The 72089-nt window shown below is 30.0% G+C and overlaps 3 protein-coding genes and 2 long non-coding RNA genes across 12 annotated transcripts; 3 read left to right on the plus strand and 2 right to left on the minus strand.

Annotated features, from left to right (window-relative positions):
- The first annotated feature begins 31321 nt into the window (after window positions 1–31321).
- On the plus strand, window positions 31322–34613 carry LOC149986178 (uncharacterized). Of its 2 annotated transcripts, XR_016501208.1 has the most exons (3): window positions 31322–33453; window positions 33821–33940; window positions 34128–34613. It is a non-coding gene; the product is annotated as an uncharacterized LOC149986178 (long non-coding RNA). The 2 variants fall into 2 exon arrangements; XR_016501207.1 differs by having other exon boundaries at window positions 33821–34613.
- Window positions 34614–42815: 8202 nt separating this feature from the next.
- LOC112277636 (phenylalanine ammonia-lyase) lies at window positions 42816–45755 on the plus strand. The gene is made up of 4 exons (XM_024510180.3): window positions 42816–43349; window positions 43444–43670; window positions 43787–44232; window positions 44405–45755. The coding sequence occupies exons 1-4, from the start codon at window positions 42967–42969 to the stop codon at window positions 45458–45460; spliced, it is 2112 nt and encodes a 703-aa protein (XP_024365948.1). The 5' UTR covers window positions 42816–42966; the 3' UTR covers window positions 45461–45755.
- LOC112277637 (uncharacterized) lies at window positions 45662–47789 on the minus strand. 6 transcript variants are annotated; one of them, XR_002968436.3, is made up of 6 exons: window positions 47634–47789; window positions 47023–47265; window positions 46642–46773; window positions 46378–46434; window positions 46080–46179; window positions 45662–45918 (listed from the first exon to the last, which is right to left on the minus strand). XR_002968436.3 is itself a non-coding variant. In XM_024510183.3 (6 exons), exons 2-6 carry the CDS (start codon window positions 47233–47235, stop codon window positions 45914–45916), a joined length of 489 nt encoding a protein of 162 aa, XP_024365951.1. In that variant the 5' UTR covers window positions 47236–47265; window positions 47634–47789; the 3' UTR covers window positions 45662–45913. The 6 variants fall into 6 exon arrangements, 5 of the variants coding, with proteins under 5 accessions (XP_024365951.1, XP_024365949.1, XP_090104168.1 ...); XM_024510183.3 differs by having other exon boundaries at window positions 46080–46161; XM_024510181.3 differs by having other exon boundaries at window positions 46080–46164.
- A 5146-nt stretch (window positions 47790–52935) lies between these two features.
- Window positions 52936–54310, plus strand: LOC112277747 (uncharacterized). The gene is made up of 4 exons (XM_024510436.3): window positions 52936–53165; window positions 53349–53480; window positions 53649–53724; window positions 53909–54310. Exons 1-4 carry the CDS (start codon window positions 53079–53081, stop codon window positions 54040–54042), a joined length of 429 nt encoding a protein of 142 aa, XP_024366204.1. The 5' UTR covers window positions 52936–53078; the 3' UTR covers window positions 54043–54310.
- Window positions 54311–65201: 10891 nt separating this feature from the next.
- LOC112277726 (uncharacterized) lies at window positions 65202–67367 on the minus strand. 2 transcript variants are annotated; one of them, XR_002968484.3, is made up of 5 exons: window positions 67265–67367; window positions 66819–66988; window positions 66417–66599; window positions 65931–66021; window positions 65202–65512 (listed from the first exon to the last, which is right to left on the minus strand). It is a non-coding gene; the product is annotated as an uncharacterized LOC112277726 (long non-coding RNA). The 2 variants fall into 2 exon arrangements; XR_012216870.2 differs by having other exon boundaries at window positions 65202–65526.
- Window positions 67368–72089: the final 4722 nt, after the last annotated feature.

Raw genomic sequence — 72089 nt, forward strand, 5'->3', positions numbered from 1 at the left:
TGAACTTCATGTTTATCATATATTACAAAAACTAAGAGATACAGGACTCTATGCCAAGATAGAAAAGTGTGTATTTTAGACTACTCAAGTTGACTTCTTAGGATATATCATTTCAAATGATGGACTTATGATGGATCCTAAGAAAGTTCAAACTATTATGGATTGGAGGATCTCAAAAACGGTAAGAGATGTCCAATGCTTTTTGAGATTTATCAACTACTATCGGATCTTCATCAAAGACTTCTCTCAAGTTGCAGCTCTACTTACATGTTTGACTTGTAAAGACAATGGAATTAAGAAGCAGAAGTAGCATTTGAAGCTTTGAAGACAACCTTTGTTTCTGTACCAATCTTGTATCGCTTTGATTTTTCTAAACCATTTTTTATGGAAACAAATGCATCAAACTTTTCTTTGAATGTCGTATTATCACAAATGGAAATAGATGATAAACTTCATCCAATAGCTTTTCATTCCAAAAAAATTTTAGCATCGGAGATCAATTACGAGATCCATGACAAAGAACTTCTTGTAATCATGGATTCGTTTCAAGAATGGCGCCATTATCTAGAAGGTGCTTCTAGCTCAGTCACAATTTATATGGATCATAAGAACCTTGAATATTTCATGTCAACACATGTTTTAAATTGACGCCAAGCCCATTGGAGAATATCTTTATCAAGATTCAAATTCAAGACCTCTTATCGATCAGAAAAATAACAAGGTTTGTCAAATGCACTCTCTAGACAATCTTACCTTGCACCAAAGAAAGGAGATGTTGCTTTTGATGAACAATGGATAATTTTCTTGAAGTCAGAGCATCTTCATCTTCGGGCAATGAAATCAATACTAATTATTGATTCAACTTTCATTAAGCAAGTTCTATCAAGTATGTCTTCTAATCCTCTTATTCGTGATATTAAGAAAAATCCTTCAAAGTCTCATGATACTTCCAAGTTTGAATTCAAGAAGAATCTACTATATTTTGAAGGATGTCTATATGTTCTAGAAGGTGAAGCTCGATTATGTGTTCTTCAAGCTCGTCATGACTTTCCAACAGCAAGACATTTTGGATACAATAAAACTTTGGAACTAATATCCAGAGACTTTTGGTAGCCCCAAATGTGGAAAGTAGTTAAAGATTTTGTACAATCTTGTGATGTTTGCTTGAGATCAAAAACTCTTCATCATTGACCTTACAGACTTCTTTAGCCATCACTCATTCCAAAACAACCATGGCCTTCAATTTCTATGGATTTCATTACTGTGTCGAGGTAGAGAGAGTTTTCCTCAAGAAAATGTTAGGCTTCTGGCTATCACTAATTATTCAAGCAAGCTTGAAAATAAGAGAAGCCCTTAGTTTATATATAAATTATCCTCTTTTGAGCAATTACATCAAATACACAAGCCTCAAGTAATCCACAACTTCCAAAATATGATAAAATCTTCTAAAACCTTGTTTATTCTTATGTGGAGATTTTTTCGAATTTCAACACCTCATATCTCTTAATCTGACTGTTTAAAAAAACTCAAATTTTATGTGAAGTACTGATCTATTCTTATTAACTTTTACAACAATTTTCAATGCCAAATTCGTTGCAGATCTTGAGATATCTTAAAAACCCTAATTGTCACTTCAAACCCTTGTCTTTATACAAGTGCATGCAATTTTCTTCATATCTCACAAAATATAAGCTCAAATGCCATGAAATTTATGTGCGTAGCTTTTTAACACAAAATTTTATATTTTCCAAAAAGTTTGAGCCAAAAATTCGTCGAAAAACTCAAGTTATCGCTCCAACCATTACTACAAATAAATCCGTTTACTTACTACTTTTGATTTGGAAGCGCCGCCTTCAACTCCTTAAAACTCCCTTATATGTACTCCAAAAGTAATAAATTTTTTGTGAAAGATGTAGGCCTTGAAATTTCCATTCCAGTCGCAACTTTCGATCTTCAAAAGGTACTGTAAAACTCCTCATACCATCAAAAGAATAACAGTATGTCTTAAATAAATACCTTAACTTCAAACGGCTATAACTTCTTCACCCTAATTCCAAATCCTCTAATTTTTGTACATAAATTGTACCTCAAACTTTGACCTTTATAACCCTAGCTTGTAATCTCCAAATGCCTCTTTGAAGTCGCCGAAACCCTTCTTAAGGTCACGGGCAGCCTCTTCAAAGCCCATTGGACATGGTATTCGATCAATAGGGATGAAGTTCCCCATTCCCTGCCTTCATCCAACCATGCCTTGCTTTCATCCCTCTCAATTAGCCTCTTACTAGTTTAGATTTTCATCCTTAGATTTCTACCTTCTCCAAAGGCTTCATACTAAACATTTAGGTCATATATATATATATATATATATATATATATATATATAAATGTCAAAATCAAAAGAAGTAAAGAAACAAAGTAAAGTTTCTTATACCAACTCTTTTTAATTTAATCTATTAGCTACTCTAACACACATTTAGATTTATCAACAAATAATATATTTTAACTAATTTTTACATACTATAAGCATTTACAGTACGACAACGGATCTTCCAATCTCAGGTTCTTATGACTCTATATTCGTGATAGTAGATCGTTTTACCAAGATGGCACATTTTGTACCATGTACAAAATCTATCATAGGTGAAGAAACAGTTGAGCTATTTCTTGACAATATCTATTGCTATCATGGATTATTCAAGGATATTATATCAGATTGGGAATTTAATTTGTATCAAGATTTTGGTGGACTCTTTTCAAGATTCTAAAAATGGATATAAAACTATCTTTGATATTCCATCCTCAAATTGATGGACAAACAGAGCGTGTTAATCAAGTTTTGGAGCAATATTTAAGATGTACGATTAACTACCAACAAGATGATTGGACAACTCTTTTGTCATTGGCAGAGTTTGCTTACAATAACATGGTACATTCTTCTACAAAATAAACACCTTTCTTTGCCAATTATGGTTATCATCTATGACTTGATACTTTTGACTTTTCAAAAGTTGATAATCCTACTACAAAAGATTTGGCAATTCATTTGTCAAAGCTACATGCAACGATGAAGGCGCAATTAAAAGAAGCTCAAGAACAACAATAGATCAATACAAATGTCTATCGAAAGGAACAATCACCATTCTACATGGGTGATAAGGTATGGTTACTTTATCACAATATCAAGACCACTTGTCCTTGTGACAAATTGGACTATTGAAGGCTTAGACTATTTTCTATTTGTGCATAAATTAATCCAGTTGCATATCGTTTATACCTATCAGAGTCAATAAAAATCTATCCATTATTCCACGTGTCTCTTTTTGAACCATATAAGATAGTGGATATATTAAGAAGAAGACAAGCTCCATCTCCTCTTATAGAAGTGAACAATAATTAAGAGTTTGAAATAGAAGAAGTCCTAGATTCAAGGCGATGCCAAAATAAATTGGAATATCTTGTCCATTGGCGCGGATATGATATTAGTAAATGCATATGGGAGCTAGTAAAGAATCTTGAAAATGCAGCAAAGGTGGTGGAGGCTTTTCATCGATGACATCCATCAAAATCAAGATGAAAACCTTCTTTATAAAAGAAACAAGATCTAAGCAAGCTAACATTCTACTTTCAATCGTTGTTTTTAGCTTCTTTATAGTTGTGATGCTGAGGAGATGGAAAACCAACAACCAATGGATTCGACTCAAGAGCCATCATTTGATGACCTGCCGGACGAGACATTACAATTGTCACAACCTTCAAGATGATACAATCGAGATGAAGATCTTCAAGAATGACATGTTCTTCCTTGAATAGATGGTGAGATACAATGCGTTTGGTATCACGACCTTGGAAGAGACTCCCGATGTTTGATGATTTTACTAGAGGTAGAAAAAATTTCTGATGGTATTCTAAATGTTTTATTCGAAGGAAGTTATAAAGGCCTCAACAACGATTAAATAACGGGTTGGTCTTCCCGCCCTAGTATGGAACACTATCGATGGTTGAGAGGCCCTATCAATCATCTTTGAAGAGAACAAAGATTAGAGTACGTAGCAAATACAATTTGTCATATCATACATTTCTTCAACATATGATGACCACTCCTTGTGTAATTCGTCCCTAGAAAGGGGGATAATGTCACGGACATATGCATGTAAGCTAATAATTATATGTATAAATAGGTAGAAGTAAGTAAAAATAGATAAAAATAAGTTATTTCTATAATTTTTGCTATAGAAGCTTTCTAAAAGCTTTATAGATGCTGCTTTGACTTTATAGGTATCTTTAATTGACTTTTTGGATTAGAAACGTAGTCAATAAGTTGGCCATGTGTCACACATGTTGTTAGCTTGAAAACCAAGCTAATTATGTGGTCCACACATAGAAAAACTTACCTTGTAAGTCAAGGCATGTATTCTACAAAGTCAACATATATTGAAGGTCCTATAGAACATTGCCATGTAGCCTCTAGTTAGATAGTATATATAGAGATAAGAGTGAAGCCTTCTTCACTTTTGTCAACTCCTTTCTTGCTTCTAGTCTAGTTTTAAGGGTCTGTAGTTTTCGTGGCTTTTGGCAATAGCCATTCTAGTTTCTTTCTTAAAATACATATCAAGTTATTTCTATTTTTTCATTTTTCTTTGAAAGAAGTCTTGCTTGTTTATTTATTTTTATCAAATTCTTGTCCTTGATATGTAATTGGATATTGATGGATATTAAGAAAAAATGATGAATGATTGCTACTTGCTTAAATACTATCATTATAAGTAAACTCCAAGAGCATAAAGTATTCATCCCAATCATTATGATAAACCACTACAAATATGCACAACATATCTTCTAAGATCTGATTTGCATGCTCTAATTGTTGATTTGTTTGGAGATAGAAGGCTGTAGACATGGTAAGTGATATACCTAATAGCTTGAACAAGGTTTGTCAAATTTTTTTTATAAATCATGGATCTTGATCTGAAATGATGTCATAAGGTAATCTATAATGACAAAAGATGATATCAATAAAGACTTGTATAAGCATTGGGGCATTAATATCTAAGTGCATGACAATCAAGTGAAGTTGCTTTGAGAGTTGATTTACAAAGATGACAATCGAAGTATGATTATGAGGCATTTGCAGTAAAAATATAATAAGATCTATAGTCACTTGCTCTCAATGTGTCGTAAATAGTGGAATTAGCTACAATAGTACAAAAGGCCTCTACATCGTGTACTTTTTTACATTGACATGACTTATAGGAGCATACAAAGGTTCAAACATTACAATCTAAATTTGCCCAAAATCATGTCCTTGAGATCCATTCTACGGTCTTCTCTTATCCTAGATTTCGAGATATTGGGATGTTGAAATATCATGTCTTTCCTAAAATATGCATATTTAGAGTTTAGTATTATCACATACATAAATTTACTTCCTGAAATAGAATAAATCATGACCAAGAATGTAATCTTAATATTGTATATCATCTATCTTCAGTCAATTGCTAACCATCTTGAAATAAGCATCCCATTATTTATCTTCTTTCTATTATGCTTCTTTACTTAGATTTAAAATCATACTATTAATAGTAGTGACTTCTACCTTATCTTTTGATTTCTCCTTCAAGTTTAATCTTTGTGATAAACTATCTACCATAGTATATTATTACCTTTGCTTGTACTTAAGCTAGATATCAAAAATTACAATTGTTCTTCTCAACAATGATACCACAATTTTGTATTTTCTAGATGCAAATCATGTAGCAAGGGTCAATGGTTAGTCCAAACAACCATTGGCTTTCTCAATAGATAGTGTCACCATACCTTTGTATCATTTATAATTATTAATTGCTCTCAATCATGTATAGAGTAATTGTGTTGTGTCCTTGTGAACTTACGTGATTCATATGCCACAAGTTGAAGGCCTCTACCAAAGTTTTGTTGAAAGACCACTCCAATAGCAAAGTCGAAAGCATCAATTTCAAGCATATAAAAGAGATTAAGATCACGCTATTGCAATATTGGAGGAGTAATAAGTGCCTCCTTCAACTTATTAAAGACATTTTGCTACTCCAGTTTCCATTCAAATGTAGCACCTTTTTTCAATAGATTTGTTAATGAAGCAATAATGTAAACAATTCATCAAATAAAACGGCAATAGTATCCAGTAAGGCCTTAAAACGAGCAAACTTTAAAAACAACTTTGGGGCCTGGCTAATTTTCTACTACTTTCACCTTATCTTATTCCATACATATGCCTTTGAAGGACACCACACGCCCCAAAAAATGTGACTTTTGACTTCCAAAGTTTATATTTTGATTGCTTGTAATAAAAGCAACTTTCTTGCAGTTGATACAATATCTCTCATAGGTGTTGATCATGCTTTTTAAGGATTTTACTATATATGAAATTATCATCAATAAAAAAAATTACATACTTGTCCAAAAGTTCTAAAAATAATTTGTTTATAAGACCTATGAAAGAGGCTGGAGCATTAGTTAGATCCAAGGGTAAAACCAGCCATTCAAAATATCCATAGCATGTAGAAAATGCCATCTTTTCAACATCCTCTCTTGAAATAGGTGTTTGCCAATAGCCGCTCCAAAAATTCAATTTATTAAAGATGGTCACACCTCAAAGTTGGTTAAGAAGATCATCTATGCGTGGAAGTAGATATGCATTCATTAACAATCTGTTTATTGAGACCTTGATAGTCAATGTAAAGGTGAAGTCTACCATCTTTTTTAGGTGCAAAAAGTACAAGTGCTTCCCATGGTGATGTGCTTTCTTGAATGAGATCTTTTTCCTAGAGTTAATCCAATGTCTTTTGTGGCTCTTCAAGTTCTTTTGGTGTTAGATAATAAATTGGTCAACTTGCTAGTTTGGATCTATGTAATAATTCTATTTGAAATGAGGCACATCTATCAAAAGGTACACCACTAGATAGGTTAGTTGGAAAGACCTCTTAATATTCTTGTATGAATTGCTCAGTACGTTTTATTCCTTTGGTTGTCTTTTCTACCATTGATGCGAGATTTGAAACCTTTATATGTACTAATTGCTCATGTTATAATTGCTTCTTCATAAAGGTCGTCTCTATAAATTAGTCTTTGGTTGTAAGTTGTCTTTTCTCTTGACTTGATGTTGAGGTACAAAGAGTTACCTTGCATCTTCTATCTTTAAAAGAAATTAACGTTGCTATCCAATCAACTTTTTTATTTTTCATCTCTAGCCATGGCATACCAAAGATAACATCATACCTTAGCTTTGTCACCTTGAATCTCTTTCTTAAGACGTAGATATTTATCAATCTCAAGGTTTCTTCTTCACTCATTTAACTCAAGACGTTCTCTCAATCATCTATAAGGTACATACTTCTTCTTTTGATTTCCTTAGTTTTAATTCTAAGCCAACCGGTAATTTAAGTTGAGATGCAATTTTTTGTAGAGCCACAATCTATATGTATTTAACATAGTTGTCTTCTTATTAGTCCTATTAGATGCACTAGTCGACTTTTTTTATAATTTTCCAAGACTATGTTATTTGACTTTAACAAACAATAGCTACTTCCAGTACTAGCCCCCGACGCCTTTACTTGGAAGCCTTGTTTTTTTGTTCTGACTCACAATCAGCTTGGTGAGTTTTGAGACTATAAACCTACCTTGTCTTGTTGGTACTTATACTTTAATATTTTGGATAACTTTGGATCTGATGGCGTCGCTCTCGATAATAGAAATACAATCTTTTTTATACCAATATTTGTTGTCTTTGTTGTGTCAGTGATCCTTGTAAGGCACCAATCTCCATTGGTGTTGATTGTTGTGCCATAATATTAAATTAAGACATAGAACTTCATATTATAGGTTGAAATCTATAATTTCTAAAATCTATAGTATCAACCTTTTTTATAATCCAAATCGCTTCTTTGAATGTTTGTGGATTCCTTAGCTCCACCTCTTGCTCGACTCTAAGTTTCAAACCTCGTAGAAATCGATCCATCATCTCTGCCTATAAAATATTGCTAATTTTGAGATATAAAGACTTGAATTGGGAGACATAATCTTACACCGACCTAACTTGTGTAAGATTTGCCAACTGCTTGCATACTATCTTTTTTGCATTGATAGATCAAAATTAATTCTTAAATTTGGTCTCAAATTCCTCTCAGTCACAAAATCCACCTTGAACTCTATAGCTTTAAACTCAATGTGGCGACCAAATGGCTATCGCATCCCTCAAATAACTAGCTACATATATAATTTTTTTAATGATATTTGCGTTGGATAGTTGGAAGTATTGTCGCATATTAAAGAGCCATTGACATACATCTTCTTGTCTTGAAATTCCTGAGTATGTACTACGCTTACTCAATTTTAACCTAGCAGATGTCGACTCTCTTGTCCTTGAGGCTTCTATTTACCCTTATAAAGTAGCTAAGAGGTGTTGTATTTGAGCTTCTATCTAGGATTACTCTGCCATATCTACCATATTATAATTTCTTCGCTGGACTCCACTATTGTAATATCTTTTCACTTTCCAATTGATTTTTTAAAAATAACTTATAGTAGCATCAATACAGTACTCAATGTAACTACAACAACTGACCTTGGACTATATGATGACTATTGACATACTACCAAAAGTAAACAATGTAACAGTCGCTCTGATATTAATGAAACATGACCAAATTATTTCAAAAAAAATCCAAGATTCTTCTAATCCTTAGTAATATAAAATCTCACTATAAAATAGGATAAAAAAACCAAAACAAAATCGAATGGAATTACATAAAATAGGATATGAAAGAACTAAGTAGACAGAAACAAAACAAGACAAAACTAAACAAAAAGATGTAAAATTAAACTTTACTAAGAAAAGATCTAAAGCCATACCTAACCAGATGCTCCAAAAGGCCTTAGTTAGTTCTATTTATATCTTATCCTAGTACCCTAGACTTTTTAGAATATTCCTAAGTAGTAGATCTTATTTAAATAATTACCTTAAATTCTTTTTTTAGAAGATTCTATGATAGGATCCACCTTAATAACTACCTTAAATATTTTTTAGAAGGTTCTATGGTGGATTCCATCTAAATAATCACTTTAAATTCTTCTAGAATATTCCATGGTGGATCCTACATGGTCCATTAACCTTACTCCAATTCTAAAAACTTCTATGATTTTAACTATCTATATAATTATGTTTTCTATACTTTATTATAAGCTCTATGACTACTCAATTTACTTTTAAGAAGGAGTACAACTGCCATTTTGACCAATCTATAATTTATTACAAAATAAGTTGGCTAAACTCAAGAAATATATTAAAGAGAATCTAGCCAAGAACTTCATATGCCATTCCAAATCTCTAGTTGGAGCCCCAATTCTATTTGTGAAGAAAAAAGATGGATTATTGTAGGTGTGTATTGATTATCGATGACTCAATAAGATCACTATCAAGAACAAGTGCCGACTACTTTCAATATCTAGTCTTCTTGTTTAGTTGAATCAAGTAAAGATTTATATAAAAATAGATCTATGAAGAGCATATAATCTAATATTCATTAAAGAAGGAGATGAATGGAAGATTATATTTTGAACTAAGTACAGATATTTTGAATATAATGTCATGTCTTTTGGACTTACAAATCCAAGAGCAGCTTTTCAACATCTTATGAATGATGTTTTTTAAGAGTTTTTAGATGATTTTATTGTCTATTATTTAGACAAGAATTTAATCTATTCTAAGAACATAATAGAATATGAATTTCATGTTCGTCAAATATTACAAAAATTAAGAGATACAAGACTCTATCTCAAGATAAAAAAGTATGTATTCTATATTACTCAAGTTTACTTTTTAGATTATATCATTTCAAATAATAGACTTATAATAGATCCTTAGAAAGTTCAAATTATTATAGATTGAAAGATCTCAAAAATAGTCCAAGATGTCCAATGTTTTTGGAATTTGCCAATTATTATTAGATCTTCATCAAAGACTTTGCTAGAATTACACTTCCATTTACACGTTTGACTTATAAAGTCAAACTTCAATAGAATTAAGAAGTAGAAGCAATATTTGAAGCTTTAAAGATAGCCTTTGTTTTTCTATCAATATTTTATTGTATTGACTTTTTTAAGATATTCTTTAAAGAAATAGACATACCAAACTTTGCTTTGGGTATTGTATTATCACAAATAGGAATAGATAATAAACTTCATTTAATAGCTCTTCATTCTAGGAAATTTTTAGCAGTCGAGATTTACTATGAGATCCATGACAAAGACCTTCTTGCAATTGTAGAGTCTTTTCAAGAATGGCATCATTATCTAGAAGGCAATTTTAGTCCAATCATCATATATACAAATCACAAGTGCCTTGAGTATTTCATGTCAGCTCATATTTTCAATCATCTTCAAGCTTGTTGGAGCATATTTTTGTCAAGATTTGAATTCAATATTACTTATTGGCCAAGAAAAAAATAAGGTTTGTCCAATGCCCTTTCTAAACATTCTTATCTTGCATCTAAAGAAAGAGATGCAGCTTTTGATTAAGAAAGGATAATTTTATTGAAGCCAAAATAATTTCATCTTTGAACAATGAAATCAACATTGATTGTTGATTTAATTTTTTTCAAACAAATTCAATCAAGTATGTCTTTTAATCATCTTGTTTATGATATTAAGAATACTTCTTTTAAGTTTTGTAATATTTCTAAATTTGAGTTCAAAAACAATCTACTTTATTTTAAAAGACACCTATATGTGCCAAAAGGAAAAGCACATTTACGTATTCTTGAAGCACATCATGACTTCCCAATAGTAGGACATTTTGGATACAACAAGACTCTAAAGCTAATATCTAAAGATTTTTGGTGGTTGCAAATGTACAAGGATGTAAAAGACTTTGTTCAATCGTATGACATTTGTTCAAGGTCAAAAACTCCTTACCATTGATTTTATGGACTTCTTCAACCATTACCTATTTCAAAACAACCATGGTCTTCTATTTCTATGGATTTTATTATGGATCTTCTAGTCTCAGGATCATATAATTCTATATTTATAAAAATAGATTATTTTACCAAAATAACATATTTTATACCATACACAAAATTTATTATAGGTGAACTGCCGAGCTTTTCTTTGATAATATCTATCGATATCATAGATTGTCGAAAGATATTATATTGGATATGGAGACTTAATTCATATCAAGATTTTGGAGAACTCTTTTTAAGATTTTAAAGGTAGACATAAAGCTTTTTTTGGCCTTTCATCCTCAAACTGACATCAGACAAAGCACGTAAACCAAGTTTTAGAGCAATACTTAAGGTGTACCATCAATTATCAATAAGACGATTGAAGAGCCTTCTTGCTATTAGCAGAGTGTGCTTATAATAATATGATGCATTTTTCTATGCAAAAAATATCTTTTTTTACTAATTATAGTCATCATCCATGACTTGATACTTTTGACTTTTCAAAAGTTGATAATCCTATGGCAAAAGGTTTGGTGAATTATTTATTAGAGCTACATTCAACAATAAAGGTGTAATTAAAGAAAGGTCAAGAATGACAAAAGATCAACACAGATGTCTATAAAAAGGAATAATTACAATTCAATGTAGTTGATAAAGTATGGTTACTTTGTCGTAATATCAAGACTACTTGTCTTTGTGATAAGTTGGACTACTACAAGCTTAGACCTTTTCCTATTTGTAGACAAATCAATCCATTTGCTTATAGATTATATCTAATAGAGGCAATGAAGATCCATTATGTCTTCTACATGTCTCTTTTTGAATCATAAAAGACTATGAATATACCAAGAAGAAGACAAGCTCCACCTCCTACTATAGAAGTGGACAATAATGAAGAATTTGAAATAGAAGAAGTTCTAGACTGAAGCATTGCTAAAATAATTTGCAATATCTTGTCCATTGGTATAGATATGATATTAGTGAATGCACATGGAAGTTAGTAAACAATCTTATAAATGTAGTAAAGGCAATGGAGGCTTTTCATTGATGACATCCATCAAAACTAAGATGAAGAATAATAAGTCTTTACCATAAAAGAAACAAGGTCCAAAGAAGATTGTATTCTACCTTCTATCTTTCTTTGTAGCTTCTATATATTTGTGATGCTAAAGAGATAGAGAAGCAATAACTAGTAAATTTAACTTTAGAGCTTTCATTTGTAAACTTATTAGATGAGACATTGTGATTGTCATAACCTTCAAGATGACAAAATTGAGATGAAGTTCCTCAAGAATGACATGTCTTTTTTTGAATACATGGCGACATACAGCGTATTTGATATCACAATCTTAGAAAAGATTCCCAATATTTGGTGAGTTTATTAGAGATAGGAACAACTTCTAATGGTATTCCTAATGTTTTATTTGAAGGAAGTTACGAAGGCCTCAACAATGACTAAATAATAAGGAGGTCTTCTTGTCTTGGTATGGAACACTATCGATGGCTGAGAGGACCTATCAACTATCTTTGAAGAGAACAAAGATCAGAATATGTGACAAATATAATTTGCTGCATCTTGGATTTTCTCAACATATGAAGACCACTCTTTGTAGAACTTGTCCGTAGAAGGGAAGATAATGTCATGGATATACACATGTAAACCAATAATTACCTATATGATTATATAAAAATAGATAAAAATAGATTAATTCCATAATATCTTTTATAGTAGCTTCTTAGAAGCTTTATAGATACTACTTTGACTTTATCTATAATTGACTTTTTAGATTAGAAATATGGTCAACAAGTTTGCCATGTGCCACACATGTTGATAGCTTGAAGAATAAGCTAACTATATGGTATACACATAGAAAACTTATCTTGTAAGCTAAGGCATATGTCCTACAAAGTCAACATATATTAGAGGTCCTATAGAATATCACCACATAGCTTCTAATTAAATAGTATATATAGAAGGAAGAGTGAATTCCACTTCACTCTTGTCAATTCATTTCTTATTTTTGGTCTAGATTTAAGAGTTTCTAGTTTCTTTGTCTTTTGGTAATAGCTATTCAAATTTTTTTTTAATATATATAGTGAGTATAATTAAAAGCTCCAATGATTAGTTATAATTTTTTTTGTAATTTTTAACATATTTTTACTAATTTTAATACTAATATAACTAATTAATAGATTCAAATTAGTTTTTTAGTTAATTATGACTTTGATCATATCTTTAGGTTATTAATTAGATGAATACTTCTAATTAGTAGATTGATTGACTATTTTAAAACTCAAAAGAAGAAATAGTAAATTTAGAAGGTCTATGATTTCTTTTTCTTGAATTACTTTAAATCTTTTTTTAGTAATAAAACTATAATTTTAGAAGAATTTCTATTCTAATTCTTAGAAATTATATCTTAAATTAATCTAAAATCTTAATTTTCAATCCAAAAGCTAATTTCTAATTTGACTATGGTTAGAAAGTTCCTTAAACCTAATTGCTCTATCTTCTTAATTAATTTTGAAGATTTTTAAGCTTAAATTTTATTTTATAATTTGATTGGGTTAAAAATATAAAGTCTAATTGTTAAATTAATGATGATCTTAAAAAGATGGAAACAAGCTAAATTTTTGGTAGAGTTTCTTCTCATAGTGATTTTAATCACTACTTGAAGTTGAAAAAAAGAAAAAAATTATAAAAAATCTCAAATTCAAGGCCAATTTATAATTAGGTTTTGGATTTGCTAAGAGCTCATGCTTAAGGGAGTTTAAATTGAAGAAGGGTGATTATGAAGGCTCTGATGGCAAGAACCCTTGCTGATTTCCAAGTAGGCTAATTAGATTTAGAATTATAATTAAAATTTACAACTAAATTAGTAAATTAATTGATTCTTATGATTTAAAACTCAGATTTGGGCTTGTGAGTAGTTGATCCTAGGATAAAAATATGTTTTAGAGATATTGGTGATGTTAATTTCACCAAAAAGGTGTTAGTTTTCGAGTTCTAGCCATTTCCAGCCTTGAAATCGGATTTGGACTGAGAGTTATTGACGACCCTTGATCTTAGTTAGGAATTTTCCGATTTTAATGGTGGAGATGTGTCCACCACTTTTGGGCATCCCCCTACCTGGTTAAGAGGGCTTGGGTGACCGAGCTCCCTGTCTCTCTCCATCTTCTTGTGGCGAAGCCATGGCAAAATGTTCCCCCATCTTGTGAATGCAAATCTTCTTCTTTAAACTTGTATGGCCTCGGTTTAAACTCACTCAATGTATCTCTATTTATTTTCTTAGATTTTACTCACCCTTAGTTTTGCAACAGCATAAGGCTTGCCTGATTTGAAGTTGTGACAAATCTTTGGCAAGTTTTCAAGGTGGCAGGGGTCTACTACCTTGGTAGTGTAGGAGTGTCGGCTTAAGAAATCTATAACTCGGTGACCTCTGACTCAACTTTGATGTGGATTGTTGAAATGAATGCACTCTTAAGCTTAGTTTACTACAAAATTTAAATCACTAATTCTCAATCTATATCAAATTTTTAATGAATTTTTAAATGCGAAGGGATCTGCTGCCTCGGCAGTGTTGAACAACCAGCTTTGAAAAATTATATCTTAATATTTACTTATATTTTTTTTCTGAAATTTGTTGGAAAAGTAACTCTACTAAGTTTGGTTTTAGGAAAAATTATACTTGTCAATTTTAACCTATTAACTGATTTTTGGTGAATTTTTAATTAGAAAGGGGTCTGCTGCCTAGGCAGTTCAAGTCGCCTTACTTTGAAAACACACATCTCGGGTGTCAAACCTCGGATCACCATGAAATTTGGTATATAAGAGCAAATCTAAGTCAAAATCAACCACAAAAAATTTCAAGTACATAGAAGCTGTGTGGAATTGTTAGAAAATTTTTAACGACAAGGGATCTGCTGCCCTCAACTTGACATACTCTAAGTAAGTTTTCCTTCCCTAATCACCCTCTAATCACATCCCTTAGCACCTAAATTGATATATTATCTTTCATTTGTTTTATTATCATTAATTAATATTATTTAATAATTTCAAAGAACTTTTATCTCACTTTGGAAATTAATCTTAAATTCTTATCTTTCCATCCATTCTTATTCTTTAAAGATAAAATAAAATAAAATAAAATAATCTGATCTTTTAATTTTTTCTTGTTTCTTTTAACTTTAACCTTTTAAATTTTACTTTTAACCTTAATATTTTAACTTTTACTTTTAATCTTCAACTTTGAACTTTTACTTTTAATCTTAATCTTTTATTTTTGTTACTTTTAAACTTTCACTTAACTTTTAATTATTAATTCTAACTTTAATTTTAATTTAATTTTTTAATTTTAATTTTTAATTTTTGAAATCTTCCAACTCTCATCTTTTATCTTAAAAATTCTTAATATCATGTTAGTGCTGAAATTAAATATTTAAGTCTGTTTATTACTCAATTTCTAATTCTAGATGAAGTTTTGTCAAAAAAACTTCATTCATAGATAACTTCCTATATAGAACTCTGATTTACATGATTAATACCACCTTGGAAAGCCCTTGACTAGCACTCTAGCATGGTATTCATTGTTTTTATTTTATTTTATTTTAATTCATAATTTTTAGAGTTTAAATTTGATGGAATAAGTCTTGGAAGGCACTTAATTAAATGAACTACAAATGCTAAAAATTAAATCAGAAAAAGGTGCAACTAACTTGTTGTGTTATTGGATTAATCTTGATTATTACATCATTTTGGTTTTCCTATCTTATAGATGATTTGAATCTTCATATTAATTAATATTAGGCTCTAATATAAGTTATGATCTAATTAAATCAAATTTAAGTGGGGAGAAAAATCCACTCACATACATACTACTTTATTATTATTTTGTCTCTTTTCTTTTAATATAATTTTTTCAAGTTTATGCATCTTCTTCTAGTTCATGTCCTTCACATATCATGACCTTGGAAGAGACTCCCAATGTTTGGTGATTTTATAAGAGATAAGAATAATACTTGATGGTTCTCCAAATGTTTTATTTGAAGGAAGTTAGAAAGGCTTCAACTACAATCAAATAACAAGGTGGTCTTTTTGCCTTGGTATGGAATACTATCAATGGTTGAAAGGACCTATCAACCATCTTCAAAGAAAAAAAAGATCAGAGTATATGGCATATACAATTTGCTGCATCTTAGATTTCATCAATACATAATGACCACATCTTCTGGAACTTGTTCCTAGAAGGGGGATAATATCACAAATATACATATGTATTCTAATAAACACCTATATAATTAGGTAGAAGTAGGTAAAAATAAATAAAAGTAGAATGATTTCATAATATCTTCTTGAGAAGCTTCCTAAAAGCTTCATAGATGCTGATTTGACTTTACATTTGTTTGTAGTTGATTAATAGATTAGAAACTTGATCAACAAGTTAACCATGTATTGATAGCTTACAAAATAAGATAACTATGTGGCGCACATATAGAAAACTTACCTTATAAGTTAAGATATATGTCTTGTAAAGTCAATATGTTTTGGAGGTCCTATAGGACATTGCCATGTAGCTCCTAATTAAGAGTATATATGGAGGTAAGAGTGAAGCCTTATTCACTCTTGTCAACACCTTTCTAGTCTTTAGTCTTGTTGCAAGACTTTCTAGTCTTCTTGTTTTTGGCAATAGCCATTCTAGTTCAATATTATATCATCTTTAAGTGACTTTGTAATCTTTTTTAGTGACATAAGAGTGTATTGAAGATTTCTTTCTTTAAGATTTATGTCCTTGATATATAATGCTTTAGATATTGTGAATTACGTTCTACTAGATCAATATATATATTTTTTAAAATTTTATATTTATTTATCTTATTTTATTTTTATGACATGAAATAAAGAGTTTAATAAGTTAGATTCTAAAGAAGGTAAATTAGATATGATTATTAATGTTCTTGAAGCATTTAAAGTAAGGATAGAAATCTTATCTAAGTAAAGTAAAGAATTTTATATATTCATATATAATAGTTATAGTTTTCATCTACTTTAGCCACTACAATAAATTATTTTAAGATTTCTATCATTGAGGTCTATTTTATTAGAAGATATATGTATTGAATATAATAATTCACTTTCAAAAATAAAAGAAGCAAGAATGAGTCTTGCAAAGAAATTTAATGGAACTTGTTTAAAATTTTGTGGCTTCATAAATTAAGTATGACTTATTTCTTTGTTCCATCCTTAACAATATTTCATAAAAGTATTTTGTATTAGTCTAATAAGAACTTTGCTCTTAAATCAAGCTTTATCTTGGTTTGTTCTATTATTTGAAAAGAATTCTCTTATATTACATAACTTTGAAATATTTTTTATAGTGCTTGAGGAAGCATTTAGTGAACATGACAAGATTCATTTTGAAGTAACTTAGATTTGATATCTTCAATAAAAAATACATTTTATATTGATTTATGCTTAATATTTTGATAATTAATATAATATAAATTAAAGAGATGAGGCATTAATAAGCCAATTTTATTAAAAATTATAAAACAATGTGAATGACGTATTATTTTCTATATTTGATTTTCAATTAATGAATAAAGTTAAAAAAAATACAATAGCTAGCTTTTTTAATATTGGCAAGTTAAATTTTTATTATATATGGCACAACTTTATTTAAAATCTTCTAAATTTCATGATTCTAGCAAATATTTTGAAATTGAAGATACACAAATTAATGTGATTTGCTTCAAATTCTTTTCTAAAAAAAAATAAGCATCAAAGAAAACACGTCTTGTCTATATGATATAGAAAACCTAGCTATAAAGTTGTTGGTTGCCACAAAAAAAGCATCAACATACATATTGGATAAAGAATACATTAATATTACCAATTGCACTATAAGAAAAATAAAAAAGAATATTTAACAACAAAAAAAACTATACAATTAGATTCTTTTACTCTACAAATTAATAAATATCATATATTATTATCTAACCATTCTTATTGCTTTATCATATCAATATGTTTAGGTGGTCAAAAATTTAAAATCCTTACTTTAATAAATTCAAGAGACTTTTTTTGCTTTATTGACTTAGAATTTTTAAAATCCATAAAATTATTATACTTAAGAAACCTAAGGTTGTTTATGTAGAGGTCATATTTGGTCGATATTTATTTTGTAGAAATGTATTTATGAAACTAGTCTATTACAAGAAGTATTTATGAAACTAGTCTATTAGAAGATGTATTCATATGATTTTGTTATTAATCTTTAAAATGGCACATAATAATCTTTTGTTCTAATTTATAACTTATTAAAAACCAAGCTTAGAATATTAAAGAAGTATATTCATAAAAATTTAGCAAAGAAACTTATCCAATATTTTAAATTTCTTGTTGGTGCACTTATATTCTTTATAAAGAAAAAAGATGGATCTTTGTAAATAGGTAAAAACTACTATAGTTTCAACAAAGTGACAATAAAAATTATTATGCTTTATTATTGATATTTGAGCTTCTTCACCAATTGACTCAAAATAATAACTATATTAAACTAGATTTTCATAGAACCTATAATCTAATATGCATTAAAGAAGAAAAAAATAAAATATTTATTTCATATTAAAGAATAGATATTTCTAGTATAATATCATATTTTTTGGCCTTACAAATATGTTAGCTATTTTTTAAGCTTTGATAAATAATATATTCTATAAATTGATGGATTAATTTATTATAAGCTATTTAAAAAATAACTTAATTTATTCTTAGAATTAAAAAAGTATAAAGAATATATTCGCTTTATCTTATAAAAGTTACAAGATAGTAGACTATACATCAAATTGGAGAAATGTATATTTTATGAATCTCAAGTAGAATTGTTTTGCTATATTATAGTGAATGAAGGCTTAATAATAGATCTAAAAGAGATTAAAATCTTAAAAATTATAAATCCTGAAATATTTAAATAATATCTAATTTTATTTTAAATTTAAAAACTTCTATAAGATCTTTATCAAAAATTATTTTTAAATAGCTATTCTACTTATATAATTGATATACAAAGAAAAATTCAAATATAAATCAAAAGTTCAAAAACTATTTAAATACTTGTTAACATCATTCACTATAATCTTTTTATTGATTTATCCAAGCTATTTAAAGCTATTTTTTATGAAAAATAATGCTTCAAAATTTGTATTGAAAATATTATTATTATATATTTGAAAAAAAGAAAGAAAATATCTAATTTCATTCTATTTCAAAATATTTTTAATTAAACAAATAAATTACAAGATTTACAATAAAAAAACCTTTTTGCTATTGTGGATTTTTTTAAAGAATAGTGTCATTTTCTTGAAGATACTTTACATTCAATAGCTATGTGTGTAGATCATAAAAACCTTAAATATTTTGTATCAAGTTAGATTTTAAAATTATTGTCAAATTTATTAGAGCATGTTTTTATCTTATTTTGATTTGATTATAATATATCAACTTAAGAAGTAGTAAAGTTTGTAAAATATTTTATTGAAATAATTATATCTTATGCTAAAAGAAAGAGAGGCAATATATAACTAACAATAGACAACACTCTTAAAACCTAAGAAATTTGTGTTTAAGCATCTTTTATATTAATTATGGTGGTTTATTTATTTTTTAGTTAAGTTTGTACAACCTTGACTATAGTTCTTTTTATTTTTTATGTTAAATATTATTTAAGTGAAATCTAAAATTATTCAAATAAATTTAAGTTTAAAAAATTATATTAAAAAAATATTTATATATTTGAAAATAACTATTATGCCTTTGTATTCTATGAATACATCATGACTTTCTAGCTACAAGATATTTTAGATTCAACAAGACATTGGAATTCTTTTCTAGAGACATGATTTTGACTTTTTCAACTTCTATTAAAAAAAGACCATTATTAGTGAAAAAATAGTCAAATTCTTCATTGATAATCTCTATCAATATCATAGATTGTCAAATAATATTATATGAGATTGATGACTACAATTTGTATTAAAGTTGTAGAAGTTACTTTTTTGAAAAATTAAGTAGATATTAAGCCTTTTTTAGTATTTTATCCATAAATTGATGCTCAAATAAAGTAAATTAATCAAATTATAAAATAATATTTAAAATATACTCTCAATTATTAAAAAAAAAATTAGACATCTTATTTTTCTATAGCAAAGTTTGCCTACAACAACATGGTATATGCATCTATTTAACAGACTTTATTTTATTCTAATCATGGTTTCTATTCAATATAAGACATATTTTTTGCTAATAGATTTAAAAATTTGACAAAAAAATGACATTACAAGTTAAACAATTGATATTTAATCTATTTTAAAGCTTCAATTAGAAAAAATTCAAATACTATTACAAACATACATATTTATTCTAGTAATTACCTATATGATTAAGTAGAAGTAGATAAAAATAAATAAAAATAGATTAATTTCATAACAACTTTTAGATAAGCTTCTTAAAAGCTTTATAGAGACAATTTTGAATTTATACATGTTTATAGTTGATTTTTAGGTTAAAAACTTAATCAACAAATTAGCCACATGTCACACATGGGGATAGCTTATAGAACAAGCTAACTATGTACCATACATATAGAAAACTTACTTTGTAAGTTAAGATATGTGGCTTGTAAAGTCAACACATAATATAAGTCCTACAAAATGTTACTACATAGCTCTTAAGTTAATAGTATATATAAAGATAAAAATGAAATCTTCTTTATTCTTATCAATTTATTTCTTATTCTAATCTACATTCAAGAATCTGTAGTTTTTTTGTCTTTTGACAAAGATATTTTAGTTTTTTTTAATATATATGTTTTTTTACTTCTATTTTTTATATTTCTTTGAGAAAAGTCTCACTTAATTATTTGCTTTCATTGAGTTTCTATCCTTAATAGATTGATAAGAATATATTTATAATATCAAAGCTTTGTCTTTTTTTGATTAAGAATGAATTATTATTTTTTCATAATAAGATATAAGTGTATTAAAAATTATAGGTTATTCTCTTCTAAATTAATATTTTCTTTAATATTTTTTTTGTTCTTAAGTCCTCTCTTCTATTTTTCTTGAGTGATATTACACATCTTCCATCTTCTAAGTATTATCATGGTAGAGCTTTTTGAAATAAAGAGTGCAATGGTATAAATTTAAGAACAATTGAGGGAGTTAATGTTTGACATGTATCAACTCAATTTACTACCACAAGGAACAATAAGAATAGAAAGGAGCAAAGATATAGAGATGATTGGAGCTACTTTAATATCTATATCAAATCATGTCCCTTTTCTTATGATAGAATACTCTTTCAATATTAGAAAACCAAGGATTATATTGTTTAAGAAGTTTAATGGCATAAGATCCAAGTTTTGAGGATTTATCAATCAAATACAACTTGTGATTGAACTTCAACTCCAAAAGTATCTAATTCTAACATCACAAGTTAGATTCATTGATATACTTCTTTCAAGTTTACTATTATCATGGTTTTTCATCTTTTCTTAAATGATAAGATCAAATATTAGATAATATAGAGGCTTTTTGGAAAATTTTTGATCCATGTATGGAAAACATAATGCAATTTTGTATTGCAACTAATAAGATCCATATTTTATAATAAAACAATCAATTACTAACATTATATGCTTTATAATTTTGACAACTTGCAACTAGTATTAAGAATGATGATGTTGTATTTATTAGCCAATTTCTCTATAAATTAAAAAATGAGGTAAAAAAATTGATACTCAACTTATTTAATCCTTAAACATTGAGTCAAGAAATTAACTTTACTATGAAGTGTGACAATTGACTTTTTAAATTTTGATCCGAGAATTGCATAAGTGTACTTCAATATTATTGTAATTCAATGACAAAATCAACATCTTTTTAATATATATATTTAAAAATAGAAGATATGCAAATTGATGCAATATATTTTAAATTTCTTTTTAAGCAAAAAAAGACTTATTGTTGTCAGGAAGGATTATACTTATATTGTGGAGAATCTAAACACATTATTCAACATTATTAAAAGAAGCAATTCAACTACAAAATGAAGAGTATGGCTATTAAAGAAGATAGTATATCAAAAGACAAGTTTGTCTAGCTACAATATGAATTATACAGCTGAAACTTTATAACTTTTTATTATACACCTAGTGAAGGTCCTATTCAAAATCATTTTTTTTTTTTATAATAAATATTATTTTAGGACCTATACATTACAAAGCCTCTATTCTATTAGATTCAATAGCCTAAGTATATTTCTTGGATGAAGAATTTGTTAAAAGACATAGCATATCTTTAGTGAAGAAAATCAAACCCATTCTCATAAAAGTCAAAGATGGTCGTCTATTATCTTCAAGAGATGTTACTTATGAAATCCTTCATATAAAAGAAACAACTAATGGTCATAGTAAATTTGTAATATTTAATATCATTAGATCTCCCTCTAATCCAATCATTTTAAATTTATCATAGTTAAAAAAATATATCCTAAAATAGATTGAATTTCTCGTAGTCTTGACTTTTTTGAAAGTACAATTAAGAGAATAATTAATCAAGTAGAAAGTTATAAGTCTAGTACAACTAAACCTATATTTGTAGGTATAAGAGCTTTCTTATATATTGCAAAAGAAGGATTATCTTATGTCATTTATGCCACACATGTTTCTAATAGTGAAAAGACTTCAAATAGCATTCTAAGTCAGTGTTAAGTTTTTTAAGATGTATTTGAAAAGAAGAATGTAAATATTCTTTCAAAAAATTGTTCCCATGATTGCTCAATTGACCTTCAAAAAGGAACTCAACCACCATTTGGATCAATCTATAATTTATCAAAAAATGAGGTAGCTAAATTTTAAAAATATATTAAAGAAAATTTGGCTAAGAACTTCATACATCATTTCAAATCTCCAAAAAAAGCTCCAATTTTATTTATAAAGAAAAAAAATTGATCATTATGGATGTGTATCGATTATCAAGGATTCAACAAAATCACCATCAAGAACAAAGAACCGTTGTGGTAATGTAGTATGACCATATAGTAAAAATATAATCAAAAATAAATTTTTAATTAATATCTAATTATTTTGGTTCAATAATAATTCAAGATATTTAAATATGGCTTTTATAAAAGCCTCTCAATTTATTTTCTTGTCTTAATAGTTAGTAGGTTAAAGGTTGGTTAGTAATTTTACCTTCTAGACTATAGAGAGTCTTTTACTGCCTTAAAAAGACCATAAATTGATAAAATCGGATTAGAAGAGGTAAATAATTAGCATGGTTTATACGAGGATTAAGTTGAGAATAGGATTGGACTAAAAAATCCCTAAGATAGATTAGATTGATACCTGGAAGTTGTCCATTTATGAGATAGGGTCGAAATTAGATCTCTAGCCACAAAAACAGTGACCTAGGGTAAAATAGGATTTTATTTGAAGATCAAAGATTAGAATTGAAGACCTAGCTTGGAACTTGTTCTAAAGACATAAAGCTTATTATTATAGGATTTTTTTATATTTAGTAATTACTATTTAAAGTTAAGATTTGTATTAAAAATTTGAAATTTATGTAATATAATTAGGGCTAGCACTCTCAGCTAGTTTGTAAAATTGGTATCACATCTACAATTCAAAATTTAATAGTGCTTGATCAATTAGATTTATTACCTTTAGATAAAAATTTATAAAAATCTACTAGTGCAGTGTCATGTTGTAACATGATTTTATGGTAAAAGATGATAATATGGATCTTATTATAGAAGAGCCAAGTTAAAAGATAAAATAGAAAAACATGGATAAAAGATAGGAAGGTAATAAAACTTTTAGTAGTAGTACTGCCTTTTCACAAAAGTGACTTTTATTTACTTTATAAGGCCATAAATAAGGCAAAATAAAGTAGATTGAAAAAATAAATAATATAAATATCTTTAGGAAGAAGTTAAGAGTAAATTCTAGCAAAAATTACCTAGAAAAATTAGATATTGATACCCAAGGACGGCCAATTATCAACTTGGGTCGAAATCAGACCTTGAGGCACAAAACTGAGCACCTACAACAACTTGAGGGTTTTTTTTGCAGATTGGAGAGTGGGATTTGATAGCAAACTAGATAAGGTCTCTATGAGCATTAGTTTTGGGTGATTTAAAGTTATTATGACTTTGTAAGAGCTTTACAAAGTCAAGATTATTTTTAGATGACTTGAGTTTTGTGAAATAAAATAGGATTGACGTTTCTAGTGATTTCAATAGTTTTATAACAAATCTACGAGTGAAATTTTGTGGATTAATGGTCATAGTTGTGCTTATATGTGTTGTGAATCTTAGCTCGATCTAATAGTTGAATTGAGGGTTATTGAGGTTTAAGAGGTTCAAGGTCTCAAAAAGTAGAATTTTAGGTCTAGTGAGGATTTTTAAGATTTCTTGTAATCTTCTAGTTGGATTGGAGTGAAATTTATGTGAGAAGATATTAGACTTATTTTTCTATATGTATGAGAATTTTAAGATCAATCGAATGGTTTTTATGAGAGACATTCACTCTAAGAGATTGGTATCAAGGTCAAAAAAGGAGGCTGGCCAATATCCAAGCACTTTTTTGAGGCTATCGTCTATTTGGTAATTCTAATCTTTTTTAAATTTTTTTGTACTTGTTTCATTAAAATTGTTAAAAAGCATGAAAATTTTGAGTTAAGATCAATGGTTCATTCATTAGTAATTGAGATATAAATCTATTGTAGGAATTACTAGGATTTGATTTAAGGTTTAGTATTTGGTTTAGGATTTGGTTAGAGTGTGATTTAAGATTAGGGTTTGGTTTAAGGTTTAGGATTTAGTGAGGGTTTGATTTAGGATTAGGATTTGGTTAGGATTTGGTTTAGGATTTAGGATTTGGTTTAGGATTAGTTAGGATTTGATTTGGGATTTAGGATTTGGTTTAGGATTAGTTAGGATTTGATTTAGGATTTAGGATTTGATTAGGATTTGATTTAGGATTTAGGGCTTGGTTTAGGATTTAAGGTTTGGTTAGGATTTGGTCAAGATTTGATTTAGGATTTAGGATTTTATTTGAGTTTGTTTAGGATTTAAGATTTAGTTAGTTTTTGGCCTAAAGTTTGAATGAAGTCCAATAGAATTTCAACTAGGATTAAATTAAGATTGAATTGAGATGTATTTGAGATATATTTATAATCATCTTAATATTTCATTAAAATTTCTTATTATTTCTTTAGAATTCCTGTGAGGTTTCTCTGAATTTTATTAAAGTTTGTTTAGCATTGTTAGTGTTTTATTAGAATTAGGATTTTGTTATTGTAATTTCTATTCTACCTTCCACAACTAAGTGCCTGGAGCATTCTCAAGCAAGACTTCACATATTACAACAGCAGTTGAAAGATATCTAGGTTTTGGTACAAGAAGGTAGCAAAAGTTAGCACTTTGGGGTTGGATAGGATTTCTATGATATCTAAAGATCTACTAATTGGATCAATATGAAATTTGGTATTACATTAGAAAAATTCAAGACCAAGATATATACCAATTTTGAATTGAAGTTAATAGTTGGAGAAGAAGAAAACATTATTAGAATATTTGCATCAACTTTCAAGTTGGCAGCCAAGTAACATTAGTGTGGTATTTGGGCATTTTTTCACAATTTGTAAGTTGGATTGGAATGAATTCTTTTTGAACATATAAAAGACTTATAGTGGCATTTGTATGCAAAATTTTGCTTCATATGGATAGTTAGATTAGGAGCTACAACTTGCTAAAGCTTATTGATTAGGATTAAGGTTCGCAAAAAAATTTCAAAATTACTTAATTATAAAAGTAATAAGGCAATTGGAATTTATTTATATTTAAAATTACTAAAAAGAGTATTTTTGAATATTTGAAATTACTAAAAAGAGTGTTTTTAAATAATATTTTTATAATATGTTTCACCCTTATAAGAAGAATGCAATTTAAATTTTAAGAATTTTTAAATGATTTTATTGTCTATTACCTAGACAACATCTTAATTTATTTTAAGAATACAAAAGAATATGAATTTTATGTTTGTCATGTATTACAAAAACTAAGAGATGTGGAATTCTATGCCAAGATAGAAAAGTATATATTTTACATTATTCAAGTCGATTTTTTAGGATATGTCATTTTAAATGATGGACTTATGATGGATTCTAAGAAAGTTCAAACTATTATACATTAGAAGATCCAAAAAATAGTAAGAAATATCAAATGTTTTTTAAGATTTATCTCTTACACATTTGACTTATAAAGGCAATCTTTAATGGAATCAAGAAGCAAAAAAAACATTTAAAGCTTTGAAGACAACATTTATTTTTACACCAAACATGTATTAATTGACTATTCTAAGATATTTTTTATAGAAACATATGCTTTAGACTTTATTTTAGTTCTTGTATTATTACAAATAGAAATAGATGATAAATCTCACTTAATAGTTTATTATTTAAAAAAAAATTAGTAACTAAGATCAATTACAAGATTTATGACAAAGAACTTTTTATAATTATGGACTAGTTTCAAGAATGGCACCATCATATAAAAGACGTCTTTAATCTAGTCATTGTTTATATGAACTACAAGAATCTTAAATATTTTATATCAATACTTATTTTGAATCATTACAAAGCTCATTGAAACATATCTTTATCAAGATTTAATTTTAAGATTACTTATCATTCCAAAAAATAATAAGGTTTTTAAGACGCCTTTTTTAGATGTTCTTATTTTGCACCAAAAGAAAGAAAAACATCTTTTAATTAACAAAGAACAATTTTCTTGAAGCTGGAGCATTTTCAACTTTGAGCAATAAAATCAACATTGATTGTTGATTCAAACTTTATCAAACAAATTCAATGAAGTATGTCCTTTGATCTTCTTGTTGATGATATCAAAAATCCTTCTTTTAAGTCTCGCAATACTTTAAAATTCAAGTTCAAAAACAACCTATTCTATTTCAAAGGATGTCTATATATTCCAAAAAAAGAAGCATGTTTATATATTCTTTAAAAATATCATGACTTTTCAATAGTCAGATATTTTAAATACAATAAGACTTTAGAGCTTATATTTAGAGATTTTTAATAGCCACATAGATAAAAGACAATGAAAGACTTTGTCCAATCATGTGACATTTGTTCAAGGTCAAAAATTCCTTGTCATTGATCCTATGGACTTCTCTAACCATTGCCCATACTCAAACAACTATTGTATTCTATTTCTATAGATTTTATCATGGATCTTTTAGTCTTAGGCTTGTATGATTCTATATTTGTAATAGCAGATCATTTTACCAACATGGCATATTTTGTACCATATATAAAATCTATCATAGGTGAAAAAAAAACTAAGATTTTTTTTGAAAATATCTATCACTATCATGGATTATCCAAGGATATTATATCAGATAGGGAGACTCAATTTATATCAAGATTTTAAAGAATTCTTTTTAAGATTTTAAAGGTAGATGTAAAGTTATCTTCGGCCATTTATCTTCAAATTATTAGATAGATAGAGCATGTTAATCAAGTTTTGAAGTAGTATTTGAAGTGTACCATCAATTATCAATAAGAAGATTAGACGACTCTTTTGCTATTCGCAAAATTTACCTATAATAACATGATATATTCTTCTACTTATCAAACATTTTTTTTTGTTAATTATGGTTATCATCCATGACTTGATACTTTTGATTTTTCAAGTGTTAATAATTTTATCGCAAAAGATTTGGCAAAATGTCTCTTTTTGAATCATACAAGACAATAAACATATAAAAAAAAAACATGTGCTACTTCCTACTATAAAAGTGAATAATGAAGAATTTGAGGTAGAAGAAGTCTTAGACTCAAAATGACACAAAAATAGGTTAGAGTATCTTATTTATTGGCATAGATATGATATTAGTGAAAGCACATGGGAGTGACTAAAGAATCTTATAAATGCAGCAAAGAAAGTAGAAACTTTTTATTAATGACATCCATCAAAATCTAGATAAAAAATATTAAATCTTTGCTATAAAAGAAAAAAGATCAAAAAAATATATATTCTAATTTTTATCCTTGTTTATAGCTTTTATATATATTATGGAACTAAAGAAATAAAGAATCAACAACCAATAGATTCAACTCAAGAGCTATCATTTGTTGACTTACCAAAAGAGACATTACAATTGTCTCAACCTTCAAAACAATATAATTAAGATGAAGATCCTCAAGAATGACATATTCTTTCTTAAATAGATAGTGATACAATATGTTTGGTAAAACAACCTTGGAAGGAACTTTTGATGTTTGGTGATTTCATTAGAAATAGGAACAACTTCTCATGGTATTCCAAATATTTTATTTGAAGGAAGTTATCATGGCCTAAATAACAATCAAATAACAAGGTGTTCTTCTTGCTTTGATATGAGATATTATTAATGGATGAAAGGACCTATCAACCAACTTCAAAAAAATAAAGATTAGAATATGTGACAAACATAATTTGTCGCATCTTAGATTTCATCAATATATGATGACCGCATCTTATGGAACTTGTCTCTAAAAAGAGAAATAATATTATGAACATACTATCACAAACATACATATTTATTCTAATAATTACTTATATAATTAGGTAGAAGTAGATAAAAATAAATAAATAAATAAATAATCATAATATCTTCTAAAAAAGCTTTTTAACAGATTTATAGATATGGTTTTGACTTTATTAGTATTTATAGTTGATTTTTACATTAGAAAATTAGTCAACAAATTAGTCATGTATCACACATGTGGATAACTCATGAAACAAATTAACTATGTGGCACACATATAGAAAACTTGCCTTGCAAGTTAAAACATATGGCTTATAAAGTCAATATATGTTGGAGGTCCTATAGAACATTACTACATAGCTTTTAAGTAGATAGTATATATAGAGGCAAGAATGAAGCCTTCTTCACTCTTGTCAACTTCTTTCTTACTTTAGTCTAAATTTAAGAGTCTTTAGTTTTCTTATCTTTTGATAAAAGTCATTCCAATTTTTTATATATATACTTGTTTCCTTACTTCTATTTTGTCATACTCCTTTCAAAAAAGTCTCACTTAGTTATTTGCTTTTATTGGGTTCTTGTGCTTAACAAATACCCTCCAAAGAATCAATTGTTATTTCAGGTTGGCAATAAAGTATGGTTGTTGCAACATAATATAAAAACTACTTGATCATTTAATATATTGGACTTCTAAAGTTTAGGACCATTTCATATTAAAATGACAAATAACTTTATTGCTTATGGATTAGAATTATCATCATCTATAAAGTTATATTTTATATTTTATACCTCTCTTTTAAAACCTTATAAGGAATTAAATATAGAAAGAAGAGTACAAATACCACTACCTTATATTACAATAAATAACCATAAAAAATTTGAAATAGAAGAAATAATTGAATCAAAACTAAGGCCAAAATAATTAAAATATTATATACATTGGCATGGTTACAACAATAGTGAGTGTACATGAGAGCCAAATTTAAATTTAATAAATATACTATAAAAGATATAAATTTTTTATCAACATCTTTTTAGACCTAAATTAGTAATACAATTTAAGTAATATTTCTACCTAATATATCTAAATATATTATATTTTATATTTTATAAAATATTTTTATAAAAAGAAAAGGAGCCATTGCATAAATTTTTAGAAATTCAAACCTCATATTAACTAAAAAATCCAAAATTAGTTCTATTTCATTTTTAAATTATTTTAAATCTTTGATTTAGCTTAGATAATTAAATATAGATAGTTAAGAAGATAATATCATGTTAATTAAGCCATTTCAATTAAGCATTTGATATTATCTACTATAATTATCATTTTACTTATTCTACAAATTTCTTTCAGAATAAACCTATAGATGGGATTCGAACATAGGAAAAGACTAACCACATGAGCTTACACATTAAGGTCACACAATTAACCGTATTCCAAATCACAAAAATATCAAAGAACACTACAATGCCTTCTCCCATTAACAATAGTCTTTCACCAATTGATAACAACAATAATGTGTAATTGTGCACTCTCAAAAGACCATTCAAAACACATAAATTCCATCCAATATTGGAAATAATAGACTTCTATTCCAACCAATTTGGCTTTATACAATTTTTGTAATCACAAACTTCTTCTTTCAAAACATACACAACTCTCAAAAAACAACAATCATAATCTTTCATCCATGAACAATCTTCCACAGAATCTGATAACAAACTTCCAATATCTTCTCATAATAATTCAATCACACAATATTCTAATTACATATTCAATATCTTATAAATCAATCTCTGATTTATTCCACAGATTCACTTTACAATAATCAAAACCTAAAACAACAAAATAAACAAGAAACAAGAGATAGCACCAAGCTTATCCTAGCTCATGACTATCACAGTCTGGCCCCTCCAATATCTTCTTCAATTGCTATATACTTACCTCTAAAATTCTAGATTCTAATTTTCATTCCCTACTTAACCATTTTTCACAACTAATTCAATCATCCGACCTATTGAATTGAGTATCCTAAGAATGATTAATCTACTTTACCAATATCTTACAAAAACGAATTTCTACCCATTCTACATCTACCTAAAGAAGAAGAATCACTTGAATTAAGAAGACATTGAAGAGTACCTATTAGCTACTTTATAGCGATTGTCATCAAAGCAGAAACTATTTGTGAAGGAAATCTTAAAGCAATTTTTGAAAGACATATAAATTTAAGCTTGATCTATATTAGAAGACATTGATTACTATCATTAGTTACAAAGACAAATGAAACTTTTGACTTTAAAAAGATAACTTTAGTATATTTAATAATTTTAGAAGATTCATAGAAGCTTGCTTCACCTCCCAACATCAAAAAAACCTATCAAGGAGCTTTCTTGCACCTAAAATATATAAGAATTGAGGTTGAAGAGATCCTTAGTTTTAATAATGTAATCTTTGTGGTTCAACTTAAGCCTCATAGTCTTGTTCTTGTGTTCATGTTTGTAATATAAAGAGAATATCTTTTGTTTCATTTCCTTCAACTCTAAAAGTCTTATCATGTTTGAGTGGTGTGTCCAAAACACCACCAACTTTGTGGTTCTTTCACATATTACATATATATATATAAATTGAAATCTTACCTTTATTTTTAGCAAAATTATTTTATTATTTTCATGACTGAAATATATTTTGATATTTTTCTATTTTGGACTTTAAAAACCACCACATAGTTATATATATTTTTAAAAAATCAGCTAGTGATACCAACATTATCCAGAAAACTCAAATTTTTATGTAAAATAGTAAAAATAATCATAAGTGCCAAAGAAATAATATTAAGACACCAAGTATTGTGTGATTCAATTGCAAATGGTTGACTATGAAATAATTTCATTTTTTCATAACATTATTTTGACTATGTTGTTAAAAACATTAAAAATTCACCCTGCATCATGCTCAATGTTGATAGATCTACTCACCTATGTCCAAATCATTATTTTGGATGCTTTTGCATTTGTACTGAATAGAGGTCCTTTCAACAGGCTATTCAGAATTTTCAAGTAACATATTTTTTTATTATTTGACTTTGAGCATTAATAACTTGAACTTTATTTTATGAAGACATCATATTATTACATTGATCTTTCTAATAAATCATTGTTTTTTCATTAATTTCAAATTTTCATGTTAAAAGAACATAAATCTTCCATAATATGATGAAGATGTAATTCCTTAATTGCACATATATGTGTACACCAGTTTTTTTTTCACTTCCTATTATATATTTTTAACAATTTTATTTTAGTGAATAAAATATTTTTTTAAGTAATTGCATAATTTACATCTGAAAAATAAAAGCATCAATATAATTATTATTATTCCTTTGTTAAAAAAATTAACAAATGTATAAAATTTAAAAAGTTGTGTTACTATGGGAAATAATACACATCTCTTATACAGTTCCTGACCCGTCTTCCTTAAATAAATATTAAGTGAGCATTCAAAATCTATAGATTCTTTGCATGCCATTTGCAAACCATATATTTTTCAACCTATCTTAATTTTGTAATAGATGGGCATAAATCTTCAAAAATCCATTACTTTTTATTTCATCAATATCTCATTTTAAGTTGTATTTAATATTTTGTGCAATAATATTGCCTACATCAGAGTATACACAATTTTCCAGTGTTAATTGAACATTAACTAATAATTTGATAGTTTTTATATGTTTTATGCAGCTATTTACAAGTCATATGTTATTCTCTAAAATTAAAAATTCGAAGTTGGGTTTAATAAAAAATTTTCCACACCTCCTACAGTATGTCTTTTTATTCTAAATAAAATCAAATATAACATCAAATGTATCATCAGAATCTCATTTTTAATTCCAAAATTATTTTGAAATAATCACATTAATATCTGCTGCTCAATAAACAATTAAGTTTCATAATGCATTGTATGATTTTAAATTATATATTTCAGTCCTATTTTATCTTCAAAGTACATAGTGAATCCTTCATTGCCTTGTTATATTTGGGAACAGCTTGTTGTTATTTCTATGATTTCATTTATTCTTACAACATACCATTTTTGTTTTTGTTTTGTTTTGTTTTTTTTTTGTTTTTTTGTTTTTTTTTTTTTTCCTACTAGTAATTTTTTTCTACTAATAATTTTTTTCCGCATGTTATGCATTTGTAACATGTCGATGTTTTCATGAATTTTCAATTAGATTACTTCAATTTATAGTTTTAAAAATTGAGGTTTCATGGAGGCCATCTCGGTGATGGAGAAGATTGCTCCACCTCTCCCAACGCCTCTACGTTCCGCTAAAATTAGGTCGGCCCAAACCTGCAGATAACTTCGCGGCGAATTTAGTAAGCATTTGTTAATCCAATGCGACGCGCCTCGTTTCCTGTCTCCGAAGTGATGCCACACTCCGACGCTAACTCATGCGATGGAGCTCGAAGCTTCCAGCCTTGCATTGTGTCCATGGTCAATTCGAACACGCAGCTGCAGCTGCCCCGGAGCGATGCAAGGTCCTGGAATAGTTGCGATTGTGCAGGAGTAGTCTGGGCAGTGTCCGCGTCGTCGCGGGTCAATCAGCAGCGATAAAAATAAATAACATAACATAACATAACATAACAAAATGGGGTGTTCGTGGTTAATGCTGGTGAGAACAAGGCTTTTCAGGGAGATGGGTCGCAAGCAACGAAGATACACCTAAATTTTGTAAATTACCCAATTCTAGTTTTCGAGGTGTCTCTGAATTAGGTGTAGAATTGGCGGGTTTTAGGGTTTAAGAGTTCTGCACATGAAGCTTTACATGCAGGGAATTAACCACTTCGACGCTCGCAAGCCCTTGGTAATCTTTCCACATTCTTAAATTTCTCAGTTGACTCGGTTTTAATGAGGCAGTGAGATTGAGACAGTGACGATGTTGAAGAAGAGGAGCTGCAAAATGAGCAATGTATGTGATAAGCTAGGACAAGTTTTTTCCACGGAGCGAGTGAGGCCTGATTAGTGGTGGATTCTCATTCCTAATCTGGAGTGGAATAAAACAAGGCCGTAGTTCATTAGTTTTTCTTCAGGTTCTGTGTTTGCTACTCTAAATTGGCTGGTAATTGTGATAGGAATCCGCCCTTTCTCAAACTTGTGATGGATATGTGATGGTTCTGTTTGAGTCTGAGTTATGCTAGCGGCTGATGTTTCAGTCGGACAAAGTTATGCAGAATCATAAAACAGCTCTTCTCAAGAGCTGGGTGCTATTGCAACACGCCAGGAAGAGGAGTTCACTGGACATTTTTCCAACACTTTCATGCACAATCACTGATGCTAACCAAAAATATGAGGTAGAAGATAACGTGCGAGCACATGTAGCTTCTATTGTTTTCCTTCTCGTGTTTCTGAATCATTTCTGGGTCATATTTTCTTTGAGTCGTGATTAGTGCTCTACTGTGAGTAACTATATTGAGATGCTTCATCTGCATGGCTAAATGTTTTAGTACTGAGAACTCGCAACCAAACGCTTTGACACAGAACTCGCACCAACAGCATCAAGGATTCTCTCATATCTGTCGAAGCACAAGACCGCATTTGAAGAGTGTTAATCCATAGAAGAAGCTAGAATGAAATGTGACGATACCTTATACGCCTATTCTTCAGAAGAAGAAGAAACAGCGTTAGTTAATGTTAAACTTGGGAAGAACAAGCAGTTCAATTCTACCATTCTGCCTTCACTGACGAAGGTTTGAGCTGTTGAAACCGTATATTAAACTTAAGACATATTAATTTGTGAATAAGTTAAAACCGTATATTAAACTTATTCACAAATTATTACACATTGAGTCCTATTTAGTCTACATATTGAGATGTTATTTTAAGTGCAATAACTAAACGGCACTCATACTAGTGTTATCTGGAGTGAGGTGGCATGCTGACGTACTTGTTCATGCTGATGTCATTAGTCATGAGCACATCATTACCGTGCATTATTTCCAACACTTCTTCTCACATTATATTCAATAAAATAGTACCCACAAGTAACTATGTCAAAGTGTAGGTTGCTACCAACTAAATTATCACTCAAACTAAAGTCCCAAACGTAACACTTGAATGGGGTAGGATTTCAATTGCTCTATCACTTTTGTAGTTAAGTTTAAGTAATTTTTAGCTATAATGATTCCTTTTCTAATTCATATATAATAGAAGATTCTTTTATTGGAGATTTGGTTCTTTGCTTCATTGCTCCGTTGTTTCTATGATTGGATTTTGTGCAACTCTAAGAAGTGGCTTGTTGAATCATTGAATCAATTCCATTCTTATGATGACATAGATGATGATGATGTATTTGGTGAAGACGCTCAAAGGTTAGGATTTATTGTTTTTGACTTAGGATTATCAGAGTCTAAGTCACATGTATTATGAAATGCATAAGTTCAAGTGTTTTCAATTTATGTCAAGCTTGTTCTTTCTCATACTATATTACTAGTGGGTCGTCAAAAGAAAAAAACTAATAGGACCAAGTTTGCTTGATTTGTTTGAATATTCAATTAATTTTTGAGCTAAGAAGTACTATGATGTTTGAAAGGGCTTATTGCCTAGATTATATACGACTTGAGATAAATGTGAGCATTATGTAAAAGATTATAGTGGAGTTTTTTTTGGAAGCTTCAAAACCTAAGAAGAATTGATCAATTTTTTTGGAATTTAGTTTGCAATAAGAATATGCGTGTTAGATTGTAGCAACAAATTCTAAATCTTATTAGGGTAGTTTTATGTTATAGGTAGTTATAAAGGTTTGATGCCTATAGTTTCTTTTATATATGCATAAAGGAATGCATCAAGAGATTTTCTTAGAGTATTAACTTTGTTTTGTAGTATAGATATGTAGTCAACAATAAAGTCATTATTTTGGCTTTGCTCTCTAATAAAATGATATTGGATTCCTATATATTTTTTTAAGTATGAAAAGTCAGGTTATTTACAAACTTGATATAACTTTGATTGTCATTGAAAATGTAAGTTAGTTTCATATCATTGATGTGAAATTTGTGCAATACTTGCTAAAGGTGGATGACATCTTTTGCTACCTTAGTAAGCACTGAATACTCAGCTTTAGTAGTAGAGAGAGCTACTTTAGATTGACATTTTTTTGACCAATCAATAGATGAATATCCAACTTTCTGTAGTATTTATGATATTTGTTGTTTGGAATCTAAGCATCTATCATAGTCAACATCCATATATATATCACTAGAATTGTCTCACTAATACAAAGAAAATAGATTCTATAGTTTGAGGTACCTTTTAGATATCTCAATATTTATTTGACAACTATCAAGTGTAATTGTTATAGATTATGTACATAGTAACTTAAATAGTATCACTTTTAGAGATTAGTATTATATAAAAAAGTCCATTGATTAATAATTAATAATGTTATTCATTTGTAGTAGCTACTTCCATTTCTTCTTGCAGTCTTGTATTTAGACATATAAGTATGATAACAAAATTATAATATATCATGTCAAACTTAATTAGTAGTTTTTTTTTATCAAATTATTGATAAATATAGATTCCAAAGTTATTACAAATAATTTTTATATTAAGATAAAGTCAAATTTCTCCAAGTTCTATCATTTCAAAGATAGTAAGAAGGTTTATAATGAGTTGTTAAATATTGAAGTGATTTTTTTCAATAACAATTAAATCATCAACATATAGAAGAATCATAATAGTTTTTCCAACTAAAATAGATAGGTAGAGATTGATATTGGAAATACTATGCTTGAAACCAATATTATAAAAATATTTATTAACATGTCCATATCAAGTATATAGAGTTTGTTTTAGACTATATAGAGCCTTTTCAAGTTTATAGATCTTTCTTTTGATTCTAGGTTTTTTAAAACCAATGGAAATCTCCATATGGATATCTTCCTTGAGCTTGCAATTGAAAAAAACAGTCTTGGCATCAAGTTGGTTGAGTTACCAAAAAATTTATCTTGCTGATACTAAGATAGTGCATATTATGCTCTATCAAATAATTGGTGTGTATGTATTGAAGTAGTTTATATTGTGAATTTGTTCAAATCCATAGGCTATAATATAAGGCTTTAATAAAGGTGATTGTCCATTAACACCCTATTTTATTTTATATATCTACTTTGCATTGATTGATTTTTTTTTCTATGAAAAAATCTACAATGTACCAAGTCTAATTTTTGTAAATAGAATTCACTTTGCTTTGCATGGTTTCTTGCCAACCAATGTAGATGTTGGCTTCAACATAAGTTAGAAGTATAATATTTACTTTGGCAAATTGAATATAATAGTTTTTAAATTAAAAAGATGAATTATAATCTCAAATTGGATATTGATATCTTAGAGGTGAATTTAGTGTAGTCTACACTAAAGTGGTAGGTGTAAAGTTATTTTCTAAGTTTTTAATAGATGTCAGTAAAGAAGGTGAATTAAGGTATTCAAGATCCCATGAAAGATTTTTCTAGTAGTTGATCCTCATCTTTGATAATAGATACAATAGGAGTAGTAGAAAGAAGCAATAATATGGCATCAAGTATATCTAGAGTTTTTAAGTGAATCATCTCTAATTTGATTTTATTAAATATTACATCTTAAATAACAAAAATGTTTTGTGAATTGGATTCAAATACTAAGTATGCCTTAGAATGTAAGTCATATTCCATCATGAGGCATTTGATGGTTTTATTATTGAGATTTTTTCTATTTATTTTTTATACATATATGTATGCAAGGAAAACAAAGGTACACTAACAAAGGTACAATGACTCTAAAAGAATGATACAATAAGCACAAATTTTATAAAAGTAATCTATATACCTTTGCTTGTCTTGCATATATGCATGTATCAAAACAAAATAGAAAAAATCTCAATAATAAAACCATCAAATGCCTCATGATGGAATATGACTTACATTCTAAGACATACATATATGTATCAAAAAAATGAAAGAAGATTATAAGATATGATCTTCTATGAACTTGTGAAGCATGCATTGGAAGAAGTTATAAGATATGATCTTCTATGTCTACATGTTTTCTTCTCAACTACTTCTATTTAGTCTTATCTATTTTTTTTATTTTTTATGTTATTCTTGATATAGTTAATTGTTATACTTTTGCAAAGTAATTATATTACAAGTATATATTTTTCTTACAAAGATTTCTAAGGTTTTGTCTTTTTTTTTCAAAAGATTTTCTTATTTTTATAAACATAATTTTTTTGTAATACTTACAATGTAATATCAAATAAAGACTATTTTAAAGAAAAATATATAAATAGATTTATTTGAAACATAATAAAAAACTAATCAATTTGTTTATGAGAATTAGAAGTCATGATGAGATTGTTAAAGATTGTTACCTTCAATAAGCTAGATTAACCAAGGTTTCATTTGAATTAAAGTATATACTATAGTGATTATAGTGATCATAGTTTATCTATATTGTTGTCATGTTTAGTATGTGTTTGTTGCATGCATCTATCTTTATTTTCATTAAAAGTGATCATGACATGTCAAGTATAAGGATTTTGCGTATATCTATGTGATTAGACTCTCTTTTGGTTTTACCAAGGATAATGTTCTTGCAATCTTTGCCTAGTGAGTATTCTCTTACAATTCATATTATTGTTGAGTTCAAAATAAACTGGCTTGGGTTGCCTTTTGAATGAGTTGAAGTTTGAAAATTTTGAAATATCTATGGTATGATTGTACATTTAAGAAGTATGTTCTAAACCTTCAAAAATAGTTTATTTAATAGCATTATTATTACAAAATTTGTGTGTTAGAAATTCATTAGTTACTAATGTGTTTTAATTGTGGTATTGCAAATCTATATTATTGATATCAATGTCTAAGATAAATTTTGGTTCTTATTTATTCTTTCTCTTTGTTTTTTTAGCATTTTTTTTTTATTATTATTTTGTTAGGATTTTTATTAATAAGGTTGCAATTTAGGAGCATATAGGCCGAGCTGATGTAGAGTAGCAACATACATCCAGAGGTGTGCTACATTGAGTGGAATTTGAAGGCCCTAAACCACAATGACAAAGAGAAGTTGATTTAGTATTTAGTATTATTTTTGCTTTGTTAGGACTAATCAATAGATCAATCAATAGACATGTAGAATTTTGAAGGAGGATTTGGAAGAAGCTTAAATAGGATTGAAGTAGAAGGGGTTGGATTAGTATACAACAAAGATATGTGTGTAGGTGGGTGCACTAGAGAGGTGCAGGTGATTGGCTTGAGGCTGAGAAGTGTAGTTACATTTTGAAATCATAACATATGTTTTTTTGTACACATCCTGAAGTTAGAACTCTTCTATAGGTGATTAATCTAAATTCTGCAAATTTCTATAGTAAATTGTCAACAATGAGACAAATATCTTGGTACAGAAATGCAATCTGGACTTTTCATTTTGCTAACAAACTTGGTTTGTGCAAGTAGAAGCTGTGAACTGCATTGTGATCAAAATTAAAATGCACCACAAAATTTAGACAAACCAATGATGCAACTAAGTGAGAGCATTGATGAAACAATAATCCTGTTTCTAGCATTGTCTTAATTTTTTTTCTTTAAGTGATACTTCTAGGCATATTGCAATATTTTACCTACTTTCTTACAGCAAATGGAAAAAGATGTAGTGTATTGCACACTACAAAAAGTTTTGAAACTTTCCATGCAATGTTACACTGTGAAGAATATTTTGAACATCTCTTGATTTTGTTTAGTTTCATGTATCTTTGTAGTATCTGTTTAGTAGTTAACGATGAATCAAGAACCTAGACTAAATGAAATATACTGTGAAATTGTGATAATGAATTGTGATAATAAATGACAACAACTCAAAAATTTACATTTATGTGTGTGTATGTTAAATCAATTAAAGATGTCATTTATTTGTAACAAATTAAGTAAATAAATATATTTTTAAAAATAAAATATATACATGATAATAAATACAAATTATTAAAATTTAAAATTTATTTGAGTTTGAGATAAAAATCAAATTCTTCTCCTGATGCCATGTGAAATTGTCATTGATGCATGAAAATTGGGAAACATTTATCATACATCATGTGGTTGGTATTCTATATAATTGATAAAGTTAATACTTAAATATCAAATACTTAAATTTATGAAATGATGGAATTTCTTTGCAAGAATTATAAATGTATATTATGTATCAAATATGAAAAATTAAATGTTTGTGATATTTTCTAAAATATCATACAGTATTTTCATATATAGGTTTGAAAACCTATTGTAAAATCAACACGTATCTAAATCAGTTTGATATGCTTAAAAAGTCTAATTCCTGAAATTTAATTTTAAAATGTTTTCATTTTCAAAAAAAATAATATACAAGTGAATACTTCCGTGTTTCTGATAGAAAAAAATCTATCTTATTGATGCCAACAATGAAAGAAATAAAATGAGTTGTTAATAATTAACATATTTTTAGATCATCAATAATAACATGTTATTTATTGACAATATGTAAACAAACAAATAAAGCAGATTGGATTGTTTTACATGTGCAGTTAATTGTATGTTAAGCTCATGACCTGATTTGTAAAAGGTAAATTTTCTCCTATAATATTTCCTCAATCTACCAATTTTTTTTGTTTCTAGACTTTGTTATTATGTTAATGTAGAATTAGTTTTGAAGAACCTGTTCAAAATTTTCCTACTAACGTGCAAGGTAAAATGCTTAAGAAGTTGAGATATCAACAAACTGTATTTTCTGGAAATCAGTGTTAGAAATCCGTGACAATGGTTCAAGTTCAACTAGTCATATATTAAACTTACCCACAAAGTGTTACACATTAAGACCTATTTAGTCTACATCTAGATGTTATTTTAAGTACAATAATTGAACGGCACTGATATTAGTGCTGCTCAGTTATCTAGAGTGAAGTGGCAAAGTGTCTGTAACTTAAATCTGCACTATCCATGCACAAAATCCAGATTTTCATTACTGTGCAGAAAACCTCATGGCATAGACATTTTATTTTAATAGTTGATGTGGAGGAAATCAAGTAAAAGGAGCTTATTTTGTCAATACATATCCAAACTTTTCAAGTTCAGAATGTAACTTTTGACCCAAATGCTATTTAGAATGCACATTGAAAGGTACTGGCTCAACAAAAGGACTCACTTGATCGCTTTCATCAGGTTTTCAAACAAATGCCAAAAGATTTTTCATAGAGGTGGTAGCTAATATTGAACAAATTTTATGAAAAATGCATGACAATTATTTCTCAAATAAATCACAATTTTATATTATTTTTAAACTGTAGAGATGATTAAGAAATAGAATTCTAAACCGTCACTTCAATTATACAAAATTTAAATTATATCTTGGAACAAGCAATAAGATCACAGACTGTAAAAGACTTGCATAGGTGAAAATAAAACATAGGAATAATACAAAGAGGAAAATATGGCCTTGCAAGCAGTTTGCAAATGAGTTTCTAGGGCTCCAAAGCAAAGCAAGTACAATTGGACACTACAATTTGTCAAAAAAACAAAAAAAACAAAACAAAAAAATCATACTAGATCAAGACGGGTACAAAGAGAAGAAATCAAAGCCATGATGCTCATGTTATATTTTGAATTTGGTCAAGACTGATTCTGGATTATTTGGTACAAAAGTATAGAAACAAAGTATCCAGAATATCCAAAGTATTGAAGCAAATAAATGAAATTTTTACAATAGAAAATTTTTAAATAATTTTTTTTAATGAAATTAAATATACATAACTATAAAAAAAAGTCTTGGAATGCAATGGAATAGGCAATGAATTCTTTAAAAATATTTGAGATGTAATTAGTAAAACATTATTTCAATATGTTCAATGTTGCAACCTTAAAAGAAAAACTTCTTTCATGAATTGCAAAGCCCAAACGAATGTAATGTTTATGACCACAATAGACTGCCGGCATGTAGGGGGTGAATTCCATTTAATATTTATTTCATCTCCAAATTTTATAACTTTGTTGACCATCTACATTCTATCATATCTTTCTAAGAATGTAGCATTCGATTATGGTTTTGTCTTTATTTTATTAGTTTGCATCTTTTTGTAGAATTTTATAATATTCATATAATCTTCATCAAATATAATATAAAGTTTTACTATGTATTTTTTTATTTATTTATTGTTAAAACCAAACAATTCATGAATATACTCATGTAAAGAATGACTATAATACTTAATTTTTTAAAATTTTAGATGAAATTGTTTAGCTAAAGAATTGGATTTTAAGTCAGGATAGTCCAAATAATCCATATTTATGAACTTGTTACCAATTGTTTTTTTTCAAGTGAGATGGGTTATCTCTGTGTTTTCCTTGTTTGTAAACATGTCTACAATCTATGTATTACATATTCTTTGGCTTGATGGAAACACATGTAACAATGAAGTGATACATATGTATTATTTAATTATATTCATTTACGTACAGCTATTTGTTTTAGTTCCAAATCCATATAAGCATGGCTCTTATTTTGAATGCTCATAATTAATTGAATGCTGCTGTTCCATCTAGTCTAGACATTCGTTGAGATGTGCTAAAAGAGCAATTCAAAGACGTAGAATAACTTACGCCCATTGAGTTTTCATTCTTATTCCAGGGACGTTACTTTGAAAACCCAATGTAAAGGCAGATGTCTCATAACCAAAACAAATCTCGTCCAATATATCGTGGAATTTTTTTCTGAGTAAACTTCCTCCCTGCATCTGTTGCAACAGTGACAAAACGGTACCGCCGCCGTTGTTCACCAGCTTCTGATCGCCATTCCATTCGATCTAGAGCTGCTTCAACGTCAGCAACAAGAAAAAGTTTTCAACTGTTCAACAATATGAAACTTTTACAAGTGACAGAACTAGCTACAAGTAACAATGGTGTACCTCCAACATGAGGGCGGCGACAATAATATCAGTAGATAAGGACCCACCTATTGATGAGGCGGCTAACGACGTATTAGCCAGTCCAACTCACATCTACTTCTTATGTGGAGTAAACAAAAGGGTTTCAGTGTATGAATCTCCAAGAGTTTGGAAACCCACGTGCTTTGCTAATGGACGCCTTAGTCAGTGAAGAGTCCATGCTCATTGACGAGTTTGAGTAGAATATTGGTGAATCATGCTCTGAAATTCCTTACTGTTGATTCACACTCGAAAGCAGAAGAAGTTGTCTTGCAAAGAGAACCTTGACTATGGGAGCAACAAGATAGATTGGTTATTTCTCGACTAGTGTTTGAAATAGATCGCATCCCACTTGAACTTGGAAGAGTTCGACCAGAACACACCTGCAATTTCGACACCATGGAATCGGACGCAAGCAAGTGTAGAGACCACACCATGCCCGGCGATGGCGACTCTTTGAACTGGGCTTGCGCTGCAGAGGCAATGAAATGTTGTCATCTTGACGAGGTGAAGAGTTACATGAAAACGTATTACAAATCTGCCCAAATTGTCGTTGAGGGCAAGGATTTAACCGTAGCGCATGTTGCAGCCATCGCCCGCCGACCCGAGGTCCTCTTCAAGATGAACTCCAAGGTTGCGAAGAGCAAAGTGGACGAATGCTGTGACTGGCTGGACCGAAAGATAGAAGAGGGAAGAAGCATCCCTGGTGTGACCACCGGTTTCGGTGCAGCCTCTGCTCAGCGTACCAATCAAACCAGGGAGCTTCAAGAGGAACTAATAAGGTCAGTGTCTACAAGCTCGCATCCACAGCAAGAAGCAGCAGGCACAATCTTATTCTCTTCTTTGACTGAACTGGGTGGTTAAATTCTCTTGCAGGTTCTTGAATGCGGGAGTAATTGAAGAGGGCAACAAGCTCGCAGTGAGCACGACGCGGGCGGCCATCCTTGTTCGCATCAACACCCTCATGCAGGGGTACTCTGGCATTCGATGGGAGACTCTCGAAGCGATGGGCAAGCTCCTCAATTCCCATGTCACTCCAGAGCTGCCGCTTCGCGGCACCATCACAGCCTCCGGAGATCTCATGCCCTTGTCCTACATCGCTGGTTCGGACAATCACTTCTCATTTATCCCTCGCTTGCTGGATACCATTAGCACAGTCTGCGGTATTTATCTCATTTTGCAAGAGCTCAAATGCAAAACTGTAATTCATGTGCCACAGGTCTGCTCATAGCGCGCCCCAACTCCAAGGCCGTGACGAAAGAGGAAAAGACAATCTCTGCGGTGGAAGCTCTGAAGCTGGCAGGGATTGACAAGCCACTGGAGTTAGAGCCCAAGGAGGGCTTGGCCCTGGTGAATGGCACTACAGTAGGATCTGCCTTGGCATCCACCGTCTGCTTCGACGCCAACATTCTTGTAGTTATGGCAGAGGTGCTCTCTGCACTTTTCAGTGAAGTGATGCTTGGAAAGTTAGAATACACAGACCCTCTTACTCACAAGCTCAAGCATCACCCAGGCCAAATGGAGGCAGCATCAATAATGAAATGGGTTCTTGACGGGAGCTCATACATGAAGACGGCCGCCAAATTTCACGCACCCGATCCGTTGAAGAAGCCCAAACACGATCGTTATGCTCTTCGCACTTCACCCCAATGGCTTGGCCCTCAGGTACACTACATATTAACTAATGTCGCTTGGTAGCACCACAACAGCAAACCAGGGAATTTCTGTGTGCCAAAAGTTCCGAGCGATCCGGAATTGTCTCCTGTTTTGAGATACGCAAGAAGCTTTGGAAGATATAATCTGTTGCCAAACATTAATGCCTGGCTCGACGTAACAGGTGGAAGTAATTCGCAATGCGACTCATTCCATTCAGAGGGAGATAAATTCCGTGAATGACAATCCGCTAATTGATATGGCAGAAGATAGAGCAATCAGTGGGGGCAATTTCCAGGGCACTCCAATTGGGGTGTCCATGGACAACCTGCGTCTCGCCATCGCTGCCATCGGCAAGCTAATGTTTGCCCAGAACTCTGAGCTTGTCAACGAGTACTACAACGCCGGGCTCCCATCTAACCTAAGCGGCGGACCGAACCCCAGCCTTGACTACGGTCTCAAGGGCGCTGAAATCGCGATGGCCTCGTATCTCTCTGAGCTAAACCACTTAGCGAATCCGGTCACCACCCATGTCCAAAGTGCTGAGGGTCACAATCAGGACGTGAACTCTCTTGGATTCATATCCGCGCGCAAGACCGAGGAAGCGATAGTGGTCCTGAAGCTTATGAGCGCCACGTATCTGCTTGGCCTTTGCCAGGCCATTGATCTTCGGCATCTGGAAGAGACATTGCATGAAACCGTGAAAAATATTGTGAGACAAGTAGCAAGGAAGAACTTGCTCGATTATCCGGCTAGCGTCCCTCAGCTCCTTGAAACCGATCTGCTACGAGTTGTAGAGCATCAGCCTGTCTTCACCTACATCGACAATCCTTCCAGCCAAGCCTACCCTCTCATGGAAAAGCTTCGATTGATGTTACTTCACCATGCGCTACCAAACTCCGAAAGTGATGACTCAGTAGGGACATCTCTGTTTCGAAAGATAGCCTGCTTCGAAAAAGAGCTGACAACAAGGTTGACGTCGGAGGTTCCGCTTGCTCGAGAAGCTTATTACATGGGCGAAAGCAACGTTCAAAATAGGATCGAGGAGTGCAGAACATACCCACTCTACCGTTTCGTCCGCTCTGATCTTGACACCCAATTACTCTCTGGACACAGAACGGTAACTCCTGGCGAAGACATTGCAAAAGTGTACAGGGCCATTTGTAGCGGTAAACATGTAGATCCTCTGCTCCAGTGTTTAGACGGATGGACCTCTTCCCCTACCTCTCGTATTAAATAGTCCGGCATGCCTAGGTGAATTTTCAATCTTGACAGTGGCATGGAAGAAAGTCCGGAAAAATATAGTATTCATGAATGAGCTGTGTGCGATGCACAGAACCAGACTTCATAACCAATCACCATGACCAGAATTAAAAGGAGTGATGAAATATCTGAATAGATTTCCATCAGGATTAAGCCTAGGCACTGTACAAACTCAGCGTGTTGGAGATATCCATGATTGATTTGAATGTTGAAGGTCACGTTGACAATGAGAGTTGTTAACAGAGCTCTACTGGGAAAAATTATCTTACACGCTAGGCAAACAGTTTATTTACACCATATGTCTACTACCGTAAGGGACAGGGCGGTGTATAATCGTCTCTAACATGTTCAAAACGTGAATATACGTTGGAAAGCAGTAGTGGCAATAAGCGCATGGGAATTGCAACCTAAGTCGTGATACACACCTTCTTCACCCTGCCAATACCACATTACAACACTTCAGCAACGAAAGCGCGTCGTGAACCAATTGTATGTACTATATTCACATGGAAAATAAAATGAATGTCAAGCAAACAATAGACTAAAGAGTCATAGTTCAGTTTGGAGAGGCTCTGCGTAGACCACGAGCACATTACCTCGTTGGGAGTCCGTTGCATACGGTGCATGAGATGAGGTGTAGTGAGGAGCATCCTCCCCATGTGGGAACCTTGGCTGAACCTGCTAAGGGAAAAACGTCTGCAGTCGTAAAAAATGCATAGGATACTCAACAATAAAGAGCACAGTAGACCTCCTAAATGATTCGCGAACTGGGAGACTATTCGGCAGAACAGTGTAGATTTGATCCAGCAAGTGGTCATGAAAAAATAAAATAACACGCGATTACTGTTAGAGAAAATTATAGGGAGAGTCCTCTAATAGAAGATTATGGAGTACCTTGTGGTGTACATCATCACGATCCCAAGGAGCTTGATGCACCTTTGATAAATTCAGCTGCAGATTCCCAGCATTTGTTAGTCCACATCTTTTAGATAAAGAAGACTCACGACTTGAGATCTCAGCAGCTTTACCCACGAGCAATGATCCATCGAAACAAGACTAAAACAATATATTTCTTTAGAGCTTCCGGTTACGGGTGGTTAATTACAAAATTCGAAGAGAGGTTTGCAAGAAACAGAGTGAACGTGCGAAAATACATGCCTGCGTTGGACGATGGTCAACAGCATCACAAGTACCATAAGGAGTGCTGTGTCTGAGCTCATGGGATGGTAGAGACCCGTTGGAGGGACGCACTTGCTGTACAGCGGGGGATTCGAGTACCGGTACACTGCGCTGCAGTACTTCAACCACATTAAGATGAGGATTCAGAGCATCCACGAGAGGATACCCAAACAACTCCGTCATCATGCTACTCAAAACCTCTTTCTACATTAATACGTCGTTTTAAGGTCAGAGAGTGTTAGATGCTCGAATTTGCTAACAAATGCTAGGTCTAGAGAGTATATGCGGCACTCATCAAGGTGGAAACACAAATAGAGTTGTGCACCAACTCTTGACAAATGAAGAGGCAAGGAGGGTCACCTCACTTATGGCCCCACCCTGGTTGGGAATATTGTGGAAAGTGGCGAAAGGGGCAGTTCGCGAGTTGCAGGCGACGTAGGGAAGGGGGTCATGACCACGCGAGCTTTTGAATGCTGTCTGGTCCTGGCACCACGGTGCTTGACCCACGTCCGCTCGCTTCTCCCACTTCGGCAGATCATGCAGCGTTGCATAAGGCGCATTAGTCGACGACATATTGAACCTGTCTCGTCTGTCTTATCAACCCTGCAACAAACTCCCCATCCAGTATCAGAAAGATCAGCATCACTCCCCTTCACATCCATCACCACCTCAGAGAAAGCCAACACCACAACCACTCGACCAACCTCGACATCAGCACGCGAAAAACAATGCAGTCAGAAGACGAAATGCACCACAGAAAACAGTAAACCCCTACAGAAACCCGCCGGCAGCGGCAGATCTCCTCCCACAACCTAAACCAACACAACTTCACCACTAAAAACACATGAATTACGCAAACAAACACTTCAAGAAGCACGTGCACCAACAAGCGTTACACTCAACACCCTCAGCACAGAAAAGTGAAACGAACCACGACCACTTCAACGATAGATGGTGCTTCAACGACTAACCCGCTACGTCTGCTGCACCGAAACGCGACGATGAGCGGGCAAGACACGCAGGACGCAGTACGAAGATATCCAAATGCGTGAGAATGCGATCGAACTGAGGGGTGGGTGATGAAGGTCCGGTGCTGAAGAATCGCGCCGCAACTAGAAAAACAGAGCGAGCTCGAGGATACCAGGCCTGCTCCGCGGAGGCTGAAGTACTCGCTGCCCGCTGAGCCCCGTATGAACACGACAATATATCTGATATGTATCGTATCGTATATAATACGTATTTCGTATTGCATTTACGTATGTGTGAGAACTTTAACGATAACGGTCTTGTAAACGACCTGCGACCGTGAGTTGACACTTGGCTTGTCTCCCTCATAAAATCTAACTTTCAATAAAATAAATTCAAATTCAAAAATGATAAAGCTGTTTTTTATTATTAAATTCTCTTTACTGTTAAGTACACATTAATGTTGGTGAAATTTTATGATGTAAACGCACTTAAATATTTTGATTTCTTAGGAAAATAAAGAAATGGGAAATGGCTATAGTAATTTTGGACCAACATGAATTTATGTGTTTTGGTTCATATATATATATATATATATATATATATATTTCCAAAGTGCGTAAATAATTGGTGATCAAACTAGTATGATTTTGTAAGGAAAAGGAAAAAAAAAACAAACAAACAAACAAAGTGTGTTGTTGAGGACTTCTTTGGGTAAAAGAGATGAATCAATTCCATGTTGTAACATAGTTTGAGATTTTAAAAAATATTAATCAAGGTATTATTCAAGGATTTTATTTCTTTTACTCTATATCATTTTTTATTTTTTTATCATGTTTAATGAATCACCTCAATATTTTACATCGAATTTAACTACGATTTGATTATTTTTTACAACTATTTGTTTAAAGAAGTATGTATTCCACAATCTAAAAACATTTATTCATGTAAAATGAGTAATCACTACAACAACAAAATTGTCATCTTATTTACTCGTAGTTTATTTAAATACTAAACTTCATGAAAATGTAATTAACTTTTCTGTATTTTTGAAATAGTCCAATTGTTAGGTCGAAAGAAAAACATTAATTTATATTTTGCTTATTTCCAATATGTATGTGAACATGTACATGTATACACATAGCTTTGGACACTGATACCGAAACTGTTGCAAATCAATTTGAGTCTACTTCTATATATGAAGACTATGATTAAGGGCTATTGTTCAATCACTAGAATTTTACAGGATATGTTTCGTATCTAATGAAATACTTCGACTCAAAAAGAGTGGCATGAAAAACACTGTGATGAGAAACGTAATACTCTTCAACAATGTTTTAATATACATTACTCTCATAAGAGATTACTTTATGTGGTAAGATCTGAGAATATTTGCAATCAATATTACCACTTAAACAAAAAAGTTCACGCTTGACTTTCAAAATATTATCTTCCCTAGTGATTTTGCGGTGATTATTATTTGCTTCGTATTTTGATATCTCTGTTTCAGTTTGTAAGAGGAAGTTGAAAGGTGAATTATTTGCCCAGAAGACCAAATATCAACCCTTTCTAAAACACACCATTAACTCAAAACCTCATTTATTGATATGTGGATTATAAATAATAAACACATTGTAAATTAACGGTAGCTGTTCATTTTAGAATACCCAAGTGCAAATCTATCCCGGGAAAGATGTACGAAAATTTTCATGCACATTCATATTCAAAGAATGTTGAATAATATTTGCTTCCTCCCACATTATTTGATGAAGTATAGTTCCACAAAAAAAATATATTATATTGGCAAGTGTCATGAGATATTTATATGGGGCCTCCAAGCTTGTGACTGTTTCTTTTAGATTAAAAAAAAGGCTGTATATTTTCTTTTCTTATCTCATGTATTCGGTTATCAATCTTATTCTTCAAGTCAGAAGTATAATGAATTTGTCTCTTTATTTATGACTAAAAGTTTTCGGTTTTATTGTTGTGAGTTAGTGGTTGGAAACCATGAATGTGAATGTCGCCCTTAAAATATATGATAATAAAATAATTGTGATTTTTAAACTATGTATCATGTTCATTCTTAACCAAATGGAAATTGTCTCATCTTTAGTTTAAGAGTTAGCATGTTTATATCGAAGGAGAATAAAGTAATGTTCACATGATTTCTTATTTCTTATTTACTTAATTATTTATCATTGCATTTGGATTCTGCTTCATATATATATATATATATATATATATATATATTTGATCAATGTTCTTTTTTCTATCTTTATTTATTTGACAGAAAAATAAGCATACGCAATGCATTAATGTGGTGGTAAAAGTGCAAATATTTAAATATCATAAAATAATTCTACAGCATGCAATTATTTATACATGGCATGCAATCCAATCACAAGAAAGAAAATACTACTAACATGTTACTTTAATACTCAACTATTACATGTTATTAATTCTAAACCTGTATTTAGTTGTCTAATCACACTACTATTCATCATCTGTATTAACAGGTTTCTTGAAATAGTTTATAGTCATCCTTGGTGTGATAATGATCAGAAAAAAATATCTCCTTAAAAAAATCTTGTGTAAAGTCTAAATTTATAATTAACAGATAATACAGTTCCATTTGTATACAACCAGCGTACCAAATTAAATTTTACTAACATTGGCCAAGTAACTCAAAGAATTAAAAGTGTACTTTTGTGAAATTCTAAAAGAACAGAAAAGAAAATTCAAAGGTAATAAATCATTTGAATAGCATGTATTTGTAATATAATCTATTCTGAGGTAATACATTTTTTCCAAAAATTTTAAATTTAAGAATATGTGGCAACTGAATTTTAGAATTTTAATTGTAATACAGTTTAAATAATAAACACCTTTTTCTAAATAAATAAATTCCCCAACACTATATTATATTCTAGCCACAAATAGAATGTTTATTTAAATTCTGAAAATGGCATTAAGTTCAATGTTTGTGACTCAGTGATTTTAATTGTAAAATGTACTATACATGCAAAATCTTAACAGTAATAACTTAAATTCTTATTAAATTACAATGTATTCAAATTCTATTACAATTTGAATAAATTGTATGTAGAATTTTAGTAATGATACATAAAATATACATATATCTTTTATATTGAACCAATCCAGTATTTTAAACAAACTCAAACAAGCATGGATTCTCCACTGGTTTTTTAAAGATTAGAGTCAGAAGTAAAATTTGTGTCATTGTCCCACAATGGCACCACTAAACCAACATTTTATTTACAAATATTAATGTTTTTTCATCCTAGATTGAACTTCACATATAGACACTATTTAATAATAATAATTATAATAATAATCATAAAACATACACTTCTATCATTTCTTTATTTGCAATTAAACTTTAAGGTTGAGATCTCCAAAATAATTTAGTAGGATAAACTTGAGATTTGTTTTAAGACTTGCTTTGAAACTCATCCTATAAGAGTCATACCAACTCTTTTTTACTCTAAAATTTAATATGATTAAATATAGAATGGCAAGCTTGATTTGTGGTGGATGCAAAATAAATAATGTTCATGGATGAAAAGATCAACACATATCTAATACATGAAGATTAATAATTGTTAGCAGTACAATTTGAAAAGGAAAAAAGAAAACAAACAAACAAACCATCAAACAAACCATCAAACAATTGTTGAACTAAAGGAAAAAAATAATTTACAATGATTATAACTTATTATTTTTGCATTAGGCTTATCATGGTTTATTGCTTTTATAACTTTTTAACAAAACTTCTGCATCATTGCTTATGGTTTAGGTCTGAAATTACTAAAAATGATCTTGGGGTTGCAATGTTGAATAATATTTTAGAATTACTTCTCTGGTATTAAGGTTAAGTTAGAAACAAACATTATATCAAATTATATTACATTTTTTCTAATTATCATTTTAATTATAAAAACAAAAATAATTTTAAATTCATAATTTTTTTATAATAATTAATTCTAAACTATACATGGATTTCAGTTAATAAAATGGCTAAAACAAGCTTTAATTCCACATGGAACCTGTCAAATCGCTCCAATTTCAAAATAGAGGTTGAATTTGTATTAAATTTCACAGCACACAAGAAAATTACTGCACTAAATAATCAATTGTACACATAATTACAATTTTTTTTGAAGATGCGTGCAAATAAGCAACATACTTAACGCACAGTCCTTCATGATCTTCTACACTCCTCTAATACACTCTTCTAATATGCTTCTCTTGTATGCAACACATCCACTACTATCTTCACATTTTCCGCCCTTTTTTTTTTTTTTTTCTCTCATGGAGCTTGATACTGCTAGCACCTTTGTAAGCAGTGATACTTTGATTGCCTATGTGCGAAAGGTAGGCTTGGTTGTGAATTACGGAATTGTGATAAAATGTTCTAACACCTCTGCAATTGCATTGAACTGAGTTGTGACCTCAACACTTTGTTTTCATTAATTTAGCAATTAGTAAAGAATTGACCCATGTGCCCCACAACCTTACCAGCTCCCACCTCTACTGCACTTCTCCAACTTCGCACAATCACAGAACAAAAATAAAATTAAAAATAAACCATGAAAAAACTCAAAATCACAACTGCTGTACAAGTTGTGATTTGGAGTAGCAATGAAACAAAGAACCAGCCCTGTGCTCCACTACCTGAGTCACAAAAGGGTGGGGGCAGTAAACAAACACCCTATCCTACACTGGGTCACTAAACTCATAGCCCCACCCCTACTGCTCCCCTTCGAATCTCTGTCTGCAGCTAATTACCAGAAAATTCATAAAAATTGGAGATTACGATAATTGTAGAAGGCTAAAGCACCACAAATAGATGAATGAGTCAGTGCACAAAATGTATATTTTAACATACCAGGTTGATAGATGAAGATCCGGGAACACACAAGCAACAAATGGGGATTCGCGTCGCCGCTGTGTGGTCTCGCCATCGTCGCGGATTCCTCGTTCTGGATCCTCTTACATGCCGTGGCCCACGCACCATTTTCCTGTAGAGATCGCAGCTCCATTGGCTCGCTCGTGATAAACCCAAAGCCGCGTTCAAAGGGACTTCCGTCTGCACGCTAGTCGTCTTGCCTTTACCGACAAACGCTGCCGAGAATTGCCACAAACCGTGTGGAATCCGAGGTGGTACCTCCATCTGCCGCCTGCACACTCTCTCTCTCTCTCTCTCTCTCTCTCTCTCTGTCCCTGGTTTCGGGTTCGTCGTATATTTATTCCCCTGCTGCCTTCCTCCATCTTGTGCAGTTTGTTAGAACGTTGTCCTGCGGACATACAGTCTGAGCTTAGTGGAGGTGAATCGTGGTTTTTGGTGGTGAAGAGTTAGTGGGTTGCAGAGGATCGTCGTCGTCAGTGCAGAGTTGATTGCTTGAATTGGTGCCCCTGCTCCTTCCACAATGTCGGGCCCCGGGTTCTATTACTACAGTGATCCTAGGCCCTTTCACAGCTTCCAGCCGCTTCACTCTGATGGATCGCTTGATTACGTAAGTGTTTTTTTTTTTTTTTTTTTTTTTTTTTTTGTTGGTGTGTGTGTGACGAGTGGCTTTCGTTGAGCTTTGGTGCGGAGTTTCGGGCGTTCGTTCCTCGGGGTTGTGTTCTAGGAGAGGAATAATGTGTGTGTGTGGATTGTGAGTTTTTTTGGATGATTGATCGTGCGTTGTGTGCAGTGGTTCTATCCTAACAAGGATTTACTCAAGTACCCGATTGAGGAGCCCAAGAAGGACAATAAGAAGGATGACAAGAAGGACGACAAAAAAGACGCTGAGAAGAAAGACGGGAAGGATGACAAGAAGCCGAAGGTAGAATGACGCTCAGCTCTGAATGTGTCTGCAATTGTTGATGATGATTCGTGCAGACAGTGTTTCTGGGTAGGTTTGAATCACACATTCTTTAGGAGACTATCTCCTGAATCCTTAGTCATTGTTCCCTCAATCTGGGTTTTAACTTGACCTCACTCGATGATACAGACAATCGAATTAAAGGTACACCTATGCTGCGAAAAGTGTGCCCGCAAAATGAGCAAAAAACTCGAGAGTATGGATGGTGAGTACCCGAATCTCTCTCCTGAAAAGCACTCTCCTCTTGTCTGTTACGCCATTATCCCTCAACTAGCTCTTACTTGTACAGCGACAGTGTTTACAGAATAGATAGCACTCACTAGCCAAGGGAAACGTATCATCGCGAGAGAGAATTGCGTGCTGAACCATCACCTCTGGGGTATACGCAGGTGTGCAGAAGCCTGTGATTTGCGACCTGTACCTGACGAAGGTGACAGTGACAGGCACTGCGAAACCGGAGGCTGTCCTGAAGACCGCACAGAAGATGAAGAAGGACGCTGCGATGTGGCCCCAGAAGAAGTAAAAAACCCATGCTCCTGCGACACGATCTTGTAAAGACTTTTTGACATTTTGAACGAGAGTTTAGAATCAGATATTTAGTATTACAGGAGGCATGAGTGACAGCCATGCTCTCCCACTGCGCCGCACCTTGGCCTTTAGTCCGAAAGTCCTCGCTTGATGCATCGGCAAGTGCTGAAGCAAGCGAATCACAGAAGCTGCAGCGTAGCCATAAACACAGACCTAGCACAGTTGTACATAATTCAGCACTTTCAGAAAGCTTTTTCGATCAACTATTAATCTTTTTTCTTTTTCTTTTTTTTCCCTCTCTTTGTACAAAACTTCTTTCTCTCCCTACCCATGTAACTTAGCTAGCAGCAACAGATTCCTCATCCACGCCAACAGGAGATTTTCTAGATTTGCTCTACCTGCAATTCTATGCCACCACTCTGATTCTAAACCAGAACACGGCCGCAGATCCGACTGGTTTCCTACATAGATTGCTTCGTTTACTCCTGCACTAGCGACGCAACGCAGCCTGGTACACTGACTGAATCTGGACAGTATCTCTCGCAGCTTAGCATTGTCGTGCGCTATGGTGGATGACTAGCAGCGCCTGCCACTTGGATGCAGCTCCAAGGACATTTTCGGTGACAGCAGGTTTCGCTTTTTTTTTTTTCTCCTTTTTTCTTTTCATTTTGTTTCAGAGCTAGGCACAGGGTGGCGCCGCAGACTCATCTGCAGCGGTGCAAATCACGACGCAGGTTTCATGATTCCATGGGCTGTGTGTGTGTCCAGGCGCCGCCTGAAGGACACAGTGTGGAGAACTCATGAGAAACAAAAGCATGTTCTCTTGCTTGCAGATGTTGATGTGGTTGGTTAGAATCATATGCATGATTCCACTCGTTATAAATATAGTTCTCTTATCAACAAAGTGTATGAATAGAGGAACCCACATTCCCAATCACAACCCGGATTCCGGAAGCTGCTGATATTTTTTTATTATTTATATAATAGCAGTGATGATATTGAAAGGTCGTGTGTTTGTATGTTCCACAACAGATTCGGTGTTGCTGTGAGACCAGAACTTTTTTGATGAGTTCGAAGTTTGAGAACTGGCAATGGGAGTGTTTCTCGCATTCGTACGGCGAATTCTTAAGAATGGGTGCGACACATTTATTTTCTTATTACTTAATTGTTTTTATAAGTGTTTTTTTAAATTATTATTTCTAATTACACCATTTCCAACTTCTATACTGTGTACTATCTTTCGATATGGACCTGTTGTCTACTTGCCATAACTACATTTGACTAATTTTCTAAAAACTATTTTTTTGTATTAAAATCTATTATTATTAGTAGTAAAAGAAAGTCAATAGTATCAACACATCTGTGATGATAATATTCATGTTGGTGGAGTTAGAAGTGCTAATTCTAAGTACAAGATGACATAATTTAATGTAGTAATATACATAGGGGAATATCAAATTGACCCATCTAAAATTTAAGTCAATCCACCATGTAACTTCTAGTGTAATTCTATTTATTAAAATTGTATGTAGTATATAGCAAATGCTGATTATATGTACAAAAATTATGTATACACACCCTACATTAAGGTTCCAAGAGTATCAATGCTTCAAATCAAGCAACATATTAGCTTAGCTATTATTGCTCCAAGGCTCTTCATAGCCAACCTCAATTTCTATTGCAATAGATGGCTTTTTAACCTAAGTGATACATCCTTTAATTTAACTAAACAACTTTAGACTTCTTTTTACTAGACATATATACATATACATATATTATATGAAGTTTTGATAGATAGAATTGCATTAAAAGTCACATAATAAATTGATTATATATATATATATATATATATATATATATACACATATTAAATCAACTAGATAAAACTTGAATTGACCTGCATTTGCTCTTATTAACTTGTATTGTCTTCATTTGTTTTCTTTCTATTCAATTTTATACTTGATCCTTTCAGCACAATAAAACAAAGTATATTATTATTTCCAAATCTTAATGTAGATTATGATTATTTTATTTTGAGTAAGTCATTATACACATTAAAACCTTCAATTTAAACTAAAATTCATGCATGTTTTTTTTTAAAAAGTAGCATATAACAATCTAAGAAAATAAATAATTCACAAGAGTTTTTATTAAGATAAGGGCTGTAAAAATTGTATGTTGTTATACATGTGATGTGTGCAAATTATTGCTATGTATTATATTACTTAAAGAACTTACTCTAGTATTTCGAAGATTAATTGTAATATAGTACATAACAATGCCATGTTATGTGAAAATGAGCTAGGCATTTAGATATGAAAGAATTTGATTTAACCTTGAAGTTAAATTTTCAACCTAAAAAAAAATATATAAGGTATTTAAAAACACCATATTGGCAATCTTAAACAACTTTTTTAAACTTAGAAAAATCTTAGATATGTCTTATCAATCTAATCAATTCAAAATAAATCTTAAATAATTTTTCATAATCCTTAATAGTCCTAATTAAGTTCTAAAGATATCATAACTAATACAAAGAGACTCTAAAAGAATCCTAAAGAAATTTTAACTAGCCTCAAAGAAATCTTTAAAAAAAATTAAAGAAATCATTAAAAAAAATCCTTTAAATTCCTAAAGAAATTATTAAGAAACCTTAAAGAAATTTGAACAATATTGTAGAAAACCTTAAGAAACTCTAAATAAATTCTAATTAAATCTTAATCAAATTTTATTACAAATTTAAAGCTATAATTATTCTTATTAAATTAACTATTGATATTAATTAATTGATTTTAATTTTCAATATCATAATTGAAAATCAAATCAAAAACATAAAATTTGAAGAAAATTAAAATTACCAACTAAAAGAAAAAAAAGCATAATCCAATTAAATATTAGCTGTCATCCTTCTCCAATCTTAATATCAATCTTTTAGGATTAATATCTTCTTTTAGCATTATTCATTTGTTTTTAAAATCTTTACAAATATTGGAAATAAATTCAATTATTAATTTATAAAAAATCATCTTAATTAATTTGGTAAATTGCTCAAAATAATAAAAACCTATATTGACCCTCAAAATCTAATTTTTAAGACTCCAATCTACTTAAATTTTGATAAGCTTTGTTCTAATTGTTTAATTAAATTCAAATTTATAACTTATATCTAAGACAACTAAATTCACTAATTCACAAATTTTCACCAATTAATTTGCTACAAAATTTATAAATTTTCTAAAATATAAATCTTTTTTTATTCCATAAAAAAATGTAATCACTCAAAACTATCTTAACTTTGCAAAGCTCTTCTAAAGTTAAAATCCACTCAAATCACTCAAAATCAATGCTTGAAGAAAGTTTAAAAAGTTTTCTTATCAACTCTACTTGTTAACCAATAGAAGAAGCCCACACTTGCCAAAGGATGCAATCTTGTGCCTTAGGATCTAGTTTCAATCTTAGTTTATAACTAGGACTTTTTAAGTGTAAATTTATGGTTTTTCTAAATAATTCTTATTAAAAGCTATTCTTTACTTTTACCTAAAGATTCTTGTAATATTATTTTTGCTTATCTAATTTTTTCTTCTTGTTTATAGCCTTATAAAGTAAGTAAAAATATGTTTTACAAAAGACAATATTAACATTCAATATTTTATTATCTTCCTACCATTTATCTATATTTTTTATATTAATTCTCTACTCTATTTTCAATTAAGCTCTTTTATAATATAATCCTTTTTTCTTTCTTTCTTTCATCCAATAGCAATATAACAACACCATAATGATAAGAAGTATGTAGTTCAATTTAAGATTTTTTTTGAATAATTTAAATATTCTCGTATATATATATATATATATATATATATTAATATTCTAAAAGACTTTTATATTCTCCTCATTCTAATATTTACTTCTTTGTTTCTACAACAATCTCATCCACATTTATGATTACACAACTATTTATTAAGTTCTATCTTTATCATAGTTAAATTAAATAATCATCTATAAAAAGATATATTTTACATACTTCTTATCTTTTAAAAAAATTATTACATTTGTTATTGTATGTGATTTGTAAATGATTTGTGAATTATTTGATTAGAAGAAATAAGAAAATAATTAAACTTATTATAGATTGTATTTTTGTGTGTACGAGTAAAGAGCAAGAATATAGTTGTTTCTGAGTTTTTCAAAGTAGAAAGAAAAGGCATAAAATAATAATAAGAAGAAGAGATATGATAGATTTTTTTACTTCTATAATTGTGATAAGGGTAGATGCATACTTGTAGTAGATTATTTAATGTACAAAAGAAAAGACCAGAGTAGATTTGTGTCTTAACTATTAAGATAATAGTGAAAAAAAAAAAAAAAAAAAAAAAAAAAACACAATAGACTTGACGTGGATTTTTTTGTCTAAGAAATAAACAAAAATACATTGGGATCTGAAATACATTGATTTATTTAGGATTACCAATATTTAGGATTTATTACGATTTTTTAAAACTTTCGTGGATTTTGAGTTGTTTAAGACTGTTAGGATTAATTAATAATTATTATAATTAGAATTATTCTAGAATTGTGATTTATAGAATTTATGATTTATTTTGAAATTTTTAAGATTAAGATTTATTTAAGAATAGTAAATTGTGGAAATATAAGGATTTGGGATGAATTAGGATTTGAGATGCAATAAGGTTTTATGAGTTTTAGGATTTAATAAGGGTAACTAAGATCCATGTCTTATTAGACTTAAAACTTACTTAGAAGTTTTAGGATTTAAAATTAATGAAGAAATTTTTTTAGTTAAATATCTAAAAAATATTTCTAATAGATTTAAATCTAAAAATTAATATGCATGTTAAAGTTTAATTTCATGACATTATAAAATCAAAGAAAATTGAAGAAACTTGTAACATACTAAAATTAAAATATAATGAGTCAAATTATTAAGACACATGCTAAATTAATTTTTATATAACAATCATATATAATATTTGAGTTGTGACTAGTTTGTAAATAAATAAGATCTTATAATACTTGTTTGATTGATATAAAAACTATAAATCATCCAAATTTCAAAATTATTTGATCATAACTATAATTGAATAAAATTAGAATTTATCTTTATACTATGTAGATATATTAACTTAAATTTATTAAAATTAAAATTATTATATTATATTAAAAATATATTTCTAATATATATATATATATATATATATATATATATATATATATATATATATATATATATATATATATATAGATATAGATATAGACATCTTTGTTTATTCAAATTACAAGTATGAGTAGCTTTTGTTTATAAAATTTTAAGTTAAAATTAAATATTTTAAAGATTATATAGTATTTAAATAAAAATATTTAAATAACTACATAAAATATTACTTTTAGATTTGAAAAATATTATATATAAGAATAAATATATTTTATTATTTTTAATGCTAAAATTGTCTTATTAAATTTTAAATAATTATTGATAAATTTTAATCCAATAATACTTTTTGGTTCTTTCAATATTTTCTAATTCATTTAGCAAACTTATCAAGCTAAAGCAACATCTGAAATCAAGTCTTTTTAAAGAAAAGAGATTTTTTCATTTATTTGGAAAGCTTATCAAATTTTTGCAACTATTCAAACCAAATGTTTGCAAAGACCAAAGATTTGCCAATTTATTTGGAAAGCTTCTCAAGATTAAGCAACCACTCAAATCAAGTGTTTTTAAAGAAAAAAGGTTTGCTAAATCACTTAGTAAGCTTATGAAGTTTGAACAACCACTCAAGCATTTTCAAAAAAGAAAAGTTTGGCAATTTATTTGACAAGCTTATCAAGTTGAAGGAACTAGTTAAGTTCTATGACAATACATAATTTGAGTTTGGCAATTTATTTGATAAGCTTATCAACTTAAAAAACTCAAATTATGTATTGTCATAGAAGAAAGATTTTTTAATTGATTTAATAAGCTTATCAATTTTAAACAATTACTCAAACTAAATGTATGTAAAGAAAAAAAAAATCTAATTTGTTTGGAAAGTTTTTCAACTTGAAGTAACTATTCAAATTAAGTATCATCATAGAAGAAATGTTTGCCAATATTTTTGGCAAATTGATTAAGCTTGAGCAACCACTCAAATTAAGATTTTTCAAAGAAAAAATATATTTTTTAGTTTATTTGGGAATCCTCTCAAGTTATAGTAACCATTCAAATTAAGCACTATCATGGAAGAAAGGTTTGCCAATTCATTTGGTAAGCTTTTTAAGTTTAGACAGCTACTAAAATTAAGATTTTTTAAAGAATAAAGATTTTTTAAATTTATTTGGTAAGCTTGTTAAGTTAGATCAATCTTATAAATTAAGTATTGTCATAGAAGAAATGTTTGCTAATATTTTTGGTAAGCTGGTTAAGCTTAAAAAACCACTCAAATTAAGTATATGTAAAAAAAAAAAGTTTGATAATTTATTTAGAAGTTTGTTAATTTTTAAAAAACCACTTAAATTAAGCATTTTCAAAGAAGAAAGAATTGTTAATTTTTTTGGCAAAATTATGAAGTTCAAGCAACCACTCAAAACAAGTATTTTCAAAGAAGAAAAATTTACCAATTTAATATATAAGCTTGTTAAGCTAGAATAATTACTCAAATTAAATATTATTATAGAAGAAATATTTGTCAATTTATTTAATAAGCTTATTATACTTGAATAATTACTCCAATAAAGTCTTATTAGTGAAGAAAGCTTTGCAAAGTCATTTGGCAAGCTTTTCAAACTTAAACAACTACTTAAATCAAGTCTTATCAAAGAAAAAATATTTGTAAAGTTATTTGGTAAGCTTTTTAAACTTAAACAACCACTTTAATCAAGTCTTGTCAAATAAGAGAGATTTTTAAAGTCATTTTGCAAGCTTCTTAAGCTTAAGAAACTTCTCAAATCAAGTCTTGTCAAAGAAAAAAGATTTGCAAGATTATTTGATAAGCTTGCCAAGCTTAAGCAACTATTTAGAATAAATTCTTTCATAGAATAAATATTTGTTAGTCCATTTGGCATACTAATCAAGCTTGAGAAATTAGTCAAATAAAATATTTTCAAAAAAGAAATATTTTTTAAATTTTTTTGGCATGCTTTTCAAGATTTTTCATTCACTTAAATTAAGTATTATCAAAAAAGAAAGTTTTGTCAATTCATTTGGCAAACTTATCAAGCTTAAGTTGCAATTTAAATAAATTCTTTTCAAAGAAGAATGATTTTTTAATTTATTTGATAAGCTTCTCAAGCTTAAGTAACCACTCAAATTAAGTATTTGCAAAGAAGAAAGATTTGAAAAGTCATTTAGCAAGCTTGTTATGCTAAAAAAAATCACTCAAATCAAGTCATGTTACAAAAGAAAGTTTTTTCAATATATTTGGTAAGATTTTTAATCTTAAGAACCTACTCAAATTAAATCTTATTAAAGAAGAAAGATTTTTTAAGTCATTTGGTAAACTTGTTAAGCTTAGGCTATGATTAAAATCAAGTCTTGTCAAAGTAGAAAGATTACCAAAGTCATGTGGTAAGATTTTTAATCTTAAACATCTAATCAAATTAACTTTTATTAAAGAAGAAAGTTTTTTAAAATTTATTTGGTAAATTTTTTAATCTTAAGCACCTACTCAAATTAATTCTTGTCAAAAAATAAAGTTTTTTCAATTTATTTGGTAAGCTTGTCAAATTTGAGTAACCACTCAAATTAAGCCTCTGTAAAAAAAAAATGTTTGCCAATTTATTTGGCAAGCTTATCAAACTTGAGAAACCACTAAAATTAAATATTTTTTAAGGAGAAAGATTTTCAAATTCATTTAGCAAGTGCATCAAACTTTAGCAACTATTCAAATTAAGCATTTTTAAAGAAAGAAGATTTATCAATTTATTTGAAAAGCTAATTAAACTTAAGAAATTTTAAAAATTAAGTATTATTAATGACTTAAGATGTATTAATTCATTTGGTATGGTTTTTATATTTTTTTAAAAATTTAAAAATTTATTTATTTTAAAAATAAATTTTTATTTTTATTTTTTTTGATAATATCTATCTAAATTAATTTCTAATAATATAATAATTTGCAATAATTTTATTAGTAGATTTTTATCTAATTCAAATCCTATTAGATTTAATATGCTTAATTCTTTGAGTTTTTTCAAAAAATCTTTATTGAGTATTGTAGATAATAATTTTATTATTTTATAAGGATAGATGCAATAATAGTTATATCTTAACATCAAAACTTTTAACTTTTTAGCATTTTCAGCTAAAAAAATACATATTTCAAAAATATCTTGATTTGAATTTCTATCAAGTAAATATGAGTATTTGTAGAGAAGAAAAGCAAGATATTTTGATAATATATTTTTGCAGCATATTTCCTATTTTGTTATTAAAATAATATAATCTAAATATTTAATAATATAAAAGAAGAATAATTAAAAATTGCAATTAATATCATTTTAAGATACTTAAAATTTATACAAATTTTCAAATAATTTGCATCATCACACAAAAAATATAAATCTAATCTTAAAAAATATTAAAATATTTAATATTTAATTTAATATTTATTATTAATAATTTTATTTTAATTATTCTTTTATTATTAATTTTTATTTTTATTTTTATTAATCTATCTATTAGCACCATATTTACATGCCAAATTTGTGTGCCTTTATATTCTTCTTCTTTTCAACAGTTCTTTGATTCATATCTTATAATTGATCATGCACTTTTATTACTCTATCTTTATTTATTTTTATTATTGATTGATGAACCAACATAGCTAAAATACTATTTGAATCTTATTTTTTAACTTCATTCTTAGTGTGGGCCCATATTTGTTATATTCTTTCTTCCATTGTACCATCCTAATTTACATTATTACAAAAGAAGCAAAAAATGTCCAAAAACATATTTTTTTCTTTAATTTTTAAGGCATCAAAACTTATCTTCAAAATACCCCAAAGCTTATGATAGCTATCTTCTTCATTTTTGTCTATATCTCTTTGTTTTTTTAATTTTTGAAAAGTTCTTCCTCAAAATCTCAATTTCTTTTGTCTTCTTCAAAATGACCTTGTAACTTTCAAATTCAAAGTTGGTCCATTACATGTTTTTACAATCTGCTTGCCAACCTCAATAAATTCTTTAGAAAATATAGTATAATTTCTACAAGAATAAGTTGTAAATAACTTCAAACTTGTATCTTCATCAAGTTTTTTAACATCAATTTTATGAAACTTTTTAGGATAGTCTTCTACGACCTTCCAATTTTGTATTGTCATAATTAATATGCTACATTTATTAGAATACAAGACATTTATAAGCACAACAATATTAATATAATTCTTACTCTTCACACCATCTAAAATCAATATGAATTTTTTGCTTATCAATATTCATCTTATTATTTCTTGAGCTTCTTTCAAATTCTTTTGATTTTGATTGAAAATTTATTTGGTTTAAAATTTTACAAATTGTTGAAAAACCATCATCTTTATTTTCAATACTTTCAATAAAGCACAATACATCATACATGTGTTTCATATCATCAAATGTAGTCTTTGTTAATGTAGTCTTTCTTATTCCACCTATATCAACAAAACACAATGCCATCATTCCTCCCTTATGTAGTTGTTTGATTTTTAGCAAATATTGTTTTAGATCCATTAATTAGTCTTCATGTTTATTTTCTTATTCAAGCAATCAAATCATAAAATTAATAAAAGATACAACCTATGCCTTAGATTCTAATATAATAGTCTAATTATATATTTATATATTGATAATAAAACATCATCAAAGAATATGAATTGAAATAAAAATATCTAGAATTCAAACAAATTAGTTCAATGTAAATATCAAAGAGACTTTTTAATATAAGATTTATCAATATAATATCAACTTTCATATTCTTTGATTTATTCTTTTGATGATATTTTTTCTTAAATAATCCAAAATAAGAAGTTTAGATTATATTAATTTCTACTACATATATATTTTTTTTAATTTTATGAATCTCTTACAAATATTGGCAAAACTTGATCTTTATAAAGGATCCAAAGTCCAATATTCTTGGATCAATTCATTAAGACCACCACAATTTGAAGATAACTTTGGTCTTTCATCTTTTTCAATTCTTTCTAATAATTTACCTTTCTTGATTATACTATCAATTGGATCTTTTCTTAAGAGAATCTTAGAACATGTCATTGCAAAAGAATATACATTTGATTTAAAAGCACACATCTTTATTGATTTCATTATACCTTTTAATATCTCTAAAATTGTATATCTTAATGTTCCATATATACAATTATTTTATTTAGCTTTTGAATTCCTTTCTACATTAGTCCTTGACCAACCAAAATCAATGAACTTCACAACATATTAAAAACCATTAAAAAATTTACAATCATCTGTAATAATGAATGATGTATTATCTAGCTTTAGATCTCAATGAATAATATTCATGTCATGCAAATACATCCTTTTTACAATTTGATAAATAATATCTTAAGAAAATAATATGGTATTGACTTTTTTTCTTCTAATATGTTGTTCAAATTGGCTTGCATCAATTCCATCACCAAGTATACTTCATGACTTAAAATATTCATTCTTGAAGATTCATCAATCTCATTTACTTTATTTTTTGCATCATAAAAATATTTGATCACATTTAGATGGCTTGAATTAACTAAAATACTTACTTCTTGCCCGAACATTGTATTCAAATCAACATCCATCACTTTTGTTTCACTTAAAAGTCCAAACCACCTTGATTCATAAACTTCTCCAAAAGAACCATCATTTATAGATTTTCCAAGTTCTAAATTTTTGATATCACTTGATACTACCAAAAACTTCAATTCTTCTTCTTCTACACATTGCAAGTCCTTTAATCTATCTAATAGAGAATTTGCTAATCCATAATCTTTAAATTACATATCTTTACTTGCATAATCCAATCTCTTATAAAGTTCTTTACAATCATATTTCACTTCTTCATAAGTAGAAAAATCAAACAATATAAATATAATGTCTTCTAACTTTTCTAGACACTCATTTGAAAGTAGATCAACTCCCAAATCATGATAAATCTTCAAGTCACACAATAGTTTCCTAAACATTTCTTTATTTTTCATTTAAAAGATACTTGCTTTACACCAACATTGTTGCCTACAATTTTTTATCAATTTATATATATTAAATGTTGTATCTTGAAATTCACAAAATAAAAGTTCATACTTATTTCTTTCATTGCTACAAGTTTTAAAGCTTTCAAATACTTTAATAACATGGCCAAGTGGTTTGTAGATATTATGACATTGATTTCTATTCAAGAAGAATTTGGTCCTGAATAATACCTCAATTTCTTTGTTGTAAATATGGCATTGAGTGAGCACATCTCCAATATCAACTTTTCTTCCTTGAAATAAAATTCTTTAATAATTAGAGATCCCAATGTATAACAAGCAAATAAAAATCACCAAATTATTAAAACACACTTTACTAGGAATTTCAAAAGATAAGCCATAATAAATATTTAAATGATATGTGTAATTTGCCTTCAACCACATAATTACAATCTTATTACAAAATTTAATACACTTTAATAGTTTTTATTCATCCAAAAGCTTCATCAAAATAACGAAGCTGCTACTAATATATTTCACATGAATAAAAACAATTTCTACTTACATTTATAATTCTTTTAGTAGTTTTTTACCATCATTTTTAACATAACAAATATTTGTACATACAAATAAAATAATACATAAATGTTCATTTCAAATGTCTAATGACTTATACAAAATCATAAAAATCATAGTGATTGATGCTCATACCTTACAAAATAACTAGTATTTGATTCTTGAGTATACTCCTTTGTTTATTGAAAATATTATAGATTCTTGAAATGTTTGATTATCACAAGTCCTTCACACAAAGACAATGTTAACATTGATCAAACTAATTTAAATGTCAATCCTACAACATGTTTCATAGACACAAGATTGACTCATATCTTTGATAAGCATTAAATTAGAACGTTTCAACATAGCACCACTCATCTTGCTAGATAAGACTAACTAGTTCCTATATTCGAGCTCTTTTACTCGATCTGTTATTGTTCCTTTCCATGCATTATAAGTTGACTTCAAAGCAAGACAGCAGTGCAACAAAAGTTTAGCAATCAGTCTGATCATGTTCCTATGTCATGCACAGAAAAGTGCATTAGCACAAGGGCGGATCCCGACATTACTGACGTCTCTTTCCGCGACTCTAAGCTAACAAGACTTCTAGAAGAGTCACTGGGAGGTATCTGATCATACCTCAAGTAAATTAAAATCGTTGGAGCTTTACAGATGGAATTGCTAGCTTGCTTGCACACAGAGTTGTGGGGCAGGCTCTAGCTTTGTATCATCATATTATACAACAAAAAACTTAGCAATAGTTGATGTCCAGGAAATGCAAAGAGATCTTTAGTGATCAATGTTGCTCCTTGCAGCGAGTACCTGCAAGAGTCGATGTAATCACTCCACTTTGGATCAGGGGTACGAACCAACTATCTCACGAGAAGAATACAAATAAAAACAGAGGGTATTGCTACAAATCTACCTGAACTTTTCCTCGGAAGGTCCAGCAACACAAATATTATTTGGGTTCTGTGGATAGGCTATGATATTGACGACGCAGGCCATCGTCAACGTAGATGAAGAATTCAGGGTGCTCACCAGGAATCTGCAGGAAACAGTGGATTTGCAAGACGAGAAGCTGCAACATCTTGCGGTATTCACGTTGTCGGTAACTATGTCGGAACCAAAAAAAGAGAAGACCGAATCTCACTATGTCATCCTGAGGTATTCACTTCGGCGCATTGTATGTTGTGCAAACCGATTCTCACCTGAAAGAAGTCATGTTGCAATTCTGTTATTGGTTGATATTAGTAGTATGAAGAGCCTGTAAGAGAACTACAAAGAACAGAATACGCGGGAGTAAATTGAGTTTCCATCGTCACGCTCGAGCTAAGTATGTGCTTGCCGCAGGCCAAGGTGACGAGTAGAACCATTTCTACTGCACCTCTGCAACACATTGTAAGACATCGCCTCTCTGGAAGTTGCTCTCGAGGTGTCAGTGCATTTCGAAACCAAAAAAAAGAGAAAACCAGAGGGTTACCTACCATCAGCAGCTCCCCGCTCTCACGTTGCTAGAATGCGGCAGAGCGATGTCACGGCGTGCAAGCGAAGCGCAGATTCGAGAGGATTCGAAGCAGGGAGACAGACACACCAACACTGAGGCGAGGGTTTCGCGGGGGCGGAGAAGGGGAGGCAATCTCTCTGAATGGGCTTCGAACGCCCACACGTGGCGGATTAAAGTATACCGATTGTGTATAACATCGAATACACGGATGAATGATCAACCATGTGCAGATGTCATTCAACAGCGCTATCCTACGTGGCAGCCCATTCAGCCCATGCTTTGCACGTAGATACTTCGAGCAAGGATAAAAGAATGACGTGGAAGATGGTGGCAAAATAGATAAAGTGTGTTATTTATATTGAGAATAGATTACATACAAATATTATAGCAAATAATTGTACAAATTCTCTCCAAAATATTGTTTGAATATTGTGTGATTTTAAATAAATATGGTGGATGATTGATTTCTATACAAATTTTAGCATCATAGGTAGTAAGATTCTTACATTGAACATTAATATATGGCCCCATTTGAGCCAATATGCCTAAAATTTATATTAAGATCTTTTCTATTTTAAATATAATTATGAATTATAAAATATAGTTTTTCTTTTTTTATTTATTTTTTAAAAATATTTTTATAATAATTGAAAGCTTTTTTATTAAGAATTTAGTAATAAATAATAGATATAGATCTTTAATAGAAGAAATAAATACTACTTAATGGATTTTTTTTGATCCATCTACTTATTTATTTGGTGATCCTAATTGATCTAATTTGAGCCATATTTAAAAATAAATAAATAACTTATTTTATATTTATCCTAAAAATGTATTTTTTTTGTTAGCTACAATGTCTTGAATTATTAAGTTTTAGGCTTAGGCTACAAGTATATTTCAAGTTGCTACACGCATACTACAAATTGCTACACTTACATCTCCAAAAAATAGAAGCGTCTAATTGACTAATTTTTGTTGTGTGAAGATAAACATCTGCTATAATTGTAAGTGATTAAGGAGTAGGCAATTCCATGTGCAACGGTCCCATTGGTTAGTTAAGTGGTGGTGTCGTATTACGTGACGCCTTGCTTGAAAATGTACTAAACACTTGGTTGTGGAAGGTAGAAAGAATATTGCATCAAGATTCTAATTCTAATAGAATACTAAATAATTTCAATTAAACCTTAACAATGCTAATCAAGCTTTAATCAATCCAAAGAAACCTCAAAGAAATCATGAAAGAATCATAAAGAAATCCTAAAGAAATTCAAATGAAATATTAAAATAAAACCTAAAATATATTTTAAATAAATTCCAATCAAATTTCACTTTGATCCTAGTTAAAATCATAATAGTTTTTACTTAAATCCTAAGTCAAATCCTAACTAAATCCTAAACAAATCCTAAATCCTAACCAATTTTTAAATCCTAAACCTACTCTAATCAATTTAATCTAACCTTGGGGCAGTTTAGAACCTCAATATCTAACAATTATATCATCGATCTTGCTTAAGATTTTACAAAAACTAAGTTGGCAACAAGGATTCAAAATTTGAAGAAGATCAAACTTATCAAATAGAAGATGAATTCTAAATTCTACTTGGGTATTGGCTGGCCTCCTAATCCAATCTAAATGTCAAACTTCCAATGCCAATATCTCCTTCTTGAACTATTAAATTTCCTCTAAAATACACTTAAATTGTAGAAGATCAAGTCTAATCTCCATACAAAAAAAATTCACTTCAATTCAATCAATAGATTGCTAAAAATCTTAAAAATACTCACCAACCTTCAAATTTCAATTTTTGAGACCTTGACCCTTAAAAACCTTCATACACTTTGATCTAACCGTTCAATTGGTTCCAAATTTTGCACACACTAATAACTATAATATCAACACATTGCTCAAAATTTTGAGCAATAACAACATCCATGTTTTCATTTTTATCATATATTCATGTTACTATGTGACAGTAGGTATCCTCCATGTACAATGGTCTCATTGGTTGGTGAATAAGGAAGGTTTTTGACAATAAAGTGTCAATGACATGAATCTCAAAGGACTAAAAGATCAATATACTCTTGTATCAATCAAAAGGCTAGAAAATCACTGAAAGATAATATGATGTTGTTATCGATATATATATTTATTCCAATAATTATCTATATAATTAGATAGAAGTAGGTAAAAATATATTAATTTGATCTTCTAAAAAAGCTTCTTAAAAGCTTCATAAATATAATTTTGACTTTACATGTGCTTGTAATTGATTGATAAGTTAAAAACTTGGTCAACAAATTGATCATGCATCACTGTCACGGACATACATATAATTACCTATATGAATAGATAAAAGTATGTAAAAGTAGATAAAAGTAGGTTAATTGTGTAATATCTTCTAGAAAAGCTTCTTAGAAGCTTCATAGACACTGCTTTGACTTTATAGGAGTCTATAGTTGACTTTTAGGCTAGAAACTTGGTCAACAAGTTAGCCATGTGCCATACATGTTGGAAGCTTAAAGAACAAGCTAACTACGTGGTCCATCCATAGAAAACTTGCCTTATAAGCAAAGGCATGTGGCCTAGAAAGTCAACATATATTGGAGGTCTTATAGAACATCGCCATGTGGCTTCTAGTTAGATAGTATATATAGAGGCAAGAGTGAAGCCCTCTTCACTCTTGTCAACTCCTTTCTTGCTTCTAGTCCAGGTTCAAGAGTCTTTAGTTTCTTGTCTTGTGGCAATAGCCATTCCAGTTTCCTTTTAATATACCTACTTGTTTATATTATATCGAGATAGCCTTTTGGTGTATATTTTTTCTCATCGAGTCTTTGTCCTTGACATATTGACAAGAGTACACTTACAATATCAGAGCTTTGTTTTTTCTTGAGTAAGAGTGGATTACCCCTTTCTCTTGACAAGACATAAGCGTATTAGAAGTTTGCGGATTACCCACTTCTAAACTGATATTGTTCTTAGTATCTTCTTTGTTATCAAGTCTTTCTTTTCTTTTGTCTTGAGCAATATCAAACAAATTTTTCTTCTTAGTGTCATTATGGCAGAGCTTGTTGAAATGAAGAGCGCAATAGCACAAATGCAAGAGCAAATGAGGGAGTTAATGCTTGCGATGCATCAACTCAATTCACCAACACAGGAAAGAACAAGAATAGCAGAAAGTGGAGATATAGAGATGATCGGAGCTGCTTCAACATCTACAACAAATCACGTTCCTTCTCCAATTGTACAACACCCTATAAACACTAGAGAACCAAGAATTGCCTTACCTGAGAAATTTGATGGTACGAGATCAAAGTTTCGAGGGTTCATCAATCAAGTACAATTGGCAATTGAACTTCAACCGCAAAGCTATCCAACTCCAGGATCACAAGTCAGGTTTATTGGCACTCTACTTTCTGGTTCTGCATTATCGTGGTTTTCGTCTTTTCTTGAACAACGAAATCCAATATTGGACAATTTGGAAGCTTTTTTGGCGGAGTTTCGATCTATGTATGGTGAACACGATGCAACTCGTGTTGCAACAAATAAGATCCGAATTCTGCGACAAGAAAATCGCTCAGTAACAGTATATGCTTCACAATTTCGACAACTTGCAATTGACATCAAGTGGGATGATGCTGCACTCATCAGTCAATTTCTTTATGGATTGCAATACGAAGTAAAGAAATTGATGCTCAACTTACCTGATCCTCAAACTTTGAGTCAAGCAATCGATTTTGCGGTAAAATGTGATAATCGACTTTTCGAATTTTGATCCGAGAATCATTCACGGAAACCTCAACGTTATTACTCAATGGCAACATCAACATCTTTGCCAAACGTACATTCAGAAGTAGAAGACATGCAAATTGACGCGGTACGTTTTAAACCCCTAACTGAGCAAGAAAAGATTCGTCGTCGTCAAGAAGGATTATGTTTATATTGCGGAGAACCTAAGCACACTGCTCAACATTGTCCAAAGAAACGACGCAACTATAAAATGAGGGGTACGACGGTCAAAGAAGACAACATGTCGGAAAACGGATTCGTCCAGCTACAATAGGGACCGTGCAGCTGGAACCTTGTACAATTCCTAATGAAGGTCCTATCCTCTCCTCAGAACCCTCTCCTTGTTTTATAATAGACTTATATTTAGGACCTAAGAATTACAAAGCCTCTGCTTTATTAGATTCGGGAGCCTCAGCATGTTTTTTAGATGAACAATTTGTTAAAAGTCGTAAAATACCCTATGTACAGAAACCTAAACCAGTACATGTAGAAGTCATAGATGGTCGTCCCTTGTCTTCTGGAGATGTCACTCATGAAACTCATCCTATAAAAGTAACAATAGACGGTCATGATAGCTACATAGCTTTTAACATAATTAAATCCCCGTCCAATCCAGTTATTTTAGGTTTATCCTGGCTAGAAAAATATAACCCTCGAATAGATTGGAATTCGCGTAAACTTGACTTTTTCAAAAGAGTTATTAATAGTTCTACGAACCAAGTAAAAAATTATAAGTCTAGTATAGTAAAACCCGTACTGATAGGTGCAAAAGCATTTATACACGCAGCAAAAGAAGGATCAACTTTTGCTATTTATGCTGCACCTATTTCTGAAAATGTAAAGACTTCAAGTGGCATTCCAAGTCAATATCAAGAGTATCAAGACGTTTTTGAGAAAAAGAATGCAGATATTCTTCCTGAGCATCGTCCATATGATTGTTCAATCGACCTCAAGGAAGGAACTCAGCCACCATTTGGACCAATTTACAGTTTATCGCAAGATGAGATGGCTGAACTCA

This window comes from Physcomitrium patens, chromosome 26 (genome assembly GCF_059467195.1).
Source record: "Physcomitrium patens ecotype Gransden chromosome 26, ASM5946719v1, whole genome shotgun sequence".
NCBI lineage: Eukaryota > Viridiplantae > Streptophyta > Bryopsida > Funariales > Funariaceae > Physcomitrium > Physcomitrium patens.

Bases quoted from the DNA above. Each gene is read 5' to 3' on its own strand.
- LOC112277747 (XM_024510436.3), top strand. From the start codon at position 53,079: ATGTCGGGCCCCGGGTTCTATTACTACAGTGATCCTAGGCCCTTTCAC. The intron at 53,166-53,348 runs GTAAGTGTTTTT...CGTTGTGTGCAG, and splicing joins CTGATGGATCGCTTGATTAC to TGGTTCTATCCTAACAAGGA. The intron at 53,725-53,908 runs GTGAGTACCCGA...GGGTATACGCAG, and splicing joins AAAACTCGAGAGTATGGATG to GTGTGCAGAAGCCTGTGATT.
- LOC112277636 (XM_024510180.3), top strand. From the start codon at position 42,967: ATGGAATCGGACGCAAGCAAGTGTAGAGACCACACCATGCCCGGCGAT. The intron at 43,350-43,443 runs GTCAGTGTCTAC...ATTCTCTTGCAG, and splicing joins CTTCAAGAGGAACTAATAAG to GTTCTTGAATGCGGGAGTAA. The intron at 43,671-43,786 runs GTTCGGACAATC...CATGTGCCACAG, and splicing joins GCCCTTGTCCTACATCGCTG to GTCTGCTCATAGCGCGCCCC.
- LOC112277637 (XM_024510181.3), bottom strand. From the start codon at position 47,235: ATGTCGTCGACTAATGCGCCTTATGCAACGCTGCATGATCTGCCGAAG. The intron at 46,774-47,022 runs GTGACCCTCCTT...GAAGTACTGCAG, and splicing joins AGGGTGGGGCCATAAGTGAG to CGCAGTGTACCGGTACTCGA. The intron at 46,435-46,641 runs GCATGTATTTTC...GGGAATCTGCAG, and splicing joins TTGACCATCGTCCAACGCAG to CTGAATTTATCAAAGGTGCA.